Consider the following 55,212-nt stretch of genomic DNA (forward strand, 5'->3'; position numbering starts at 1 on the left):
GACCCCCTATAAGAAGCTATCCGTGTGCAGGATGACCCCCTATAAGAAGCTATCAGGGTGCAGGATGACCCCCTATCAGAAGCTATCCATGTGCAGGATAAAACCCTATAGAAAGCTATCCGTGTGCAGGATAACCCCCTATAAGAAGCTCTCCGGGTGCAGGATGACCCCCTATAAGAAGCTATCCGGGTGCAGGATAATACCCTATAAGAAGCTATCTGTGTGCAGGATAACCCCCTATAAGAAGCTCTCCGCGTGCAGGATGACCCCCTATAAGAAGCTATCTGTGTGCAGGATAACCCGCTATAAGAAGCTATCTGTGTGCAGGATAACCCCCTATAAGAAGCTCTCCGTGTGCAGGATAACCCCCTATAAGAAGCTCTCCGGGTGCAGGATGACCCTCTATAAGAAGCTATCCGTGTGCAGGATGACCCCCTATAAGAAGCTATCCGGGTGCAGGATAACCCCCTATAAGAAGCTATCCGGGTGCAGGATAACCCCCTATAAGAAGCTATCTGTGTGCAGGATAACCCCCTATAAGAAGCTCTCCGGGTGCAGGATGACCCCCTATAAGAAGCTATCCGGGTGCAGGATGACCGCCTATAAGAAGCTATCTGTGTGCAGGATGACCCCCTATATGAAGCTATCCGTGTGCAGGATGACCCCCTATAAGAAGCTATCCGTGTGCAGGATGACCCCCTATAAGAAGCTATCCGTGTGCAGGATAACCCCCTATAAGAAGCTCTCCGGGTGCAGGATGACCCCCTATAAGAAGCTATCCGGGTGCAGGATGACCCCCTATAAGAAGCTCTCCGGATGCAGGGTGACCCCCCCGAGCCCTGATAGGACGGCCGCTGCCAGGGGATGAGTCCAGAGTCAGAGGGACAAGAGGAAGGTAGGAATTTCCAGTATGTAGGACGGGAGCGGGGGGCGCACACCATGAACCCCGGAGGAGGCCGGGACCCCGCAGTGAAGGGGTCGTGAGGAGTTTGGAGTAGAGACGCCACCACCGGAGAGAGCGACGGACTGACTGGCGCAGGATGATGGCGCAATCCAGCGCTTTATGTGGATTTCTGCCCTCACGATTGTCAGGGAAACCCATGGGGTGGTGGCCAAACCAAATGTAAGTGCCACAATTCACAAAGCAATGAAATGTCAGTCTCTGTGAGAGGAGGACAAGGAGGAATAAAAAACAAAATAGGCCGCGGCGTAAAGAGGGTTAAAGCTACAGCTCTGTAAAATCTGGACTCAGAAATAATGTTAGAAAAATGTCTTAAAGGCCAATATAGTCTGGTTTCTGAGGGGTTAAGGCACTTAGAGCCCTCAGACTGACACACTGGATATCACACAGACCTGGCTGGGACCTGTAGCTGTCGTCGCGCAGCCGCAGACAGTTGTTTACACGACACCACGTGACCAGTGGGCGCTCTACAGTGGAAGCCACGCCCACATAGTGGAGGCGTGGTAAGGAACGAAAATCCGCGCCCATTAAGCCCCGCCTTAGAATGCTGTCATAGCGTCCGCACTGCCTAGCGGAAGTGATGTAAGAAGTAGCGAAGAACTTCCTGTGTAGGCAGTCGGTGGAGAGGCTGGCGGAGGTGGAGCGCTCGGGGTGATTAGCGCCGCCTACCACCGGGACCGTGTGGCGCTGCTGGCGGCTGTGGGACGCAGTTTTGTCCCGGATCGGTGAGACATTCAGCGGGCTGTGGTGGGAATGACGGGGATCCATAATGGGGGAGGGGGTGAGGTAGAAGTGATTGGGCACTGCTGGGTAGCACGGAGGGGATGTGGGGCCCAGCTGCAGCCCCTCTGTGTAGTGATACCAGCACTGGTCACCAGGGGGCGGATGGGGCTGCTCTGGCTCCGTGGGGTGCTCAGGCCTCACTTCTATGGGTGAGGGTTATGGTACCACCAAAAATGGTGTCACATGACTGGCGTACGGGTCACATGACGCCTAATGTAAGGTAACTTTACATCGCCAACTTTGGAGATGGCGCTTAAGTGGGATCTGAGTGCAAGTTACGATCCCGAGGCGCCGTCATATGCTGCCGGACCATATGGACTCTGATGTGTGCAAAGATGCGCCACTTAAAGGGATTGTCCAGGACCTGAAGAGAAATGTTTTACAGCTGGCAATGTCCTAGGCTGAAAGAATATTGTCCTAAGTCCCTCGCAGCTCCAGGCACCACCGCTACACTTCTTCCCGCCAGTGTTTGCTTGCTTTACTGCTACGATCATGTGACTGCTGCAGCCGATCACCAGCCTCACAGACATACATGTAGGGACAGTGATTGGCTGCAGCGGTCACATGGTTATTCAGCACATAAATGCTACAGTAATGTGAACACAGACCAGCTAGGACGGTGGTGCTGGAGCTAGGGGGGTTTATTAGGTAAATATTGATTGTTTTTTAGTTTATCACCTTCCCTATTAAGTTATGGACAGCTCCTTTTAAAGGGAAGTCTGACGACCGATCAGCCCGCCACACAGGATCCAACTTAAAGGGCTGCTCTGAATTTCTGGTATTGCAACTGTGCCCTATACAAATACCAGGGCTGTTTTCAGAGCTTCATGGAGACTGAGAGAAGCCCGATGGCGAAACAACTCGATATTCCCAGTGGGGGTCCAGGTCCTAAGACCCCCACTGATTGCTGAGAATACTATGCAGACTTTCTCGGCTCCCTCCTGCCTGCACTTTCTGCAGTGCACAGACCCATGGACTCTCCAATGAATCTGTACCCTCTTCTGCCGGAGCTGTGATCAGTAGGGGTCTTAAGACTTGGTTCCCCCTGGGGCATTTAGGGTCCCCAACGTGTACAAAAATTAAAATTCTGCTTTATGAATAGGTAAAAACCTGTAAGCAGAATTTGCTTTAGCAGTGGATGAAATTATCCGGGTTCGATCTACTCTATAAAATGAAGAGAAGCCGCACCCAAATGCCTCGGAGTTATTTTCCTCCCTATATGTCAGGGTGTCTCCACACCGGGGTTTTTGTGACAAGATTGAGAAAACTGGGATGAGGCTTCCTGAGAAGTAGCCATGTAACCTCCTGAGGAGATGATTAATAATTAGTAACATGAAGAACTGCTCCTCGGTCTGTGTCTGCAGTCTGTATACCATGTTTCCTGCATGACATGTAGCGCTTGGTTTTCGGTGGTTGAGGCATAATAAAAGGTGCGCTGTATGGCAGACACTTTGTATCTTCTTGGTTTCATGATAGTGGGCAGTAAGTGCAGAAGACCAGTGATAGGTCGAATCGTTGCTAGTTTGTATTTGGCGTACTAAGTTGCTTTTCTGATACGTTATCGCCCGGCTTGGATGCTGTTTTATCATTTTCATACTTGAATTGTAACCAGGTGGGGTTCTTTGCTTCTGGTCTTGGCGCCTCTCTGATGAAAGAGGCCATGCTTTTCTATGTCAGTGGGCAGTAAGTTGTCATGGCCCCAGGTTTGGTAGGCGTTCCTGTGTCCTGCAGGATGGGCAAATGTTTCTGCCAGCTGTACTACATTACCCTGTGACCTAAAATGACATTTACTCATTGCTTTGCTTAACAAATGGAAGGTCCTGCTTTCCTTTACACTTATAACTTAGAAGTACAGGTCCTATCACTTTAAAGGAGTACACCCATACACGTTAGATAAGTTGCCTGAACCTGGGAGCAGCGACCATCTGATGTGTCTGGGTCGTCCCATCTCCCTCTCATAGAGGATGTCTTGAATATCAGCACCCAATCCTCTTGTTTTCAGGGAAGATAACCTCTGGCAGCGGCTTTTCTTCTCTTTAAACAGCTCCTGTGGGGGGAGTTGGCGGCTGCACGCGTTGGGGGGTGGGGGGGGGGAGTCGGCGGCTGCACGCGTTGAGAGGGGTGGGGGGGTCGGCGGCTGTACGTGTTTGAGGGGGGGGGGGGGGAGGTCGGTGGCTGTGTGCAGAACAAATGCTTGATCATTCTTATGTAGATCACTAGCATAAGTGTCTGACCGCTGGGACCCCTCGAGAAAAGTCCGGGAGCAGCTTCCTGTGTGGATGGTGAGGAGGGGGGGGGGGGCACACGACACAGTGATGGCCGAGACCTACTGATAAGACATACACGGTATAGTGTACCGGAACCAACTAGCCAGAGAGCAGGCTGCAGTTTTACTCTCCTCTCCTCTGCCCCTGTACACATTAGACTAACGTTGACCAATATCTGTGGGATCGGCCGACGGTGTGATGTGCAGATGATATTTGGAGAGAGATGGATCTGATATCTCTGATTCGGACTGCTTGAGATAACCAGAGTCATCATAGAGTGCCCAAGTGTTCGGCCAAGTCTTCCTGTTCATCTTCCTGTTCATTCATCCCACAGAAATCTTAACGTTTATGGGGGGCTTTACTACTTGTTTTTAGCTGTTTTTGCATGGAGACATTGATGTGGACGATGGTTTTTGCTCTCACCATGTGTCTATGAAGGAAAACGTACAGAGCATTAGGCAGGAGCTGCTGTCGCGGATGTGCAGATGTTACCCCCCCATCCTGCTCTGTAGTATCCTTGTAACCTCTGGATACTCCCTCTATGGTGCGTGAATTGTATAAAAGTGCAATGTTAGACCCTCATCTTCATGATTCACCGCTCTTCGTCCCATCTCTATAAGACCTGTGTGACATGCTTGTGATAACGAGCTGTCACATTTTGTCACATTGACTTTGTGGGCAAAGGTGAAATTAATTTATGGCTCCATGGTGGGAGAGAGGAGCTGCCTCCGTAATGTCACAGTAATGTGGAAAGTTGGAAAAGAACCTTCTTAGATGTCCACTGTATGACAGCTGATCGGTGGCGGTGCCCAGTGTTGGACCCACGTTGTGGATGGCCCATCACTATCTCCAGTCTTAAACCTTATAAGGGCATTTTTGCAGCATTTTGTAGCAGCAAAATCACTGTTGTACAGTACCAGCAAATGGGGGTATAATTTTTTTTATTATTATTATTATTGCTGCGTTTTATTCAAATCTGCAGGCTGACAATTTTTTTTCAGCTTTTTTCATCCATTCAAATGAATAAGAAACCCCCCCACACACACACACAAAAAAACACATATTTTATGCAGCATTTTGCACCATGAGTGAACATAACCTTAAAGGGTTGATCTGTAGACGGATAGGTGATCAGTTATTGTGATCATAGATCCCAATGCCTCCTGTGTGAATGGAGCATGGGCGACCGCTGGTCCTTTCAATGTCTATGGCGGCAGCGGTCGTACATTCTTGACTACAGCTACTAGAAGCCCATTGAGGTGAACGGAGCAGTGGTCTCGCATGTGCACTTCATTCCTTCTGAAAAACTTTAGTACCCCCTGTGGTCGGATCCTCACACACTTATCACGTTTATGCGACCTTCCTTTTAAAGGGGTACTCCCATCTTATAATGTAGTAGCATGTTGGTAGGTTTGGCGGAGGCCCACCAAACCCGCCCCTCCCCCCGCTGATCCTGAGATCAAGGGGCTTGGCACTAGTTTATTGCAGCTATAGCTATTTCTAACTAACTTTGCAGCTTTTTTTTTTGGAGCTGTTGTCCCCCTTTACATCCTCCCTTGGTGAGAATCAAAAAGTGAGAAAATTGCTTCCCTGTCTGATTGACGATGTTGTGACCCGTGCTTGTTCAGTGGCTGCCAGTGCAGATTGTTTTCTGACATTGTTTACACCAGTCCCTCTGACTTTCTATTATCAAGCAGCTGAATTATGAGCGCTGCTCTGGATATTATTATTTATTATTATTATAGTGCCATTAATTCCATGGCGCTTTACTTGTGAAAAGGGGTATACATAGCAAACAACAAGTACAACAGTTTGAACAAAGAACAAGTCACTGACTGGTACAGGAGGAGGGAGGATTTCATTTCCAAGTGCCCCTCAACAATATTTAGCCAGTATTAAAGTGGTAAAAACACCGTCAAGAACTTGGTCGTTCCTGATGTGGATGGCGGTCATCTGATCTTAAAAATATAGACGTGTTTTGTTTTGTTTTTTTTTTTGTTTTGTTTTTATTGCAAATGGTCGCTTAACTACAACCCCCATCATGCCCAGCGTGCAGCAACAGCTGGAGACCATCGGTGAATGTCATTTTCCGTTCTGGAAGTTATAAATTCATTTGATGTGTAGGTCGCTGCCTTTAGTCAGAGCCTTTATGGCGTCATCCTATAATTTGCTGACTTCTCTTGTCCTTTTTTTATGTTTTTCAGACTACTACAACCCCAGATGGGTGCCAGACTCCGGCCCTACGTCCTGCTGTGAGGGGGGTCATGCACAGGATTTTGTAGCTTTAGTTTCGACCCCTGATGGTAAAATGTCTGTAGATATGAACAGTCAAGGATCAGACAGCAATGAAGACTACGACCCTAATTGTGAGGAGGATGAGGATGAAGAGGAAGACGAGGACCCTGGAGACATAGAGGATTACTATGTGGGAGTTGCTAACGACGTGGAGCAGCAGGGGGCAGACTCTTTTGACCCTGAGGAATATCTGTTTACCTGCCTCACCTACAGGGAGTCTGAGAGTGCACTCAATGAGCAGATGGCCAGCCTGGCGTCTCTGGTAAAGGTGAGTGCACGTCGCCTGCCGGGGAATGTCATGATTGTTGGATGGTTGTACATTAATAACACTTTAAATTAAAGTTTTCCAACTTTTGTGCTTTAACTTTGCACAATTTACAGTATATTTGCTTGCTGTAAGTGAATGGAAATGTTCATGGATTCATTTAAAGGTGTTGCCCAAAGAAGTAATCAGGCTCCGACTTGTGTGCAAAAAAAAAAAAGTAAAAAGGAACAACTCTTGTGCCAGTGTGTCCCTCACGACTGAGCGACATGTGACCGCTGCAGCTAATCACTTCATATAGAGTGGCTGTAGCAGTCACACGTCCCTGTGACAGAAAGCTGATGCTGCAGGAAACCGGTATTGTCACAGCAAGTTACACCAATTTTTAAGTTGTTTACTTGCCGAACATCCTCTTAAAGAAACGGTGACGGCAGTGGATGATCAGCCTTGAAGTGCAAGTGAGAAGGCTTTCCATTCACTGAGTAAATAAGTGTCTATAAAGTGGTGAAACTTGGAAAATGAAAGTCTATTACAACCTTGGAGAACTTTTCATCATACAGTCAGTAAGATGTGCACCTCCACGACCATAGCATGCACCCACACACTAAGATATACGCACGATGGCTGCGGGCCACACATGTACCTCCCCGACCGTAGCATGCACCCTCACACTAAGATATACACCCGATGGCTGCGGGCCACACATGCACCTCCCCGACCGTAGCATGCACCCTCACACTAAGATATACACCCGATGGCTGCGGGCCACACATGCACCTCCTCGACCGTAGCATGCACCCACACACTAAGATATACGCACGATGGCTGCAGGCCACACATGCACCTCCCCGACCGTAGCATGCACCCACACGCTAAGATATACACCCGATGGCTGCGGGCCACACGTGCACCTCCCCGACCGTAGCATGCACCCACACGCTAAGATATACACCCGATGGCTGCGGGCCACACGTGCACCTCCCCGACCGTAGCATGTGTAGCACCCTGAGGGCTCACTTGCTACAGAGTTATTGCATCTCAACCAGATGTGCGATATCTCACTTCCAGGTAAGGATGGAATCTGGATCAGGACCCCGACACCTGCATGCATTACACCACATTTCCGGGGGACAGGGCGACCGATATGCTCCAAGTAGAGCACGACAGTCCCTGTCCCTGGCTGGAAGGGGGGACCCTGTAGTGCATAGGAGGGAGAGGGCAGTTCCTGGGTACACTTAAGAGGGAGGTATAAAAGGTGGGCACCATCTTAGTTCAGTGTTCAGTCAGAGGGAAGAAGTGACAGAGCTGGGCCTCTGCAGGGGGCTCTGCTCCGGAGGCGGGCCTAGCCTGTGAGGCCAGCCAGCACTGAAAGAGAAGAGGAGTCAGCTCAGAGTGAGAGGAGAAGACAGGGAGCAGAGGCTCTGCATGGGCTCTGCTCTGCAGGCGGGCCTAGGAGGGAGGCCGGAGCCTGGAGGAAGGAGAAGGAAGGAAGAGGAGCGGAGGAGGCTCCAGGAACAAGGAACGAAGGGATCCCAGGGGTGTGGACCGGCGAGTCGCCACCGCACGCCCGAATCTACCTGCGTAGAAGGGTCAGGCCAAAGGGGGAGACCGGTCCCCGAAACTAGTGGAGGCGGGGAACTACCCTCAGCTAGAAACCGGAGGCTGTGACATTTCACGTGGCGCAGCCCCTCGCTACACCAGCTAGGAAGGCACCACATAGGGTCAGGGAAACGGCACCAACATTTACCCAAGAAGGCCCGAGGCAGCCGGACAGAAACGAGGTCACTGGCGGGGTACGACAGGCCAGAGAAAGGACACAGAAAGGGGGTCCTGTGAAACGCTCCAAAGTTATCTGGGAGTAGGCCGAGCCCATTACCTGGTGAGCACAGTGCAACGCGGGAAGTTACAGCCGGCCGGAGTAACGTGGAGTAATGAACTGTGAGTAAAGACCCTGGGCTGCATTACAGAGACTGAGTCATTATTCCCGCGCACCATCACCCCCAACATCCGCACTCGCTGCCCTGAGGCTATACTCCTCCCGTGGGGAGTTATACTACGCTCTGCTGCACGCACAACACCAGCCTCAGCGGTCTGCCCTGCAGCGGCGGTTCACTCTGACCGCAATCCACGGGTGGCGTAGTCGGACATTCAGTATATAGACTGCCATTTAGTTTGACCACCCTGAGCCACGGGACCGGGTCACCGCCACGGTGACTACAACCGCCAGCATCTACAAAAAGGCCCGATTCCGGGTTCCCCACGCGGCCCAGGGGGGGCGTCCCATGCATACTTTTTTCGGACAAACGGACATTACATTATCCGTAGGGGCTGAAGTTTTAGGACAATCGTTGACGTTCATCTTCTGTGTGTGGGTGGAATTGTAAGCTGTAAGGCAATTGGCTAAAGATATCCCTTTTGAAGAAACCACTTTTAGTTAAGGGGCTGCACCAGTTATGCAAGTTATCCCATGTCGACCCCTGTTCTCATGGTCGGACCCTCAGCTATTAATTAGGGTATAATTTGTGTACTTGGTGTAACCCTATTAAACAAGTCCCCCCTCTTGACCTGTTGTCTCCATAGTTCTTTGTTTGCTGGACTTTTGGGATCCTATAATTGCTGGGTGTGAATACCGCTCAGCACGACTCCGTTTACCCTCCCTTAATATGGCCACCTCCCCCGGATCTCCTATATGAGCTCAGTGGCAGCAGAGACGTTATGTGCCGCATTATGAGGTTACATAACGGCCTATTATCTGTGTGCCCGTCCTCGAGCTCAGGGAAAATCCTCCAGCGCCTGCACCTCGTGCAGCCTCGCATCATTGTGCATCGCTGCCGTCATGTCACGGGGGTCCGCGCCTTCAGCTCTTATATCGCAGCGCACATTTCTCTGCCGAGTAAGTGACCGTGTAGTACGATCCTGCCTGATCACGGACTCGTCAGTCTCCTACCCTACACCTAGAATGAGCCTTGTAAAACATATCCCCACCGTGCGTGCCATCACCGCGACCCCCTGTAGCGATGGCTGCCGTCTCCGGTGCGATCAGCAGCTCGCCTTTCCTGATCTTTATATAACATCTGTATGGAGTTTGTATGTTCTCCCCGTCCACTTTGCTCCCTCCATTACTCAGAAGTCTTCTCTAGGGCTGAAACGCACAGCGTATGCACAAGCATATGGGATATACTGTAATATCCAGCTGCAAGAACACCTGGATTATCAGATATTGCGGATTATTGGGCGCTCATAAAGTATAATGGCGATTCACTTGCTGCAAAAACACCAGAAACCCCAAACCTCCTGACCGATATCTGCAATCACAACCCTTTAATAACGGACGCCATGACTGTATTGGGAGCAAAGATGTAATCTGCAAAGTCTCAACACCGGATTATCGTGTTGTTCGGTGTGTCCTGGACTATCAAGTTTTCTAAATTATAGGATACTGGCGTTAAGAAATTGCATGATGTTATTTAAAACTTTTTATTTTTTTCCGCTCAGGTGTCCCATTCAGTGGCGAAACTCATCTTGGTTCACTTTCATTGGCAAGTCTCAGAAATATTAGAGCGGTGAGTGTCCAGGTTCTCCCACTGTTCATTTGCTGAAGCTTCATCTCCCTCCTTCCCCTTTTTAAAGCAATTTTCCTTTTTCTGTGAATTACTGTACCCAGATAGCTTTAAGTGTTGTTTTTTTTTTTGTTTTTTTTTGTTTGTTTTTTTTTTATAACTTTTTTTATTCATCCTCCGGGTGTCCAGTGCTGACTTTGCTGCTGCTCTGGTCTCTGTTGTTTGTCTGCAGACAATCACTGAGCTCAGTGGCAAAGCTGGTCAGCGCTGCAGACAAACATGCAAAGACCAGGGAAGTTGTGGAGAAACCACATCGGACCTGGGGAGGGTAAGTAAAGCTCTGCATTTTTTTTTTTATTTTAAACATTAAACTGCACTTAGGGACAATAGTTTACTGAAAATAGAAAACCCCTTTAAGGTCTCTTAAGCCTCCTGCTGACATTTCCTGTGCTCTCTGCACATGAAAATCAATGTTCCATTATAGGATCGATTTGCACTAAAGTTTTTTTTTTTTTTTTTTTTCGGACCCCCAACATTGGGATTTAATGACTAATAGTGCAGATAAGCTATACACACCGATCACTCCGCTGTTTCCATCTTACAACTTGCTGCTTTAGAGAAGGTTTGATCGTATTACTAAAGATTAATGCAAGAAAAGACCCAAAAGTGCTGATTATAAGATGCATGACGTAGGCAGGATCCACGTAATGATTTGGGGTTGGGACGGGGGGAGACTGGACAGAGGTCTCTTCTTGACACGGGGCTGTCTGAAAAGCTGAGCCTGCAGTCATCTGAGAGCGGAGTTAGTCTCCTGTTTCATAGTTGGCCTTTGCGGCTGCAGAGCTCGTCATGTTCAGTACGTAGCACTCACTGTCCGGGCCGTAGCATAAAAGCTGAGCCCCCACATCGGGACAGACCCTCTGTACCCTATTGCAGGCCTGTCTAATGTGGACAAGCCATGACAAATATCAAAGTACAAGGGAACCCACTGCTGGACTTGTAAAATTGTATTTTATAATGAGGGGAACTGCTTGGCACGTTCTCCCTTTCCTGTAGTGTTATACAGGGGGCCCTATGGTGAGATGCTCATTGCAGGGGTATTCTGTTTTTGGGGTCTCATAATTGCATGACTGACGACACACATTACCTATCTGATTACTCCCATACACATTAGATGAAGGTCGTCCAAACCTGCCGATCAACTGATGTGTATGAAGGACCCCTGACAGATAGTCGGGGGAGAGGAGGATCTGGCACTTGGGAATCTCAATGCTCAATCTTTTCCTTTTCACGGATAAGCCGTTGGCAGGCATTTTCTCCCGTCTCCCCTCAGATAACACGTGAACTCTAAGGCGAGCGATCATGCATATGGGGACACTCCGCTGGTCAGTGTTTTACATATGTATGCTGTGTTTGACTTGTATTCCTGGAGGACAAAAGGATTGGGCATGTTGAAATGCAGCTGTCCAATCCTTATCTCCCTGGGAGGAGCCCATAAAGCTCATTAGATCGAAGATTTGGCCAACATTAATGTAAAGTGTATGTCCAGCTTTACCTCCATGTGTTCTGAATGGAGAGTCTTTTTTTAGAGCAGATCTTGCTGGCCGTGCGCGCTCGGCCCCCTCTCTCCGTGCGCGCTCGCCCCCTCATCGCATGCCTCCTAATGATCTCATTGTTTTGTTTTTTTCTTTCTAGGCATAAACTGAATTCTGTACAGTTGTTGGTTGACGCCAGGGTACAGCCGCTATCGTCTAAACATGTGAGCACTTTGTATACTTTTCTGCATTTCTTATTGTCCTGATTAATGGACTCCATCCAGATCCTTTAGCTGTTTAAGCACAAGTGGTGGAAGTCTGCAGTAAATGTAACATAAGGTCATGAATATCTGATCGGTGGCGGTACAACATCTGGCACCATCCGTCTGCAGTGTCCAGAGCGGTGCGGTTCTCGCTTCGTACACTGTTTACGTCCGGCCACCGCAGCTGATCGGTTGGGGTGTTGGGTTTTAAACCCCCACTGATTGGATATTGATGGCCTATTCTGGCATAACTCCTCAGTATCTGGATCCTGGACAAGCCCTTTAATAGGATTGTTCCCAATCAGGAGTGGAACACTCCCTGCCTCTTGGCTCAATGCTTGCCAGTGGTGGTGCGCTCTTGATTGGCAGCTTGGAACATCTGAATGGTTGCGCCACTTGCCTGAAAAATGCGCTTTCCGATGCTGCAACATTTCCTCTACAACGTCAGAGGGGCACTGAAGCCGTCTGAATCCAGCGATCCACCCAACTTCAGTGCAGCACTTACAACCTCTTTTTTTTCTTCAGAGCTTGTAAGTGCTACACTCCTCGCCTAGTGGACAGCCAGTGCTGAAAGATTGTGGAGGCGGCCTGTAGCCTTTTGCAATTTTAACCATTGAAGGACTTTCTGACTCTTCCCCTGTAGGGCAGTAGACTGGGTCACCAGCGATATTTCTGTCTCCTACCATAGAGCATTGGCCTAGGTGTCTATGGAGTGTGTGACCGGCAGGCTGAGCTCTCTCTTCCCTCTTCATCCTCAGGTCATGGCACATTCCTCCCATCACTGCGCCGTCTGCATGCAGTTTGTCCGGAAGGAGAACCTGCTGTCTCTCGCCTGTCAGCACCAGTTTTGCCGCAGCTGTTGGGAGCAGCATTGCACAGTTCTAGTGAAAGACGGAGTCGGCGTTGGTAAGATCAGTACATGACGTCTTGTGCTTTCAGCTCCTCGATTAAGACATTGATCCATCATTTCCACCTTCCATTTTTCTTTCACCAGGGATCTCTTGCATGGCCCAGGAATGCTTGCTCCGAACGCCAGAAGACTTTGTTTTTCCTTTACTTCCTAATGAAGAACTGAAGGACAAATACAAGCGATATCTTTTCAGGGACTATGTAGAGGTATGTCTCTTTAGAACTGCCATTATTAGGGATGATGAAAGAGGCTCTATCCCCCATGCTTTACACTGCAGGTGTTCTTAGTCTGTCCATTACAGGAAGGATAAAATGAATATAAACTGATAGTAATATTAGTGAGATGCTATAATTATTCAATATTCGAGTTGGTGAGAATCAATTCACAGGACCCAGTCCAGCGGCCTCTTCGATAATCTGTGGTTTTTGGATGGAAGCCCTGAGGACCATCTCCTACCTCCCGGCATCCACGACACCTCTTTTGATTAGCCGGTCACGCCGCAAAGACAACATCGTGCCAGGCTGGCTAATCAAGAGTCGCGGATGCTTGGGAGGTAGGAGATGGTTCTCGGGGGTCCCGTCCAGCAACACCAACTCTATTAGCTATCCCATCTTTAATTATTCACAAGGCACCTTCTTCTACCTCCTGAAGTGAGTGGAAGCACTGGTAGCTTTTATAAGGGTGTAACCTCCTGGTTGTGGGGTCACTCTCATCTCCTAAAAAGATGAGATATCGGTAGGATCTGCCATCATTTTATGAACAGTGGGGTCTGACATGAGAATATGGGGTAAATTTGGCGCTGCAGCCTCTACGCTGGTTTTCACTGCACAGTGGGCGGCTGGAAAAGACTCTGAAATCGGCACTGGGGTCCCTTTATTCTCAGGTTGAAGTCTGCACCGACGCTCGTCTGCACCGACGCTCGTCTGCACCGACGCTCGTCTGCACCGACGCTCGTCTGCACCGACGCTCGTCTGCACCGACGCTCGTCTGCACCGACGCTCGTCTGCACCGACGCTCGTCTGCACCGACGCTCGTCTGCACCGACGCTCGTCTGCACCGACGCTCGTCTGCACCGACGCTCGTCTGCACCGACGCTCGTCTGCACCGACGCTCGTCTGCACCGACGCTCGTCTGCACCGACGCTCGTCTGCACCGACGCTCGTCTGCACCGACGCTCGTCTGCACCGACGCTCGTCTGCACCGACGCTCGTCTGCACCGACGCTCGTCTGCACCGACGCTCGTCTGCACCGACGCTCGTCTGCACCGACGCTCGTCTGCACCGACGCTCGTCTGCACCGACGCTCGTCTGCACCGACGCTCGTCTGCACCGACGCTCGTCTGCACCGACGCTCGTCTGCGATCCCAGTGGTCATTCCTCCCACAATCATAACATGATAACATAGCCTAACAATATGGGACTATTCCTTTAGAGGGACCTGATTCATACTATCCAAACCACGGGCAGCATGAATCATGATTGCGGCTGGTTTTATTTTTCTCTTAAATGCTCCGGTGTTGCAGAAAAAGTATTTAAAAAAAATAAATAAACTCTACTAGTCCGGAGCGCCCCAGGATGGCTTTTCCCAGTGCCGCTCCAGATGATGGACAGATCTCTCGCTGTGGGACAGACCTGTCAATCACCTCTACATCTTCTAACTATATTTTCTCTAAAATGTCAGAGCGTTTCAAAGAAAAATATATTTGTCAGGCTCCCTTTAAAATCCACTCTCCCATTGATTTGGGTCCTTTCCTATTGCAATATGGAGGTGAGGGATGATTTCTTCTTGTTTCCTCCCCCAGAGCCACTATCAGCTGCAGCTCTGCCCCGGTGCTGACTGCCCCATGGTCATACAGGTTCAGGAGCCGAAGGCTCGGCGAGTGCAGTGCAATAGGTGCAGCGAGGTCTTCTGGTAAGTGCCATCCTAGTGCAATAGACACCCGGTACGGCCGCGTTATACATTGGCTTCAGATTGGTTTTCCCTTTAGATAAATGGAAACCACTATATATGGGGGGGCTTCTGTTGGCGGTACTACCTCATCTAGGAGCATCGCCCTCTAGTGCAAATATTGGAGAGTAATACAGTGCTCTCAATAAATAATTTGTCAATGAACTGAAATATTCAGCACGAAGCCTTCAGACCCAAATGGGTTACTTTGTCAGGAAAAAGTCTGAAAACTTGCATAGTCTGCCAGAGCCATTTATAAAGGCCTCCGGGGTACTCGGCGTCTATAAATCTCCTGCCATTTACTTCTTGCAGTGGGCTGTTGTGTTTTATAACCTTCCCGTCGATATAGATATAACCATTGATCTCTCATATACAGGACAGTGTCCGCTATTATACGCAGTTTTCATCTTCCTCCATACTTTGTCATTTCTCTACATATTAATCAGCTTCCGGTGCCGCCAAATGTACCATGCCCCCACAGACTGCGCCACCATCCGGAAGTGGCTAACGAAATGTGCGGACGACTCGGAAACGGCAAACTACATCAGCGCTCACACTAAAGACGTAAGATGTGCAGAACTTAGAGGGGTCGTCCCAGCGTCTGATAGCTCTGGGGGTCCCACTGCTCAGACCCATTTGAATGGCGCAGCAGTCGATAGTTCTCTGTTGGGATCTCAACAGTGGGACCCCCAGTGATTATCACTTTTCACAAAAACTGTCAATCATCTGGGCTCATTCTGATCTGCAACATACAGAAAGGGGCATATAAATCGCTGACTCCAGCACTGGCACAAAGTGTGATGTTGCTTTAAGAGCCTGGCATTTCCAGCAGCTGTTTGCTGTGTCAGAGCTGGCGGTCAGCGATCCGGCATCACGTCAGCGGTAATCGCCGGCTCCCTGTAGTGTAAAACAATCACGTTCCAGAAAATCTCACCCTCTTTCTAGTTTAACCCTTAATTCATATTGGATTTGTTCTGTAGAGGAAAAAGTGAGAATGACTGACTGAAACTGGCTATGCAAAGCCTCATTCAGAAGACCCTGTGTTACGGGTCCAAGAACGGACTGCAATGCACCAACCGGCTACGGGTCTGCTGACTTGTACGCCTATGAGACATCAGAGTTCATCAGACTGTGAAGTCAGGAGACCCCCAGTCAGTGCGCATTTCACGGTCCGTACTTGGACCATGATACACAGACGACTGAATGAGGCCTTAGCTCGAGCAATCGAGTGTGGAGCACTGCTATAATACATTGTGTGTGTGTGTGTATCTATATCTAGAGATAGATAGATGGGTAGATATAGCTATCCATCTATAGAGAGAGAGAGATAGATATCTACATATAGATAGAGATATTGAGATATCGCAATAGAGATATATCTATCTCTAGATAGAGATAGACATATCTCTATCTATATACAGTACAGACCAAAAGTTTGGACACACCTCATTTAAAGATTTTTCAGTATTTTCATGACTATGAAAATTGTACATTCACACTGAAGGCATCAAAACTATGAATTAACACATGTGGAATTATATACTTAACAAAAAAGTGTGAAACAACTGAAAATATGTCTTATATTCTAGGTTCTTCAAAGTAGCCACCTTTTGCTTTGTGACTGCTTTGCACACTCTTGGCATTCTCTTGATGAGCTTCAAGAGGTAGTCACCGGAAATGGTCTTCCAACAATCTTGAAGGAGTTCTCAGAGATGCTTAGCACTTGTTGGCCCTTTTGCCTTCACTCTGCGGTCCAGCTCACCCCAAACCATCTCGATTGGGTTCAGGTCTGGTGACTGTGGAGGCCAGGTCATCTGGCGTAGCACCCCATCACTCTCCTTCTTGGTCAAATAGCCCTTACACAGCCTGGAGGTGTTTGGGGTCATTGTCCTGTTGAAAAATAAATGACGGTCCAACTAAACGCAAACCGGATGGAATAGCATGCCGCTGCAAGATGCTGTGGTAGCCATGCTGGTTCAGTATGCCTTCAATTTTGAATAAATCCCCAACAGTGTCACCAGCAAAGCACCCCCACACCATCACACCTCCTCCTCCATGCTTCACGGTGGGAACCAGGCATGTAGAATCCATCCGTTCACCTTTTCTGCGTCGCACAAAGACACGATGGTTGGAACCAAAGATATCAAATTTGGACTCATCAGACCAAAGCACAGATTTCCACTGGTCTAATGTCCATTCCTTGTGTTCTTTAGCCCAAACAAGTCTCTTCCGCTTGTTGCCTGTCCTTAGCAGTGGTTTCCTAGCAGCTATTTTACCATGAAGGCCTGCTGCACAAAGTCTCCTCTTAACAGTTGTTGTAGAGATGTGTCTGCTGCTAGAACTCTGTGTGGCATTGACCTGGTCTCTAATCTGAGTTGCTGTTAACCTGCGATTTCTGAGGCTGGTAACTCGGATAAACTTATCCTCAGAAGCAGAGGTGACTCTTGGTCTTCCTTTCCTGGGGCGGTCCTCATGTGAGCCAGTTTCTTTGTAGCGCTTGATGGTTTTTGCAACTGCACTTGGGGACACTTTCAAAGTTTGCCCAATTTTTCGGACTGACTGACCTTCATTTCTTAAAGTAATGATGGCCACTCGTTTTTCTTTTTACTTAGCTGCTTTTTTCTTGCCATAATACAAATTCTAACAGTCTATTCAGTAGGACTATCAGCTGTGTATCCACCTGACTTCTGCACAACACAACTGATGGTCCTAACCCCATTTATAAGGCAAGAAATCCCACTTATTAAACCTGACAGGGCACACCTGTGAAGTGAAAACCATTTCCGGTGACTACCTCTTGAAGCTCATCAAGAGAATGCCAAGAGTGTGCAAAGCAGTCATCAAAGCAAAAGGTGGCTACTATGAAGAACCTAGAATATAAGACATATTTTCAGTTGTTTCACACTTTTTTGTTAAGTATATAATTCCACATGTGTTAATTCATAGTTTTGATGCCTTCAGTGTGAATGTACAATTTTCACAGTCATGAAAATACAGAAAAATCTTTAAATGAGAAGGTATGTCCAAACTTTTGGTCTGTACTGTATATCTATAGATAGGTAGATATTAATAAATATTTATTGCATATACACATTTATATATATATATTTTTTTCTTTTTATAGTGCCCCAAGTGCAATATCTGTATTGAAAAAAATGGAGGTTGTAACCACATGGTGAGTAAAAATGAACAACAAATGCATTTATCACGTTAATCTGACTTTTCAGTATCGTGCTTTTCCTTATTCTTAGCTCATAAGGTGATGACATGTTGCTACGATGTGCCATCATTTTATATTCAGTGGGTATACGGTCTGTTTTCCTCTGCACAGACCGGGCATACAGGAAACTGCAGAATGTCACCATTCCCTATCAATGAATTGTTGTGATGTGTGGCGGGGTATGGCTGTGGGGTACAAGACTGTTGGGGGCATCATCAGTGTAGCCCCTTCATTCTCTGTATCGGTGGGGGTCCTAACGGTCAGACCTCCACTGATCATATCCTTAGATGTTTGTGGCTCATCCCTCATATATGCCAAAAATATTTGGGGATGCTGTGCCCCCTTCTAAGACCTTTACGGCACCAATATCGATTGACCGACTCTCCCATTTACATGTTGCACGTGACTGGAGTGTATGGATGATCCTCATGTAACTCTATGTTTAATCTCTTGCAGCAATGCTCGAAGTGCAAGCACGGTAAGTGTCTCCTGCTCATGTATCACGGGGATATATAACGTTACATTTGTGTATTTGTGGTTAAAGCTGCCATTACTGTAGGCCATTGGTTCCATCCTGATGGTGCAATACTACAACTCCCAGCATGCACTGATGGCCACAGGATGCAAAATGTTTTTGCTCCCACAATAATGTAGTAATTGTGTTGTCAGACTTCTGCTGGATGTGCCTTGGTGACTGGAAAACACACGGAAGCGAATATTACGAGTGCAGCCGATATAAAGAAAACCCCGATATTGTAAACCAGAGTCAGCAGGCTCAGGCCAGAGAGGCCCTCAAGAAATACCTCTTCTACTTTGAGAGGGTAAGTAAGATCCGCCAGAAGATTAAAAAAAAAAAAAAATCATAACGGCGAAGCCCAGGATTATCCTCCTTTTTGTTTTTACTGTCTGGCAGTGGGAAAATCATAATAAGAGTCTGCAGTTGGAAGCTCAGACCTACCAGCAAATTCAGGAGAAGATCCAGGAACGGGTAATGAACAACCTTGGCACCTGGATTGATTGGCAGTACCTGCAAAATGCTGCAAAGTTACTGGCTAAGGTGAGACATCGCGGCACGGTTAACCCCTTCATGACTGTACGATTTTCAGGGGTTTTTTTGCGCTTTTCCTTTTTTCCTCCTTCCATGTGCCATAGCTTTTTTTTTTTTTTTTCCGCCAATATGGCCGTATGAGGCTGGGCTTGTTCTTTTGCGGGACTAGTTGTACTTTTGAATGACACCATTGATTTTTACCATATAATGTACTGGAAAACGGGGAAAAAAAATTCCAAGTGCAGGGAAACTTAAAAAAAAAAGTGCAATTCTACAATTTTTTCTTTTTTTTTTATTTATCATGTTCACTTTATGGTAAAACTGACCGGGAAATATGATTCCTCAGTTTAGTACGAGGACGCAGATACCAAATATGTATACGTTGGGTTTTTTTTTTTTAAGTGGTGAATTTGTAAAATAAAAAAAATTTCACTTATCACCATTTTCTGAGACCCATAGTATTTTTATTTTTCGGGATCTGGAGCTGGGTGAGGACTATTTTTTTTTTGCTCCCTGAGCTGATGTTTTTGATACCATTTTGGGGTAGATACGATGTTTTGATCACCTCTTAATGAATTTTATTGCAGCGTTGCGGCGACCAAAAAAAACATAATTGTGGCGTTTTTTTTTTGTTTTTTTCTCGTTACGTCATTTGCTGATCAGATTGTTTTTATATTTTGATCTGACCTTTCTGAACACAGCGATACCAAAAAGTTTTTTTTTTCTTTCTAATGGTTTTATTTTCAATAGGGCAAAAAGGGGGTGACTTTTTAAACTTTTTTTTTTTTTTTTTTTTTTTATTTGTGACGCGCTTCCGGTCAGCACGTACTAAATTTTGCTGTCAGCATTTAACAAGTTAACAGCCGTGAGCGGAGCACCACTCTATCCGCCGCTGTTAAAGGTACTTGATGGCTGATTTAATTAGCCATCAAGTGCGGACAAAGATGTGGGCTCTGCATCGGATCCCGCATCAAAGGCAGGGACACTACCTTTGATGTAAATATACGTCAGAGGGGTTAATGTATTCGGCGCACAGGTCCGGCATCAGTCACTGATTGTATGTTAACGGAGGTCTGGTCTCCGTTCTCGTTTTCTCCTTTCCAGCAATGGTTCTGACCCTCCCAGGAACCTGTGTAGGAAATATGTCTCATTCTGCTTGTGTGTTGAGTAATTTTCCATACAGGTTCCCGGGCTTGTCATTACAAGCACTGCCGGAGACCTGTACAGATCTGCAGAGGCCATAGTCACTAATAGATGTATGTGCCATAGTAAGTTGCTATGAGCATCGCTGCCAGATCTGGAGTGTTACTCCCATCATTAACGCCAGTTTTGTTTCTCTTCCTTCTACGTTCAGTGCCGATACACTCTGCAATATACATATCCCTATGCTTACTACATGGAGTCCGGCCCACGTAAGAAGCTGGTAAGTTCCCGAGCGCGGAGCGGTCTCTAGTGTTTTGTGCATGTGCCGCCGTGTTCACACCTCGCTGCTTTCCTCCTGCAGTTTGAGTATCAGCAGGCCCAGCTGGAGGCCGAGATCGAGAACCTTTCCTGGAAGGTAGAACGAGCCGACAGCTACGACAGAGGGGTGAGTGCTGCCATCAGGTTCGGACCCTGCGAGCCGTGTCACACCGCAGAACAAGGGGATGTCCACAACTCGGCTGCACTTATTTGTGCTGCCGAGGAAATAAGCAGAATTTGGGTCATTTTTATCTTAGAGTTTGCTCAGAAAAGCTGAAAATTTTCCCATTTAAAGGGGTTGTTCATGTTTATCATGGAAGTCTACAGTCATTTTGTGACTATGAACTTCCTGCGCAGCGAGGATTTTCCAGTGCCGGCGGCGAAACCCGAGCGCAAGTCATGTGAGCGCAAGTCATGTGAGCGCAAGTATGCAATAGAGCGACTGCAGACTTCAGTGATAAACATGGACAACCCCTTTAAAAGTCGTTCGGATCTACCTTAAAAAGTGTAATAAGGATTGAATAGAAGGTGCACAAACTTTCTGTTGAATCTTTACTCTTCTCTGTTCGCATCCTCAAACCCGTGCGGATCCCCACCGATCTACAGGGACTTTAAGGGACTACCAAATGTGATATATTTTTTTACCGAGTTTAGGTAAACTTGAAAGGTACAGTAAATTCCCATCTTAGAAATTTCTGACACATCCACAAGATAAGCCATAAATGTCTCCCCAGCTCCTGCACCTAGCCCCCACTGCTGCTGCAGTGTCTGTTGTCAGTACCGCTGACATCACATTGACACCGCTGCTGTCAGTCAGCTCAGCGGCTTATATAGTCTTTTTATTTTTATTTTTTTTTTCCCCTTTAAAAAAAATATATATATATCTATTTCTCTATCTCACACACGTGGATGTCAAAATAAAAAATTAAAGTCATGGCTCTTGGATGAAGGAGGAAAAAAAAAATATTACTAACTAATTACTAATAATATTTGAGATAGATATATATATATATATATATATATATATATATATATATATATATATATATATATATATATATATATATATATATATATATATATATATATATATATATATATATATATATATATATATATAATTTTTTTTTTTTTTTTTTTCCTCCCTCCCAGAGCCATGACTTTATTTTTTATTTTTCCGGCCACATATCTGTATGATGGCTTGTCTTTTTTGCAGGATGAGCTGTACTCTTGAGTAACACCATTCACTCTACCACATGGTGATCTGTGATACGGGGAAAAAAATTCCAAGTGTGGCGATATTGCAAATTAAAGTGCAATTCCACAATTGTTTTTTATTTACCATATTCACTATATGGCAAAATGATTCTCCAGGTCAATACTAGTTTGCAAATACCAAACATGTATAGTTTAGTTTATTTTTTATTTAAAGGGGTTTTCCCGCAAATCAAAAAAATTCATTTTAATCAATAGATCTTGGAATATTAATAATTTCTACAATTGGATGTGTTTAAATAAAATGTTCCTGTGCTGAGATAATCTTATAAATGTCCCCTGCTGTGTACTGTGTAATGGCTGTGTCTGACCGTGCAGGAACATGGTCTGATCATACCACAGCTACTGGGCAGGGGAGGAAGCAAAAGAGTATACAGACAGGACAGCAGGAGATTGCAAATGATTCTTTCTTTGAAGTAAAACGTTGTTTAAAAACAGGCAGGGAAATGTTTTAAATCACAAAAAAAATTAGCAGTGATCCTTTGCTATCCTGTCTGTATTCTCTTTTGCTTCCTCCCCTGCCCAGGAGCTGTGGTATGATCAGACCATGTTCCTGTACGGTCAGACACAGCCATTACACAGTACACAGCAGGGGCACATTTATAAGATTATCTCAGCACAGGGACATTTTAATTACACGCATCCAATTGTGGAAGTTATTATTATTCCAAGATCTTTTGATTAAAATGAACTTTCGTTCATGGAAAAACTCCTTTTAAGTGGTGGAAAAAAAATTCCAAAATTTGTGCGGGAAAAAAAAGTTTTTACTTGTCGCTGAGCCCTTTTCATTTTTCGTGATCTTGGTCTGGGTGAGGGCTTATTTTTTGTGTCCCGAGCTGACGTTTTTACTGATACCATTTTTGGGGTAGATACGATGTTTTGTTCTCCTCATATTGCAATGTTGCAGCAGCCAAAATAAAAAAACGTAATTCTCGTATTTACATTCTTTTTCCCCCGTTTACACAGTTTACCGATCAAATTTATTTTATTTTTATTTTTTTTATTAGTTTATTAAACAATAATAATAATAAAGTACACATTTTGTATATAACCAATATAACGTATACACACTTATAATAATTATAAGAAAAGAGCAAGTTTGTATAATGAGTTATTTGTATAAACTTCAATTCCACAAGTCCATATTCTTTTGCGAGTCTTATGGAACAATTGAGGAGTAATAAAAAGACTTTATTTTATATTTTCATAGATGGGACATTTCTGAACTCAGCGATACCAAATGTGTATTTTTTTTTTTTCAATAGGGCAAAAAGGGGGTCATTTTGAACTTTTTTTTTTTTTTTTCATATTTTTAAAAACTTTTTTTTTCAACTTTTTAGTTTATTAGTGCCCTTAGGATACTTGAAGCTGCGATCGTCTGTGCTATACATCATGATCTTTGAATGCCGGCCACGAGATGGTGTTCACAGGAGAGTATCTGAATGACAGGGATGGGGGTCATCAGCAGACCCCCGGCTGTCATGACAACCCATTGGTGCCTCGTGATCACGTTATGGGGGAGTCGATGGGAGCGTGGAATGATGTGCGTGTTAAATCCCGATGTCAGTTTGACAGCAGGATTTAACAGGTTAACAGCCGCTTGCGGAGCCCCACTCTACCTGCGGCTGGTAAAGGCACATGACTAATTAAATCAGTCATCACGTGCGGGGAAAGATGTGGGCTCCGTGTCGGAGATCATAATCAGGGACATGAAGGGGTTAAGATTAGAGGAAAACCCTTTTAAGCCCAATGTATATATACTATGCATTCAGCTCCCCCTAGTGGTGGCCTCAGGGAACATTAAAACACTATGGGTAATTTTCAAGGGTGGATTTGGGATTGTAAAACATTGCTTCATTATAGAAACCCAGCGCCACCCCTGTCCGCAGGTCGTGTGTGGTATTGCAGCTCTATCCCATTCACTTCAAAACACCAGACACGACCTTTGGAAGGGGTGGCACTGTTGCTTGCAGAAAGTATCCATGTTTTTCTATACCAATAGAGTGGACTGTGACTGATCTGCCTGTTCCTCCCCCAGGACCTGGAGAATCAGATGCATATAGCCGAGCAGCGTAGAAGAACTTTGTTAAAGGACTTCCATGATACATAAAGGGTGAAGCGTTGTCCCTGGGAGCAGCGAGCGCATGTTGTGGAGGAACCGATTCTGCAAAGAAACCCAGTAGCTCTGAGGAATGTGCCGAAAATCAGAGAATCCACTTTTCTTATCCCGCTCGTTAATTTTGGGACGTGGTCCGTTCGTATTTTTTCCTCCTCTTACGCGTTTTTCTTCAGGTCCCAGGCGCCTTCCTTTACCCTTAGTAGATGCCGTAAGAGGCCGACCGTTCCAGATTTTGCTCTTTTCCATTTTTTTTTTTTTTTTTTCCCTCCTTCCTTTTCCTTGTTGTTTAAGCCTTCCAACGCTCCACCATCTTGCAGAGAATTGTTTGGGCAGTGAAAGGGTTGATCTTCATTTTTCTTTTTTTTTTCTTTTTTTTTTTTTCTTCTTCTTTCCTTTTTGTTCCTTTTTGTTCCAGATGGCAAGTGTTGGAAAAGTAGTTCAATTTTTTGAATGGCTGTTAATAGAATTAGATTATTATGCAAACTGTCATTTTGAACTGTTGTACAATTATACAGAAAAAAAATAGAATTACAAAAAAAAAAAAAAGAAAAAAACACTTTTTAAAAACCTTTAAAGTGCAGAATATTTTTTTTATTTAACATTTTCCTTTCTGTTTTTGCTTACACCGGGGCTGCAATCTAGGGGGGTCCCGAGGATAATGCTCCTTTATACACTGTCCTTTCTTAAGAACACAGGCACGGCAGCACACGTCTTTCTGCTGCAGTGTATCAGTGCAGGTATCTGTTTGCATCCAGACTTTTTGAATGGAAGCAAATACTCAGCTGTGAGAAGTATTGGGGGGGGGGGGGGTATTTCTGCAACAAATTGGCTCCGTTGACCTGGTTGGGGATGGTTCTGCAGCATGTGCAAGGATTACTGTCAGATTGCAGGAACACATCTGCCCTGTCTAAATTCACTCTTGGGGTGCAATCAGACGACTGAGATTGGACCGCAATGCGTGGACTGGCCGGCAGCTCTCCAGATATTTCTATGCAGCGGTCACGCTCGGGTCGGTGGAGCCTCCGGCCAGTCCGTGCACTGCGTTCTGATCTTCCTCCGATTTATACGGCTGTCTGACTGCTCTCTTAAAAGGGTATTCCATTAAAGCAAGTATAGGATAGGTGTTAACTGCTAGATCTTTGGGGGTCCTACCACTGGGTCTCCCACCAATCACAAGAACATGGGTTGAGCGCTGAGACTGTCACCCACCTCTCGGCTTAGAGCAGGATTAGCGATGTACAGGATTGCTGCCTCTGCACGCTAGCTGTTCTCATTCACTGACAGCAAGCACTTAACTTAGAAATTGGTGAACTGATACAAGACCTTTATGGAACGTCACATATACACCGAGATCAATTATTTTATGCTTCTGAACCCACCACCCCTCACTTTTAGGATGTAATGAACTTGGTTGTCTTTGTAACTGTTCCTTACATCTGACTAAGGCCGGATTTCACACGCCCTTGTGTCACTGTTCAAGCCGTGAGGCTGTTCATTTTGGATTGGGAGACCCTCGACCAGACCCCGGATGTGTGAATACAACCTTGGGGTGCTGACTGCCACAAAAAAAAAAGATTGAACCTGAGATTCAGTTGCAGAAATTTCTTATTGGGCAGAGACGTGGCTGTGGAAGGGGAAAATCGGCGATCTTGTGTGACGGTGGCAGCACCTGCACATTGAGCGGCGCCATATTGTCTAAGTGCCAGAATTCATCCATGAATATTATTTTTGTGCCCGGTCCCCCCACAATGACTTGTAGCCATAATCCAGTGTTACAATTGTCTTCTATAATGATGCACAAAAGCAACTTTTCTTGTCGCTCGGCACATGCAGATGATCTGTGGTTAGTCTGGCCGCCGGCACTTCCGCACTAATCCCAGCTCTCTGGTGGGGGTGATTTGGCTTTCTCCAGGCTGCCCACATCGTCTCTCTGCAACCACAATGATGCAGTGATTCCTCCCTGTGCTTCATCTGCGTATTGTTCATGTCCAGGAAGGCACAATGGTGACGCCGTGCCCAGCTCGAGTATGAAGCACATGCACAAGATCTCCCTCGCCTGAGAGATGACGGGGGCAGCCTGGAGCATGTCAGTATCACCGCCTGATTGGATAGTGAGGCCGGACTGTTCTGTGGAAGCGTCACCTGCCCGGACAAGTCGGAGATAACTTTTCCAGATGCAAAGTGATGGCACTGAACCAAAGTATCATAGAAACCCCCCCCCCCCATGTTTCTTATACTGACCCTATTTTTTGCTGGATTAACATGATTCCAGGCTATCAGTTGCTGGATTAATGGACTGTGCATCCTCAGCTGTCCCCCGTCTGTCTATACAAACCCTCCCTGACGCAGGTTAACCCTTTCTGCTATTTATCACAGGCTCTGCCACTTTGCTCTGATTCCTTGGTGCTCCATTTCTTATACCGGCAGCCTCTCTGTGCCAGTCCTATCCTAGATAAATGAAACGTCCGCCCTGCAGAATGCGCTGGGATTAGGAGGGGGGCGTACGACACCTCGCCGAATGTGCGGCTATAAATACCCGGAGGGTCGTGCCACCGCCGAGCTGAAAACTGTGTGGGATCTGACAAAAACCAGCTCCTCTCTGTTATCTCGAGGGGAATGCGATTCTTCATGACGGCGCCGCTGCTGCTTTGTTTTGATAAGTCCAAGATTGCCTGTATGTTTAGATGCAGCTTCTGCTCCGTTCCCGGCCGTCAGTCTTTTCCTTCTGTGTCTGGGAAATATATGATCTTTTTTTCCTTAAAATGTGCCGTTCTGGAGTCTGAGAAAGTCCGAAAGTGGCAGATGATGGAGCCGCTGATGGTCAAACTACAGTCTGACGTTTTTTAAATGGAGAAACTATTAAGTGATCGACGGTCATATTACCAGGAAAGCTGGGTGACTGTGGCTACGGCAGGTCATTGCCCATTACTATTGCTTCCTAATGCTCCTCCACCATCGCTGGAAGTAGAGTCGGCAGCGTGGCCTCTTCTTAACCCCTTGGCACAAGAGCTTACATGTTCGGCATATGGACGACATAGTGCTAAAGTTGACACGGAAAATGTAGTAGAGCTGCGGCCTTCCTCAGCGACGGCCGAGATCAGAGCTACCTCCTATCTCAGGCTTGCACCCCCCCCAGGCCTCATTATCACAGCTGGAATATAGACGTATCCTAATCTATGGGGTAGTTCACTTTTGTGTCTTTTTTTGCATACCCCACAAATTTATTTTTTTCCACAGACGTTTTTTGTGATCTGGATAAAAATCATCCATTCATGGAGGTACGTGACAATCACAGATGCCAGGCGCTGTCTGTTTTTAATAGGTACAAGATTTGCTTTTTTTTTTTTTTTTTTTTTTTTTGCATATGAGAAAATTACTGATCGTAAAAGCCACTGATGAAAATCCGGCCGCTCCCCCCCCCCTTATTGCATTTTATAGCGTCTGCACCGTGCACGAGATCTTAAAGGGCTCTTCCCATCCTACTAGGTGGATATGGTCTGATTGTTTTGATCAGTTTTATAATTTACTTTTAATTAAAATTTGCAGCCGTTCTTGCGCTATCAACCCTTTTATTTTTAAATCCGCTGTTGCCTAGGCAACCGACCGCCGCCGCTGCCTAGCGTGCAAGCAATCCTCAAAGCTTCAAAACGGCTCGACAGACGAAAGGTTGTAAGCGCTGCGCAGGTTCTGTTGTCTAGCAGCAGTGGTCGGTCTCCAAAGCAACGAGCTGTAAACAAAGGGTTACGATCTCAAGGACAGAACATTTTAATAAACAGCAAATTGCAAAATTCCTTATTACAACCCTCCAAAATTAGAAACGTCAACCCCCCGAAATGTTTCTTATAGGGACTTTTTTTTTTTTTTTTTTTTTTTAGTTAAATACAGTTGGGGCTAAAAATCATTTTTGCAATTGGATCCCATTAAAACCGTTGAACTTTTACAAAGCTTTGGTGTCAGCCACCCGCGAGGAGCTCAGAAAAAGATGGCTGAAAGGGTTAAACTCCTGTCAAGACTTTCAGAACCAGCTCGCTGACAGGTTCTAGGTTTACTCCTCCTGCAGCTCACAGTGCAAGGAGGAGGCTGGAGAAAGGAAATGGTGCTAAATTCTTAATGGTATCCAAGATGATATTTAGCCAAAAAATACATGCGTTTAAGGGAAAAAAAAAAGCACAAATCCTACAAGGTGGATGATCCCTTTAAAGGAGTCACGTGACTGCGGTGAGCAGGTGCAGCAGGATCAGAACGTGTCAATCACATGAGGAAGCCGCCGTCTCCTAGCAACCTCCCTCCTGGTCCTCCCGTGACGTCAGCGGCCCCGCCCCCAGGTGTCGCCAGCAGGTAGCACGCGCGGTTGCCCGGGTGACGCGCGGCCCCGGCTCGTGTCGCTCAGGCCGGGGGTCTGGATGGAGGCCGCCGGGATCGGGGGCAGCGCTCCGGAACATGACGAGGAGCCGCCGATCAGGGACCGGCTCGCCGGAATCCAGAAGGGGAACAGCGTGTGCTCCCGCTCGTACTTCGTGGTGGTGATGGTGTTCGTGCACGTCTACATCCTGAATGTCATCGCGCTGCTGCTCTACGTCTACTACAGCAACGGCAGCCAGAGCGGAGAGGACACCGGGGGACCGATCGCCGCCGTCAGCACCCCGGCCCCGGAGCACAGAGCCCCCCTGCGGCATGAGGACGGCGGCGCCCCGTACAGCTACCTGCCCCGGCTGGAGGGCATTAAGGTGGGTGACGGCCCCTGGTCATGTGACTGCCGCTGTCAGCGCGTGGGGAGGTCAGGTGACTTTTACAGCAGAGGTGTAAAGTGAAACGAGAAGTTTCCCATAGCAACCAATCAGAACGTCGCTTTCTTTCCATGTGGCTGCCTAAAAAAATAAAAGCAGCCAGCTGATTGGCTGCTAGTGTTAATAAGTGAATGCGCCCCCCTATAGGTGACAGGGACGGACTCCAGTAATGCTGGAGTGTTTCCCACCAAGGTCCGATGTCTGGGGGCTTTCACTCGTCACTAGAAGGGGCCCCCAGAGAGGAGAATGGTGCAGCGACCCTGCACACAGACATAGGGGGCGCCGTCTCCATGGTTGTACCTAGCGGCCGCTCGCCGTGTTTCCTCCTCGCCTTTATTATTTTTCCGCTCCATATAACTGAGGTGACGTTCCTATTGGGACCATTTTGGGGTCCAGACGACTTTATCTTTTTATTTAGGAGGTGAAACGACCAAAAATCAGCGATTCTGACAGAAGGTTTTATTTTTTTTTAATTCACCGTACGGGATAAATAATCCGATATTTTATGACGCAGTGGTGACACCAGATAGGGGGATTTCTCATGATGCTCCTCCTGTATTTTTTACAGTTTTATTCCTGCCATCTTTTGTACATTTCTCTGCTTTGATGTCGCTGGGTATTGTATAATTATCCATCTCCTATGGAGACGCAGGTGTAGAAACATGGCCGACACGGGCCCTCGGTAGCCCCCACACTGGTTGGTGCAGGCTCAGCTCCTGACAGCGCTCCATACATACAGAGCCGAGCACTTGTCTGCTGCACCAGATCCTGCAGCCCCCCAGCATTGCAGGCGAGACCCCCGACCCACCTGTAAGCAAAAAAGATTAGAGGCATCAATTTGTCTGGACTTGATCTCAAAATTTGGGACAGTTGTCATACAACCCTGCAGCTGCACTTTAGGTTGGAGGACATTTTCTATCTCTACCACCTGCGCCGGGGTCCAGCAAGCCCCTCAAGAGCCCTCCGACGCAATCAATCCTCTGCATTATCAACATCTCTGATTGCTGTCAGTGAATTGAAGCAATCTTGTATCCAGAAGCTGCAAATTAATCCTATTGGCTTAAGTGCACATACAAGGGGATGCGCTGATACATTGTAACGAGTCTTGCACCGGTGTATACAAATGATACAAGTATCTGAAATTCTGTGTTATAGTAAAGTGTTCCAGACGAGGGACATGCTGGGAGTTGTAGTTTTGCAGCAGTTGGAGAACCACCGTCCTACTCCTTGGACCGCTGGCAAACTATGGCGTCCTCTGCAGGGGAAATGTAGTGTAACATAGCAGCTGATAGGATGAATGGACGTCCATGTAATACAAGGTTGGTTTGTTTTTTTTGGAACGGGAACCGCTTATATTGGTCATAAGGCGAGCTCCTGAGCCGGGGCCCCCTCCATGGCATGGATAATAATGAGATAACCCCAGTTGTATAAATGATGGCGCCCCAGATGTATGGCAGCAGTGCTATGTACGGGAGATCCTTCCTGCAGCCCACAATCTCGCGTCTCCCTTCTTGGCGGCCGATCTGATCGCAGCGGACATCGCCGCACTGTCGGAGGACGACACAGTTGCCGTCTATGCCCCAGTATACGCCGTATCCACAGGGCTCTGCTTATTCTTAGCCTGACCTATTTCTGATAATAAATTGTTATTTATTACTTCCTATATCTGCACTTTATTAAAGGGGTCGTCCAGTTTTTTCTGTTTTTCTCGGCTTGCTGTCAGTGGACGGGAACGTTTTTGTTTATATCCAGAGATCGTAAATTCTTAAACTACATCCTGACATAATGGATGAAACCCACGTGTGATCCAACTCACGGATCGTGCTGCAAATTCACTGTGGATTTCACCACCATGAAAATCTGCGGTCAGCTCCTGGGCCCATCAGCAGTCCAGAGGAATCTGCAGACATTACATACCGGTGTGAACCCGGCCTTAGTCACAGCCATTTAAAGGGGTATAACCACGGATCAGAAGAATTAAAGGGCCAAAGCATTAATTTAGCTCTGCAGCCCCTTCATTGTTTTTCCATGCCCCTGGAATTGGTGAGGGTCCCACTCATCGGACCTCCGCAATTATCCAGCTATGCCATCACTTCATCAAATCGGATTAACACTTTCAGCTCACAGAGGATTATCTAGGATACAGCTGGGGGTAATCTGCTGTGAGAAGTATAAGGCTGTGTTCACACTGGAGTTTTTTTGGGAGCCTAGTTGCAAAAATAGAACATTTTGCACAACTTTTTGTACAATTAGAATCAACGGCTTTCCACTGACAGCTATGACTTCCCCATACACATATACCCAGAAACAGCTGATAACAGAGAACAATAGATGATATCCAGCCGTGTCGTAGACTGAGATGAGTCAGGCTTTAAGCGAATAGTTCACTTCTAGGTACAACTATTATTATTTTATTTTTCTTTAATACATGTATTTGGAGCTAAATATCATTTTTGCTTTTCGGTTTCATAAAAGATACTGCACTGTTTGACTTTTACAGGCTCTTTTGTTCCTCTGCACATTCAACTTTGATGTGGTCATAAATCAGCCGAGAGGAGCTCAGAAAATGCAGATAAAAGATAAAAACTGTCCCATCGGACCGTCAGAATGAGCTCGCTGACGGATTCTCAGTTTGCTCATTCTGCAGTCAGAAACAGACAATGAAATACGGAAGACATAGAAGGCAAACAGTGCACAATTTTTTTAATAAAAACCCCAATTTAAAAAAAAAAAGATTTTTAGCCAAAAATACATGTATTTAAGTAACAAAAAAAGTTGGACGAGCCCTTTAAATGCCCCCCATACACGCTAAATTGTCACATGCTGCATAATCCCGGTATTATTCCATCGCTGTGGGACTTTTCTGCTTTGACCGGACCTGGATCTTAGATTTCTGTACAGATTCTAATTCCTGTGAAGGAATGTGTCTTAACCTCCAGTGACCCCAGTAAGTTCCAGCCCCTCCGGTCAGGACCTCGTACATTCAGCTCTCCCTCCCCCATTCATTGTGTCCATCAAACTCCAAGTGGCCCTACTTTTGTCCCATTTTCTTGCTTTGTATCTAGGTTATAAATTAATGATCTGACCATCGAGACCCTCACTGAGCACGAGAGCAGGGATCCTGTGTCGTCCCCGTCCCCCCCCACCCCGTATGAATAAAGCTGTGGTGCGCATGCGTGGCTTTCTTCTACGGTCACACATGCGCATGATCTATCTGCGGACACTGGACCCCATTCTTGTGATCAGATCCCCTCCGATCAGAGTGCTGCTGTTGCGATCTGCTGATGATGAATCTTCCATTTTCCTGTGGCGCCACCACAGGACGAGAGAGGTATTGCACATTGCTCTGGCCACCAAATGCATGGATATGTCCTGGCTAATACATGTGAGACCCGAAGGATCGTACTGATCGCTCCTCTCTTTCAGGTCGGCTACAAGCAGAAAGTGGAGCTGGGCAACAACAAGCTGTACGACATGAAGACGCTGAGCCTGAAGCCCCTGCTGTTTGGTAAGCGTTGAGCCCCCCGTGACGTAGGGGCATGTAATCGTCTTAATGCCGTAGGATGGGGGGGTAGAAATGAGCAGCAAATCAGCAGATGTAATCGTGTCTGCATAGGGGTCACGGGGTCCGGCCGCTCTGTAATCCCCCAGATCCCGCGCTGCCGCCTTCCTGCAGATTTCATCCCAATGAGCGAAGCTCCCTGGTCTCCTGCACATAAGCATCCGGTCTCTGGGCCAGGGGACCCCAATAAGTGACGCACACACCAGACGTTTATTACAGCCACACGTGTATTGGTTTCCATCCCACATATATACAGAGCTATATACAGTCATCAGGCTCGGCACCTTCTCTTTTACTCTAGGGCTACACACCAAAACCAGCGTTATGCTGCCCGGTAGAAGGGCTACTTGCCATCACCCCGGGTGGTTCCTCGCGATTTTTGGTGCATTCATCAAGATTTGTCGCACTCATGACAATCATGATTTAAAGGGGTTGTCCACAGCTTGTTTCTGAAGCAAGAAAAGGCTAAAACCCATGACATACCGGCTTCAACGTCCACGGCTCCCATGCAGCCAACTCTGGGGTCTACCGCAGGACAGGCGGCAATGATATCCTGTTCTTTGGTCACCTGACTGCTGAGGTTTGTGATTGGCTGCAGCGATCAGCTGACTGGAACGATTTCATCATCAGATGACATCCCATTGCAGTCACCTGCAGCCAATCACAAAGCTCTGCAGTCAGGTGACCAGGATGTCATGGCTTTCTGACTTGCCGTTTAGTTGGACAACCCCTTTAATAAGTCGCTGCCTTTAAGGACGTCTTTCACCAATGAATAACAGTTATCTGTTCCCAGGAAAGCTGTGTGACCACCTCTATGGCTTCCATTACCGCACCCACCTTCTCCAGGAGATCAGGTCTGCCCAGCCACCGGGGGGTGTAATGGCGGCCATATCTGATGTCACCCAGCTTTCCCAGGATTAGACAGACTACGATACAGCAAAGGATAACGCAAGGCTGAGATTTACTGGTGATTTGCTGATTATTAGGGGGAACTGTTCATGCGCAGCCGCCGCCCCGGGGGTCCTACGATCTGCACTTGTGATGCTTCCATTTCTTGGCAGCGAAGTGCAGGTTCTTGTTCCTCTTCTGCCAGGCGTAGGCTTTGTGCACCACGATCTTGTCTTCTTGCACGTCCCCGCTGACGACATAAGCGCCCGTCCGGGTCCCACGCATTATGTTCTGCACACACGTGGCATCCAGGTCCAGCCACTGCTGGAGTCTGGGGAGGATGTCCCCCCTGGACAGCGGGCCGTGCTTTATGACGTCCACCCTGGAGTCCATGTCAAAGTCGGAGACGGAGCTGGAGGTCGTGTTCCTCTTTGTGATACGAATTTTTGCAGCTGCAGAAAGAAAGAATAAAAGATGGAGCCGCGCGCAACTCCTGGCGCTCCCTCCACCCGTACGGAGCCGCGCGCAACTCCTGGCGCTCCCTCCACCCGTGCGGAGCCGCGCGCAACTCCTGGCGCTCCCTCCACCCGTGCGGAGCCGCGCGCAACTCCTGGCGCTCCCTCCACCCGTGCGGAGCCGCGCGCAACTCCTGGCGCTCCCTCCACCCGTGCGGAGCCGCGCGCAACTCCTGGCGCTCCCTCCACCCGTGCGGAGCCGCGCGCAACTGTCGGCGCTCCCTCCACCCGTACGGAGCCATCGCGCAACTGTCGGCGCTCCCTCCACCCGTACGGAGCCATCGCGCAACTGTCGGCGCTCCCTCCACCCGTACGGAGCCATCGCGCAACTGTCGGCGCTCCCTCCACCCGTACGGAGCCATCGCGCAACTGTCGGCGCTCCCTCCACCCGTACGGAGCCATCGCGCAACTGTCGGCGCTCCCTCCACCCGTACGGAGCCATCGCGCAACTGTCGGCGCTCCCTCCACCCGTACGGAGCCATCGCGCAACTGTCGGCGCTCCCTCCACCCGTACGGAGCCATCGCGCAACTGTCGGCGCTCCCTCCACCCGTACGGAGCCATCGCGCAACTGTCGGCGCTCCCTCCACCCGTACGGAGCCATCGCGCAACGCTCGGCGCTCCCTCCACCCGTACGGAGCCATCGCGCAACTCTCGGCGCTCCCTCCACCCGTACGGAGCCATCGCGCAACTCTCGGCGCTCCCTCCACCCGTACGGAGCCATCGCGCAACTCTCGGCGCTCCCTCCACCCGTACGGAGCCATCGCGCAACTCTCGGCGCTCCCTCCACCCGTACGGAGCCATCGCGCAACTCTCGGCGCTCCCTCCACCCGTACGGAGCCATCGCGCAACTCTCGGCGCTCCCTCCACCCGTACGGAGCCATCGCGCAACTCTCGGCGCTCCCTCCACCCGTACGGAGCCATCGCGCAACTCTCGGCGCTCCCTCCACCCGTACGGAGCCATCGCGCAACTCTCGGCGCTCCCTCCACCCGTACGGAGCCATCGCGCAACTCTCGGCGCTCCCTCCACCCGTACGGAGCCATCGCGCAACTCTCGGCGCTCCCTCCACCCGTACGGAGCCATCGCGCAACTCTCGGCGCTCCCTCCACCCGTACGGAGCCATCGCGCAACTCTCGGCGCTCCCTCCACCCGTACGGAGCCATCGCGCAACTCTCGGCGCTCCCTCCACCCGTACGGAGCCATCGCGCAACTCTCGGCGCTCCCTCCACCCGTACGGAGCCATCGCGCAACTCTCGGCGCTCCCTCCACCCGTACGGAGCCATCGCGCAACTCTCGGCGCTCCCTCCACCCGTACGGAGCCATCGCGCAACTCTCGGCGCTCCCTCCACCCGTACGGAGCCATCGCGCAACTCTCGGCGCTCCCTCCACCCGTACGGAGCCATCGCGCAACTCTCGGCGCTCCCTCCACCCGTACGGAGCCATCGCGCAACTCTCGGCGCTCCCTCCACCCGTACGGAGCCATCGCGCAACTCTCGGCGCTCCCTCCACCCGTACGGAGCCATCGCGCAACTCTCGGCGCTCCCTCCACCCGTACGGAGCCATCGCGCAACTCTCGGCGCTCCCTCCACCCGTACGGAGCCATCGCGCAACTCTCGGCGCTCCCTCCACCCGTACGGAGCCATCGCGCAACTCTCGGCGCTCCCTCCACCCGTACGGAGCCATCGCGCAACTCTCGGCGCTCCCTCCACCCGTACGGAGCCATCGCGCAACTCTCGGCGCTCCCTCCACCCGTACGGAGCCATCGCGCAACTCTCGGCGCTCCCTCCACCCGTACGGAGCCATCGCGCAACTCTCGGCGCTCCCTCCACCCGTACGGAGCCATCGCGCAACTCTCGGCGCTCCCTCCACCCGTACGGAGCCATCGCGCAACTCTCGGCGCTCCCTCCACCCGTACGGAGCCATCGCGCAACTCTCGGCGCTCCCTCCACCCGTACGGAGCCATCGCGCAACTCTCGGCGCTCCCTCCACCCGTACGGAGCCATCGCGCAACTCTCGGCGCTCCCTCCACCCGTACGGAGCCATCGCGCAACTCTCGGCGCTCCCTCCACCCGTACGGAGCCATCGCGCAACTCTCGGCGCTCCCTCCACCCGTACGGAGCCATCGCGCAACTCTCGGTGCTCCCTCCACCCGTACGGAGCCATCGCGCAACTCCTGGCTCTCCCTCCACCCGTGCGCAGCCGCGCGCAACTCCTGGCGCTCCCTCCACCCGTGTGGAGATGTGGCAAAACTACAACTCCCAGCATGCTTTAACCAACCTGCAGCTCATCGGCTGCTGAAATACTATGACTCCCAGCATGCCCTGATAGCTCGATAATAGAACATTACCCAGCCGATGCCGGGGCATGCTGGGACTTTAGCTTTTCAGCAGTCAGAGAGCCACAGGTTGGAACCCCCCATACTGATTAACTAGTTGCTGGATAACCCAATGAATGGTTTCTTCTAAGGCAGATATACGCTGCAGTAGATGGTATATACTGTATACTGCTAATACCCACCGGCGCTGCTGGATGTGGACGTGACGTGACATCAGCCCGAGCCTTGTGTCTTTATATGGTCCCAGAGCCGGTGTCAGCGGCTGTAATTTACTTTTCCAAGGGGGGCTCCCGTCACGTCTCCCCCCATACACAGGGCTCGCCTCCTGTATATGCAGCGCGGCTTCCGAGACAGAAAGCATGACTTTCCAAGGCATCTACGCCTCGGACGAGCGCCGCTCTGGAGACGACACGGCCATTTATGGGTCTGAACTATTCAGCGACAGATGGTTCACCTGCAGCAATGTATCATCGCGCCACCTGTTCGCCTAAAATTATCCATGGATAGGAAAATCTTGCTGCTTCCTTCCAGAAACGGCGCCATCCCTGTGCACAGATTGCATCTGGTATTGGAGCTCAGCTCTGCTGCAATGAATGGGGCTAAGCTGCAATACCAGTCACAGCCTGTGGACAGGGGTGGCGCTGTTTTTGGAAAAAAAGACAGACCTGGTTTTTCCAACCCTGTACAACGCATTTAAAATCTTTTTTTTTTAAACTTAACTGATTCATTAACTTTAAACGGGCTGCGGTCGGTGGGGATCAGCAATTGGTTGATTACGCTGCAGCGCCACCACAGGATGAATGAAGTATTGCAGGCTGCCCATTGAAATCAATCCATGTGTCAGATCCTCCAGAGTGGGGAGCTCTCTTGCAGATAAGAGGGTCTTGAGTAAGCCCCCTCCACCCTACCCATTAATTAATGATGAGACGGAAGGGCAACAACGCAGGGAAAAGATCAAAGGGAATTTGTGTGACTGCCCCTGGCGGCAGCGTAGATGGACACTGAACTGTTGGCATCCGTCTCCCCCCTGCCGTTACCTGTACCCATTTACAATGGGCACAGATGACGCTGGCACAAGTGCAAGCTTCGCTAAGTGGCGGCAGCACTCGAGGTGCAACATGTCAGCACTTACTGAAATCATTAGCACAGAAGGTATCCAGGATCTCCTTGGCAGAGCTGGCCTCGTCGAGTTCACAGTCCCTGCAGCTGGCACGGGGCACCGCTGTAAGAGGAGAGGAGCATTAGTATCCGGGGTCCTATATAGCCCCAAATATACCGGAGCCCCTCTATATCCGGTGATCGCCCGTCACGTTCATCAGTTATTCTTGACGGAACCTGAGTTAGAACGTCGGTGTCTGAGACGCGTCACCCACGCGTCCAGCAATGCTGGATGACATCCGCAGAAGATCGGGGGCAGTCCTCCAAGATGTTTGGAACAAGCCCCCTGCCGAGATCCTTCTAAGACTGTGTGTAAGGGACAAGTGACCATGAAGACGTTATGATGGTGACGGGCGGTCGCCAGATACTGATGGGATTTACATTTCTCTTTTTGTTCATTCTCTTTGCATTTTTATAATTGATACAAATAAACTATTATCACTTCTATTTTTGGAAGCGTCTTACGCTGCAATATTTTTTCCACACCTGCCTAAAACTTTTTTTGTTTCTCGCTAATATGGAAACCATCATCAAGCAGGCTAGCGCCTGTGCACAGAGCTTATTATAGCTTTATTATAATAGTAATAAGTGTATGACTCTTTTACACCAGAAAATGTGCACCAGCAGAATAGTGAGTGCAGCTCTGGAGTATAATACAGGAGGTAACTCAGGATCAGTAATGTAATGTATGTACACAGTGACTGCACCAGCAGAATAGTGAGTGCAGCTCTGGAGTATAATACAGGAGGTAACTCAGGATCAGTAATGTAATGTATGTACACAGTGACTGCACCAGCAGAATAGTGAGTGCAGCTCTGGAGTATAATACAGGATGTAACTCAAGATCAGTAATGTAATGTATGTACACAGTGACTGCACCAGCAGAATAGTGAGTGCAGCTCTGGAGTATAATACAGGAGGTAACTCAGGATCAGCAATGTAATGTATGTACACAGTGACTGCACCAGCAGAATAGTGAGTGCAGCTCTGGAGTATAATACAGGAGGTAACTCAGGATCAGTAATGTAATGTATGTACACAGTGACTGCACCAGCAGAATAGTGAGTGCAGCTCTGGAGTATAATACAGGATGTAACTCAAGATCAGTAATGTAATGTATGTACACAGTGACTGCACCAGCAGAATAGTGAGTGCAGCTCTGGAGTATAGTACAGGAGGTAACTCAGGGTCAATACAGGATCATTAATGTAATGTATGTACACAGTGACTCCATCAGCAGAATAGTGAGTGCAGCTCTGGAGTATAATACAGGATGTAACTCCGGATCAGTAATGTAATGTATGTACACAGTGACTGCACCAGCAGAATAGTGAGTGCAGCTCTGGAGTATAATACAGGAGGTAACTCAGGATCAGTAATGTAATGTATGTGCACAGTGACTGCAGCAGCAGAATAGTGAGTGCAGCTCTGGAGTATAATACAGGATGTAACTCAGGATCAGTACAGGATAAGTAATGTAATGTATGTACACAGTGACTGCACCAGCAGAATAGTGAGTGCAGCTCTGGAGTATAATACAGGATATATTGTGTTGGACGTCACTTACTACTTCCGCCGGTTCTTGTGTCGTTGCTAATAGTGGAGATACACATCCCATGATCAATAGGAAACTGTTCACACTTCAGTATTTCTGGCCACGGGTACCCATAGCACGCCATGATGGGGGCACAGCTGGTCCTCACCGCCTCGCACAGGCTCCGGCACGGCTTTATAATCCTGTCACTGTAGACATGAGGATGTCATTATTAATTCTAGAAATCACATTTCAGTAACATTTCCCCCTATAATCGGTGTAAGCCCCTAAGTCGTCGTCAGTTGGAGGATGATCAGTTTGCCGCCTTGCAGTCATTCCCGGTGACAACCCTCCTGGTAGCTGCGGTCACCTTGGTTGTCAGCCAGCTTTCCCAGACACAGATGTAGCTAATATACTGCCGGCAGGGTGCCGGCCGCCCCTGGTTAGCTGCCATAATCCCTAATCCGCGGCGCTGGGCTCTGGCGGTAGGTGGCCCTAATTCTGTTGTCAACTTGTATGATTCACTGAAACAAAGAACAGGAGACTCAGCTCTGCCCAGAGAGCCGGAGTGACGCACGTACGGCTCCATCAGCCGTAATTCAAGGAGACACCCCACAATGCCAAAACCACTAATGGGAAAACACGGCTCCTAATTACCGTGCCAATGACGCAAGTAAGAGTGGTAAGTCCACATGTGCAGCCAGGAACATAATCGCATCCCCCAGAGGGTATCGGCAGCGCTCTAATGGCCCCTAATGTCTAAATGTCAGGGACGCTCTCGACCTTCAGGACGCTCTACTCACTGACGTGCTGCAACCTGGGCTCGGCTCTGTGATAACCCTACACGTTCATGTATCACATGCCAGCGATGGCCGACTGTCTATGCTGCACTTTGGAAAGCTCGGGCCACACACTGTATGTCGGACTTATCCAGAGGGTCCGATTCGGCTCGCAGAGGTCAGAATAGTGTCCTTTTAGCCCCCATTGGGCATCACGTTGCCCGATGCGATATCATATCCCAATTCGGAACTGATGATGGGCACAAATGGCACGGTTTGGCATTTGCACCCACTGCTTGGCAAGCTCGTCGTTGGTGCTCCCCCCCCCCCTTTATGCCCTGATCATACATACAGAATGGAAGTGAATAGTTCGAGGGGTACTTTACCCATCCAGACATATCGGTGCCATTAGCGAGCACAAGAAGATTCTGGCATCCGGGTGGCATTCACGGGCAAGGAGCGGCAGCCAACTGGAAGATTGCTGGATCACCTCCGCCATCGTCTCGTGCTCCAGCAGATTGGGAATCCTCATGTCTGTATATCCGATGCCATAACATAGGGGCATGTGCTTGGGGATGGTCATACACCGGGACGAGCTGCTCACGTACATCGCCCCAGAGACACCGGTCCAAAAACAGAGCAGGACGATCAGATGCCACTTTGGGTATTGGCATCCGGGGCATCTGCCCTGCCATGCACTCATCATCTTCATCCCTGCACAGGCGACTGAGTCTCCCCGTAGCCCCAAGCTTGGGGTTTTTATAGGGCCGGGGGACACTTTTTCCTACTAATCCTTTCTCATTAAGATCCAGCACACTTGGACAAGACAATCCCACAGTTTGCGTTTGCCAATGGGGCTGATTGTTTGGTCTTGTTAGGGGGGCAGCTTAAACCAGCAGGTGTCGTAATAGGGGCCGACAAGGAGGCTGAATGTTTGAACTCTCCGGCCTGGCATTATCTCGACCCATTATTGTACTCATGATTGGATCTCTGCTGGAAGCCATTTGTCCACCAATCCCCCCCTTTTCTCCGATTTGTGATCATTAACCATTACGTGTTCCTCCTGGCTGTTCTCAAGACACAAAAAAAACAATCATTTATTGACCCGGGAGCAAAGGGGGGAGGATAAGTCAGGGCTGTTGATTTAGCCCTGGGGGCGCTCAAACAACCCGTGATGGGACGCCGGGCTCATTAAATGTTTTCCTTTTTAAAACAATCCTCCACGTCTCATTAAGTTTTTTTAGGATCTGGAGATCAATCACGATGTCTTTTGCTGGGGTGGAAAACGAAAAAAAAATCACATTTATGGGTTTAAAGGGAAATAAAAAAAAAAATCAAAGTTTTTGAGTTGTTCTTTATCAGTATAGCCGCCCCTACAGACCTCACAGGGGTAGTGAGCAAACTTCCCCGGACATCTCAAAGCACCGAGGAGGCAAATTCATCTTTTGGGTTGGGTCACAGCATGAGAAATATGTGCAACTTTTGATTTGGGTCCCATGCATTTTTTGGGGGACTTTGGCCTGAGGTTTCGGGCCAGAATGAAGAGAGGACTGGTTTGGACTCCTTTGCTCAGAGTATCTACAGTTTCCTAAACTTGGCTCAGTGATTAAGTTCTCTCCTCTTGTCTTGTGTATGAATACCCCAGCCTATAGAAAGTGACTTGTTAGCGCCCCTCCAGGCACCTAGACCCAAGAGGGACATGTCTTGTCTGCCACAAACCCTAACTATACACCCAAAGTCACAAAAAGTTCCATCCATCCTCTGAACTACCGGCCAAGACGGCTGAGGTCCCGGCCAAGACGGCTGAGGTCCCGGCCAAGACGGCTGAGGTCCCGGCCGACACGGCTGAGGTCCCGGCCGACACGGCTGAGGTCCCGGCCAAGACGGCTGAGGTCCCGGCCAAGACGGCTGAGGTCTGGCCAATCCATATTTTGTGAGATATATGTCTCTTAAAAGATCGAACTACATTTTTTTTTTCTTTATCAAAATGGATCCACAATTTCTTCCTGAATTATTTATTAGTGCCAGAACTCAGTTTTCTGAAACCAAGCACCAAATCTCCAGCACTGATTTAAAATGCAAGAATTAAAGGGGTTTTCCAGTTTTGGAAATTCTTCCTACCCCGGTTGCAGTTTATCTTTAAAAAAAACAAAAAAAAAAACAACAACCTGGGCTCTACTCGCCCTCTCCAGCTCCAGCACTGAGTGTCCACCGAGGCTCCCGGTCTATGGTATTGTCAGCAGCACTGACGGAATGACGACAGCACTGCAGCCAATCACAGAGCTCAGTGGCTCTGCCTGAGTTAACAGCATGAGCCGCTCAGAGCTGCTGAGCTTACTGATCGGCTGCAGCGCTGCAGAAAATAACAGACTCCGGGAGCAGTGGGAGAGACTCAGCATTGGACCCTTGGAGGGTGAGTAAAGCACCGCTGAGGAACAGGGGATTTCAGAAAATGGAAAGCCCCCTTTAAATTCTGCTCTTACCACTTAGGGGGACTGAGTTTCACCTGATCACCTTTTCACTTCATAAGAAGTAGATATCCGAACACTGGGGTCCCACTATTGATCTCAAGAATAGAGGTCCCGTGTCCCCCATTTAAGCGGAAAAGTGGTCGCACGCGCTTTGGGGCTCCAACATTGAGCGTGGCACTCGTCACCAGTCACATGCACAACGCTCCACTCAAATGGTGGACACAGGACCCCTGATCTTGTGATCGGCGGGACCCCCAGAGATGAGACTCATCACCTATTTTGTATGTTAACCCCTTAAGTTCTGTGTCTTGTTAATCTGACACCGTGCCCCCCTGTTTCTTATAACATTCCCAATCCCGTTTTTTGCAGAAATCCCCAACTTTTTATCGGAACAGGAGTGCAAGCTCCTCATCCACCTGGCCCAGCTGAAAGGACTGCAGGCCAGCCAGATCCTCCCCGTGGACGGCTACAAGGAGGCCATGGAAAATCTGGAGATAAGCAAGGCCGACATCTTCAATCTGCTGGATCACAATCAAGACGGGCAGCTGCAGATAAAAGAGGTGAGGAAAGGGTTAAACAACTGCAGGGGCATTCGGGCTTAAAGGGGGCTCTGCTATCCACCTGGGCAACTTTGTAATATACCTTGTTTTGGGTTATTCACACCTCTGTTTGCTGTCAGTGAATGAGAAGCAGTCCGGACTGATACTTTTTACCTAAACTGATACATTGTAACAAACTATGTGTGGCGCTGTTATGTCTGGGCTCTCCCATATGACTCTTGTCTATTCTCAGGATGATTGATGGTCTCTGTGGTCAGACCCACACTTGATCCTCAAGTTATCGCCTATCCTTTAAATAGGTGATAACTTTAACTGTCGGGAATATCCCTTTAAGGAGTTATTTCCCGTCCTCATACATAGATATATAGTCTGATAGTACTTTTAAATCTAAGCACTTTTGCCATTTACTGCTTGTTAAAATTTTCAGCTGTTCTTGAGATATTCACACTTTTCTTATTGTTTCGTAGCTCGTTGCCTAGGAGACCGACCACCACTGCTGTCGATAGCTTGCAATCGCTGCGCTGAAGCTGGCCAGAGTTAGGAGTTAACAGCACACTCCAGCGATCCTGGACAGCTTCAAAACAGCAGGAGAAAAGAACTTGTAAGCACTGCATATGTTCTGAAGTCTAACAGCAGTGGTCGGTCTCCAAGGCAACGAGCTATAAACTAAAGAAAAGTGTTAATATCTGAAGAACGGCTGAACATTTTAATAAGCAGTAAAGTGCAAAATTGCTTGTATTTACAAGTAAATTTATATTTTTTAAGCTGGGAATATCCCTTTAAGGCTTTATCTATAGGGAAGGAAAATCTCTTTAAACTGGGTACAGGCTAAAAATGATTTTCTGTAGTATCTCTTTAAGCATTTTGCACCGTCTACAGGCACCACGCTGCACTGTCTATTGCTGACTGCAGAATGAGTTAACTGAGAATCGGCAAGTGAGCTCATTCTGCTTTACTCCTTCTGAGCTCCTCTCAGCTGATTAATGACCACCTGAAAGTTGAGGTCACCTGAGAAGGAAGATAAAAGTTATACACTCTCCTATCACAAGGAGCTCACTGATGAATTCTCAGTTAACTCAATTTTCATGTTTGGTAAACCTCTGCTTGCTGTCAGCAAGTGGTAGAAAGGTGCTAAGGACATCAGACTGATACTTTGTAACAAGCTACCTGGACTGAAGAGAGATCACCTAGACTGGGTGCAGTTGTAACAAACCCTCAGTTGTGAGAAGTATTAGGTTTATATGTTTTTGGGTTGTTTTTTTTTTACTTCAAACAGGGTTGTGAAGGGGTTAATATGAAGGGGGCTCGCTATGCGCTGGCCACGGGGGTCTTGAAGACCTCGTACTGTACACAAACTCTTCTTCTTATTCTTAGGAAGATGCTCGAACGCTCATAAAAGCCATTATGTACGGCCATGTTTATATTCTGCTCTTCCCTTACCCATTGTGAAAGAACAGACCCTCCATCATCGGTGGCACGCACCACATAAACATGCCCGCCTCGCCAACATTTCATTTTTATTGCCAGGGGAACGGGCGTTTGGCTCCGACCCATATAAAGCAAGTGAATGTATAGCGAATGCACGGACCCAGCGAGGTCTGCAAAGCCCACCCGGAGCCAGACGTGTCCTGCAGGTCCGGACCCCCGGATATTTACCGATGCAGCAACGTATTAATCCTGGAATTCTGACCCTATAAAAATCAATAGACAGATACACTGCATGGAGATAAGTATGTGCCCCCCACATCCGCCTCCAGGAGCTTTTCGCAGCTCCCATACTACATCCATAGACATTAATATGGAGTCGCCCCTCTGCAGATATAACGGCTCCGATCTTCTGGGAAGGATTTTTACAAGATGTTGGTGGCGTCTGTGGAAATTTTTGTCACTTCATCCATTAGAGCATTTGTGAGGTCAGACCCTGATGTTCGGGGGTCCGGGCTCACAATCTCCATTATAGGATGGGGCTGGGGTCTGTGCTGCCGCTCATGTTCTCCCCTCCATGTCTGTATGGACCTTGTGCACTGGGCACAGTCATGGGGAACAGAAAAGGGTCTTCCCCAAACTGTTACCACAAAGCTGGAAGCTACAATTGTCCACAATGTCTTGTGCTGAACAATTATGATTTCCTTTCATTGGAACGAAGGGCCCAATGCCGACCCCTGATAGCAGCCCATAGCATTATCCTCCACCATCTGTACAGCGGGAATCACCAAACCCAGACTCCTTCATCGGACGCCGATAGAGAAGTGCGATCCGTCACTGCACAGGACACATCTCCACCAGAGTCCAGTGGTGGCAGCTTTACACCACTCCATCTGATGCTCGGCATCGTGCTTGGTGATGTACGGCTACATGCAGCTGCTCGACCACTAAGCTCCCGGCGGGGGCGCAGTGTTTGCACTGATGAGGAGATCTGGACTCTGCAGTTATAGGGTCAGCAGTGACTTTTCAGCCGTCTGCTCCTCACCACTCGGCCCCCCAGCGTTACGGGGTCTCCACTTCGGATACGGATAGATATGAGGTATATGGACGGTCAGACATGGGTTAATTCCTGCTTCTCATCAGTATAATCGTCCAGTTATAATGACCCGCTGTCTCCGCTGCTCATTAGACCCCAGGGTCGCGCTGTTCACACTAGGAGGCATCAGGCTCTGCGCCGCCCGGCATCGGGGTAGAGGGGATTTATAGATGAGGACGGAGCATTTCCTCTCTCTCCGTGCTGCAGTAATTGACCCTGGACTTTTACATTGTAGCATTAATATTATTTTAATCTCTTCTGCAGGTATTAACCCATTCCCGCCTGGGTAACGGCAGATGGATGACGCCCGAGAATATCCGGGAAATGTACACAGCTGTTAAAGCCGACCCTGATGGAAACGGTGAGCCACTCAGTGTCAGTCTGCTGCCGCACGGCTCGCAGTGTTTATATCACCACACCGTCCCGGCTTCGTCTTAATGGATGCGGTCTCTCGAGTGCTTGGAATAGGATTAGGATAGAATTTCCGCCATGTAGTGGCTGCTAAACTGTAAAATACCGGTTCACTTACTTAATAATGCGTCTCTAGCACTGGGTTAACCATTTATTTCACTTCTGTTCTCAGTGGGTAACTTAAAGGGAACACGTCGTCAGAAAATGATAGTTTTGTGTTACATGCATTTTTAAAATATATATATTTTTTCAATATAAATTTGCAAGATTTCTATTTTTTTTTAATACAGACCGTGATATGGAAAAATCATAAAAAAAAATACATTTATCACAAAAACCTGATTAAAACAATCGGCTCTCTTCGGGTTATCTGATTTAGTATTTTGCAAACTTTTTAGAACTTTTTCCATGTATATTTATTATTTGTGAAAGGTGAAAACCAGACCAAGACGCTATAAATGTAATAACATCCCTCTGTCTATACGGACCCCAGACCAAACCCGTAAATTTATCAGCCACCCCCCCTTCCCTAGCTAAGACCCCTAAAATTAATAAAACCTTAGACCGAACCGCTAAACTCATTCAGACACCAAAAAGTAATTTTGGACCCACTGGAAAATTGTTCCGGACCCCTAAAATTAATTCCGACTCTAGATCAAACCCCCTTAAAATTTTATATCTGAGGCTGAAACACCCCTATACAATTAGCCAGCCCCCCAGAAAACATCCCTAAAATATTTTCAGCCACAGATCAGACCTGGAAAAAAAGTAACAGATCCCCAAAAAATAATTCAATCCCAGACCCCTATAATTAATTCAGACCCTAGACTCAAACCTCTACTAGTACTCCATGGTATTCAGGTTCAGTACCCAATATCTGCAGAGCATTGCACTGTCTGCAGAGCATTGCACTGTCGGCAGATCATCCCTCAAGAACACAAGGCTTAAGACATTGGAAATAATTTCCAGCCCTGGAAGGAAGGTAGCGTGTCCCCCCTGAGACGGAGCAGCTCCAGACATCAGTAATGCCTGCACTGACTCTAATGTAGGAATGCATAGGACTGCCGGCCGCGGACATTACACAGGACTTCTTGTCTTTTATAGGGGTCCTCAGTCTGGAGGAATTCAAGAAGCTGAACCTCAGGGACTTCCACAAGTACCTGGGCAATCGAGAAATCACCATGAACGACCTGGTGAGGAATAGTCAGCACACCTGGCTGTACCAGGGAGAGGGCGCCCACCAGGTGCTGAGGTCCATACGCCAGCGGTGGGTATACAGGGCAGGACCGGAGACAGTCACCCCCGTCCCCCCCTCTCCCTGTACCTATAGGAAGTAAGGGGTCAATGCACGAAATCCACCTTGCATTCTCTTAAAATCCACATCTCGTGCACATGAATCAATTCTGCCGCCCCGTTCACACACAGAAGATAATTTTTGTGCAGATTTTTTTTTGCTGCCACCATAGAAAAAAAAAAGCAGAAGACGTTCTCAGATTCTGCACCGAAAATCCGACTGGGTGATAACGAGGGTGTTCCGTGATCTGCGGCAGAAATCCGAGGATCGTGTCCTAAGGTCCTAGTTCACACATGTCCTAAGGTTTAGTTCACACGGAGTTTTTCAGGCGGAAACCGCTGCAGAAATCGCTCAGCGTCACTTCTCGCTTTCCATTTCTGCAGTTGGCAGCGATTAATGGTCGCCCATGAAGGGTGTAAATCTCCGATCTGATCGCCTCTTTTCTGTGACTCCGTCCTACAGTAATTAATGGGGGCAGGTCCTGCACTGTGCGGTCAGAAGGGGATCGCAGACCTCGGCCCCTGCATAATCCGCTCTATTTACTGAGCCTAATGTGGTGTTAATGGGGGGGGGGGGGGCGGCGGAGGAAATGAGAATCCGGCCTGTCCTGTAATTATCAGCAAACAGCCCGGGAATCCGCAAACACGGCCGCCCCCCTGTTTACTGCCATTCACTTTGTCCTAATTAATACCATGCGTCGACCAGAAGGATTTATTAGGGCCGTGTTCACACTCCGCATTGAGACGCTGAAAACGCCACAAAGCAAAACTCTGTGCATGTAGAGATTTCTTCACTCGCTGGCTATAAAACTCTGAGAAATAAGTGCCGCAAACAAAGTTGCACTAGTTTTAAAGTTTTCATCCATATGCGATAACTGGGGGTCCGAGCGCTCAGACTTAGGGGGGGGGGGGCTGGAGGTGCCGCAGTCCTGTGGAGTGAATGCATCACGTGAACTCCGCTCCATTCAGACAAAGCCCCAATCTTGGGATGGATGGGGGTCCTATCGGTCAATCCCACACCGATTATTCAGTTATGGGGGACGACTTGGTGCACACTTGTTTCAGCGCTGATTTGCAGCCTGGGAGCTTTAAAGTGCTTTTTTTGGGGGGATTTTCAGCACATTTCCAGATTTGAGATTTTATGATCCAACATTGTTGAATTGCGGTGAGCTGCAATACCAGACACGACCTAACCACAATAGTGGCGCTGTGTCTGGGCCAAGAGAAAAAAAAAAACACCCAAACTCTTCACATGACAATATTACAACCTTTTGGTTTATTCCCTTTTTTTTTTTTTTTTTTTTTTTTTTAGAGTCATCAAATTAACCCATCTGCCCCCCGATGTGGTGGAGAACAGCGAGCCCCTGCAGGTAGTTAGGTACAATGCCGGCGGCCATTATCACGCCCACATGGACAGCGGGCCGGTGTTTCCGGAGACTGCGTGCGCCCACACCAAGCTGACGACCAATGAGAGCTCGCCTTTTGAAACCTCCTGTCGGTAAGAGCCCCCCGATTCCCCCCCCCCCCCCCGTCACTACCCCTGACATCTGCCCTGTGCCCCTTCCCAGACATGGCCCTAGACAGATATAGAAATGCTGCCCCCTGCTGGATATATAGACATATGACGTGTTCACACCCATGTGCTGTGCTTTCTTGCCAGGTACGTCACCGTTCTCTTCTACCTAAACAACGTCACCGGCGGCGGAGAGACCACGTTCCCCATCGCTGATAACAGGACCTACGAGGAGCTGGTGAGCGGCCGCACAATAATGGCCTCCATTAATGGGGTCTTCCACTAGCACTGTACTTCGTCCTCGGAGGTCGGATGCCCACCGAAGCCCCCGGCTCCATTCAGGATGGGACTGTACAGGATCTCTGGAGTGCCGGGGGTCCCACCTACCCCAATGATAGGGGGGATAGCTTTCAATTTTAGGAAACAGCCTTTAATTCTCCCGATTACACAATTCATATTGAGGTCACATCGTTCCCATTCATTGTCTTATTTTTCTCGCTTTTCTTAGTCTTTGATCCAGAACGACGTGGATCTGAGAGACACGAGGAAACATTGCGACAAGGGGAACCTGCGGATAAAGCCGCGGCAGGGAACAGCCGTCTTCTGGTACAATTACTTGTCCAATGGCAAAGGTAGGCCGGTGACCAGCAGCAACACCGGGATCTGGGGACTGGCTGCATCGCGGTCTCCTCAATACCCATCTATTTTCCACCAACTTTTTTAGGATAAAGGACCAGGGAGGCAGAAAAGTTGCAATTTTTAGCATCGTTATCCCTTATCCAAAAGTGATCATGTTTCGATGCCAGAGCTGCGTCGCCCGACCCTTCATATAGCCCCCTATAGAGTGTAGTCATAAAGCTCTACTAGCAGCCACCACTAGAGGGAGCCTGGGAGCTAATCGCATACAGCCGTCTCCATCCTCATCATTATTTGTCTATAACGGTCGGTTGGGTTCATATGTAAATAACCCACCTGGAGGTATTTTTTAACATTTTTTCCTGCGCCACGTCTACTTTGGACACTATATTTTTTGTTAATACAGCGCTATAAATACCTTGTATAGTCATAGACTTCCATTTTACAATTCTGTCTGCCTGCAGTGACCACTAGAGGGCGCCTGTGAATTCACTGTATACAGTCAGCTCTAAGGCTCCCTCTAGTGGTGGCTGTAGGTAAAAAGAATTTTATCATTAAACTATGATTTATGCAAGAGATTTGGAGCTCTGTGATTGTAAATAAGACGTAATGATAAAGGTCTGTCTGTAGTCTTAAAGGGGATGTCCAGGACTAAGTTACTGATGACTTATCCCTACCCCGACGCCTGCACTGCTCAGATCAGACCTGGAGCCTTGGCTGATGGCAGTTCACAGTGTAGGAGCTGGGATACCCCAGGTCTGTGGTGAATCTGATCTGAGCAGTGTATCCAGCACCAGATATTGGCTGATCCTCGGGGGTACCAGGTGTCGGACCCCCACCGATCTGATATTGATGACCCTACCCTAAGAATAATCTCATAAGCATCCTGGTCCTGGACAACCCCTTTAAGTTTTGTTTTCCCCCACCCTTAGGCTGGGTCGGGGACGTGGACGAGTTCGCCCTCCATGGCGGCTGCCTCGTGACCGAGGGAACCAAGTGGATTGCAAACAACTGGATCAACGTGGATCCCAACAAGGCGCGACAGCTGTGGTTCCAGCAGGAGATGGCCCGATACGCCCAAGACGAGCAAGAAAGCCAGAAGGAGTGGACGGTGGACAAGTCGTACAAGGACATCCATGTGGACTTATAGGAGGAGAAGAGCCTGGCTAGTGGCCGACGCGGGGACAGAGCGCGGCCATCGCTTCCCCCCCGTCCTCTACACGCCCCGTCCATCTCGCTCCACTTCCCGATTTTTGAGCTGGGGGCTTTTGGTCGGTCGGGGGTCTGCCATTAGGGCCCCAGTATGGAGGCGATGAGGAGGGTCTGCATGGCGGGAATACAGGGAGGATAGCGCAGACGGGCTCGTCACACAGGGCAGACGGATGTGCCGCGCTCAGCTGGAGCCTTTGGCTTCTTACACGCGGCCAGGTTACATTTTTTTGTAAAATTTCCAATTTTGCATGTCTTAAGACCACCGAATATTACCATTCATATCACCGCCGCGATGGCTGCATCATATCTGGTCGACCAGGGTTTAGAAAAAAAAAAAATAGCTGCCTTGTAGAAGCATGTCTCCTGCTGATCCCTATGACAACACTTCCAGTCCTGCACCTTTAAAAGGGGACTTTTTGCAAATCAGGATTTGCATCAGTGCCCGCATCAGTAGGGGGCAGATTTTGGTGTTAATTGTGAGGTCCAAGGGGTCAAAATAGAGACCGGCTTTTACAAGACACCGTGGATCAATAGTATTTATTATGAAGCTAGAAAATACCTTCAAAGAACATATTAAAGGGGCTTGTGTCCTCTTTGACACCACGTCATTTTAGACGCATTATTCTAGCAGATACAGCACTCCAAGTCTCCCCTGCAAACAGTGAGGTGATGTAATTCTGTCTGACACCACTAGAGGGAGCGCACTGTTTTATTACTGGGAGAAGGGAGCTCCCTCTAGTGGTGACTGCTGGGAAACAGAATTTTATCTTTTAACCGTCTATGCAGGGGATTTGGTTCTTTGTATCAGATAAATGGACCCTGCACAGGTACAAAGATATAAGAAAAATACGACAGATCTATTGCGACAGGCTTATCTCCTGTACCCATGAGCTGAGGAAGGAACCATCTCATCAGTGCATGCGTAAAAAATTCTTTATCATCAGACGGGGGTCACTTTTTTTTTTTGCATTTGCACCCAAAGAACAACATATTTATTTATTTATTGATTGAATATAATCAGGGTATTTGCATTAATTAATGATGAATGTGGATGAGCTTCAGTAGTCAGCGGGGCTCCACTTTATTGGAAAAGCGCTGAAACAAAACTGACCCTCTTTTATATTTATTTTCCTATTTATTCATTATTGTACATTTTTTGAGATCTATAGCTTTAAAATGTTTCCATAATGGATCGAAGGTGAGAAGATGACGTATCCCGAGCACGGGGACCCCATGGGAATCATCATCTCTGAATACAATGCAAAGAAGTATCAGATATCCTGCGAGCTGCTGTAATCAGTGTTATAAATTATGTCTAGCTTTTATGGTCACATCATCTTGTTTTTTTTCCCTGTGCTGATTAATATCATTTTAGGATAGATTTTTTCCGATACAGAGCTCCAAATCCCCAGTTTAGTAGAAATAAAGTTATAGGAGTTTTCTGTTTTTAATTAAATATTCTTTACTTTCAGCCACCACTAGGGGGAGCTCACTGCAGGCCGTTTAACGATTGGGTTCAATGTGTAACTTTCTATGCTTTAATCTTGAGTTCCACCTAGTGGTGACTGCAGGTAGTGAAAATATAAATTTTTTTGTTTTTGCAATTCTGTTTTCATCCTTTAATAATAATTATTTTTTATTTATATAGCGCCAACATATTCTGCGGCGCTTTACAATTCAGACAATTTAGAGATATTATCCTTCTTCTAAAACACTTTAATTTATTATACTTGTACAAGGACTTTTTTTTTTTATTTTATTTTGCAGGACAAAGTTGTTATTTTGAGTGACGCCATTTACTTTATCATACAATGTACTGAGAAACTTGAAAAAAAAATTGTAAATAGGTTGAAAAAGTCAAAAAAACAATAACATTTTTGGCTACCTGCTGTCACCAGTAGGGGGAGCTCCGGAGCTCGCTGCATACAGTTTATACATTGAATGTAATATGAAAACAGTAGGCTAATCTCTTCGGCTCCCCCTAGTGGTGACTGCATGTAGCCATAATTTTAATAATTTAAAGTGGTATCCCAGGCACTTTTACACTGATAAGCTATCATCCGGATAGGTCATTAAACTCTTATTGGTGGGGTCTGACTTCTGGTACCCCAATTTATCAGCTGTTGAAAAAGAACGGCAGTGCAGCGCTCTGTACATAGTGTTGTGACTCTGAGCGGTACAGCAACTTTCTCCTATTCCACTTTCATGGGACAGAGCCTGCAGTACCATTGATGGCCACTAGTGTGCATGGCGCTGCACCAGTTTTTGTGCACTGCGGCACTTCTAATCTGCGGATCGGAGGCCGGTGGAAAACTGCTGGGGGTCCGAATCCCACTGATGAGGAGACGTCAATGATTGGTAGATGCAGGGGATTTGGAGCTAGGCAGTTAAAAACTGCTTTAAACTGCGGAGTCGGAGCGGCAGACAAAGGTTTTAAGATTTTCTTCTTTGTTCACAACTAAAGCTAAATTCAGAATTTTAAAGGCAGCTCTGGATGTGAATAGAGCAGAAGCGAAGTGTGAACCTGACCTTATATTCTTTCATCCTGTTATTGGAAATGTTTCCAGTCTATTCTAGAGGTTTATGTCTTTGTCACTTTATCACTGTGACTCCTGAAACGCGTGGGAGGATTGTACCTCACTGTTTACCCCCCAGGAGCAGGAGACTCGGCAGAACCATCTCACATCTTATTTATTTGCACGTTTCACTTTATATCGATGTTTCCTCCAATCATCAGGTTGTTTGTTCTGTTTAAATTATTAAAAAATAAAAATCTATTTATATTGTCTCCGCGTCCTGCGCCACCATTATACTCCACAAAACACTGCACCTAGTACTCCACCTGCTAGTATTATAGTAGTTATATTACTGTCCATAGGGGGCAGTATTATAGTAGTTATATTCTTGTACATAGGAGCAGTATTATAGTAGTTATATTCTTGTACATAGGGGCAGTATTATAGTAGTTATATTCTTGTACATAGGGTGCAGTATTATAGTAGTTATATTCTTGTGCATAGGAGCAGTATTATAGTAGTTATATTCTTGTAATAGGAGCAGTATTATAGTAGTTATATTCTTGTACATAGGGGGCAGTATTATAGTAGTTATATTCTTGTACATAGGGAGCAGTATTATAGTAGTTATATTCTTGTACATAGGGGGCAGTATTATAGTAGTTATATTCTTGTACATAGGGGGCAGCATTATAGTAGTTATATTCCTGTACATAGGGGGCAGTATTATAGTAGTTATATTCCTGTACATAGGGGGCAGTATTATAGTAGTTATATTACTGTCCATAGGGGGCAGTATTATAGTAGTTATATTCCTGTACATAGGGGGCAGTATTATAGTAGTTATATTCTTGTACATAGAGGGCAGTATTATAGTAGTTATATTCTTGTACATAGGAGCAGTATTATAGTAGTTATATTCTTGTACATAGAGGGCAGTATTATAGTAGTTATATTCTTGTACATAGGAGCAGTATTATAGTAGTTATATTCTTCTACATAGGGGGCAGTATTATAGTAGTTATATTCTTGTACATAGGGGGCAGTATTATAGTAGTTATATTCCTGTACATAGGGGGCAGTATTATAGTAGTTATATTCCTGTACATAGGAGCAGTATTATAGTAGTTATATTGTTGTACATAGGGGGCAGTATTATAGTAGTTATATTCTTGTACATAGGGGCAGTATTATTGTAGTTATATTCTTGTACATAGGAGCAGTATTATTGTAGTTATATTCTTGTACATAGGAGCAGTATTATTGTAGTTATATTCTTGTACATAGGAGCAGTATTATAGTAGTTATATTCTTGTACATAGGGAGCAGTATTATAGTAGTTATATTCTTGTACATAGGGTGCAGTATTATAGTAGTTATATTCTTGTACATAGGGGCAGTATTATAGTAGTTATATTCTTGTACATAGGGGGCAGTTTTATAGTAGTTATATTCTTGTACATAGGGGCAGTTTTATAGTAGTTATATTCTTGTACATAGGGGCAGTTTTATAGTAGTTATATTCTTGTACATAGGGGCAGTATTATAATAGTTATATTCCTGTACTTAGGGGCAGTATTATAGTAGTTATATTCCTGTATATAGGGGCAGTACTATAGTAGTTACATTCTTGTACATAGTAGTAGTAGTATAATAGTTATATTCTTGTACATAGGGGGAAGTATTATAGTAGTTATATTCTTCTACATAGGGGGCAGTATTTTACTAGTTATATTCCTGTACATAGCGGGCAGTATTATAGTAGTTATATTCTTGTATATAGGGGGCAGTATTATAGTAGTTATATTCTTCTACATAGGAGCAGTATTATAATAGTTATATTCTTGTACATAGGGGGCAGTATTATAGTAGTTATATTCTTGTATATAGGGGGCAGTATTATAGTAGTTATATTCTTGTACATAGGGGGCAGTATTATAGTTATATTCCTGTACATAGGAGCAGTATTATAGTAGTTATATTGTACATAGGGGGCAGTATTATAGTAGTTATATTCTTGTACATAGGGGGCGGTATTATATTAGTAATATTCTTGTACATAAGGGTAGTATTATAGTAGTTATATTCTTGTACATAGGAGCAGTATTATAGTAGTTATATTCTTGTACATAGGGAGCAGTATTATAGTAGTTATATTCTTGTACATAGGGGCAGTATTATAGTAGTTATATTCTTGTACATAGGGGCAGTATTATAGTAGTTATATTCTTGTACATAGGGGCAGTATTATAGTAGTTATATTCTTGTACATAGGGGGCAGTATTATAGTAGTTATATTCTTGTACATAGGGGCAGTATTATAGTAGTTATATTCTTGTACATAGGGGGCAGTATTATAGAAGTTATATTCTTGTACATAGGGACAGTATTATAGTAGTTATATTCTTGTACATAGGGGCAGTATTATAGTAGTTATATTCTTGTATATAGGGTGTAGTATTATAGTAGTTATATTCTTATACATAGGGGGAGTATTATAGTAGTTATATTCTTGTACATAGGGGGCAGTATTATAGTAGTTATATTCTTGTACATAGGGGCAGTATTATAGTAGTTATAATCTTGTATATAGGGTGTAGTATTATAGTAGTTATA

At 47.3% G+C, this 55,212-nt stretch overlaps 3 protein-coding genes across 4 annotated transcripts; 2 read left to right on the forward strand and 1 right to left on the reverse strand.

The window, feature by feature from the left end:
- Positions 1-1,508: 1,508 nt before the first annotated feature.
- Positions 1,509-24,169, forward strand: ARIH2 (ariadne RBR E3 ubiquitin protein ligase 2). The gene is made up of 15 exons (XM_073642779.1): positions 1,509-1,686; positions 6,216-6,574; positions 10,064-10,131; positions 11,824-11,887; positions 12,685-12,832; positions 12,921-13,042; positions 14,638-14,747; positions 15,230-15,347; positions 17,908-17,958; positions 18,460-18,481; positions 18,673-18,824; positions 18,917-19,060; positions 20,406-20,474; positions 20,556-20,639; positions 23,826-24,169. Exons 2-15 carry the CDS (start codon positions 6,320-6,322, stop codon positions 23,895-23,897), a joined length of 1,479 nt encoding a protein of 492 aa, XP_073498880.1. The 5' UTR covers positions 1,509-1,686; positions 6,216-6,319; the 3' UTR covers positions 23,898-24,169.
- A 4,018-nt stretch (positions 24,170-28,187) lies between these two features.
- Positions 28,188-52,828, forward strand: P4HTM (prolyl 4-hydroxylase, transmembrane). The gene is made up of 9 exons (XM_073644912.1): positions 28,188-28,633; positions 32,120-32,201; positions 42,304-42,494; positions 45,280-45,376; positions 46,531-46,693; positions 48,032-48,217; positions 48,380-48,470; positions 48,741-48,864; positions 49,801-52,828. The coding sequence occupies exons 1-9, from the start codon at positions 28,310-28,312 to the stop codon at positions 50,016-50,018; spliced, it is 1,476 nt and encodes a 491-aa protein (XP_073501013.1). The 5' UTR covers positions 28,188-28,309; the 3' UTR covers positions 50,019-52,828.
- Positions 32,548-40,109, reverse strand: LOC141157520 (secreted frizzled-related protein 5-like). 2 transcript variants are annotated; one of them, XM_073644914.1, is made up of 4 exons: positions 39,850-40,109; positions 38,721-38,887; positions 37,125-37,214; positions 32,548-33,595 (listed from the first exon to the last, which is right to left on the reverse strand). In XM_073644914.1, the coding sequence occupies exons 1-4, from the start codon at positions 40,071-40,073 to the stop codon at positions 33,279-33,281; spliced, it is 798 nt and encodes a 265-aa protein (XP_073501015.1). In that variant the 5' UTR covers positions 40,074-40,109; the 3' UTR covers positions 32,548-33,278. The 2 variants fall into 2 exon arrangements, 1 of the variants encoding a protein (XP_073501015.1); XR_012247810.1 differs by lacking the exons at positions 37,125-37,214; positions 38,721-38,887; positions 39,850-40,109 and adding an exon at positions 36,175-36,414 and having other exon boundaries at positions 33,474-33,595.
- Positions 52,829-55,212: the final 2,384 nt, after the last annotated feature.

This window comes from Phyllobates terribilis, unplaced genomic scaffold (genome assembly GCF_046119375.1).
Source record: "Phyllobates terribilis strain yellow unplaced genomic scaffold, ASM4611937v1 Scaffold_8__6_contigs__length_399053987, whole genome shotgun sequence".
Taxonomy (NCBI): domain Eukaryota; kingdom Metazoa; phylum Chordata; class Amphibia; order Anura; family Dendrobatidae; genus Phyllobates; species Phyllobates terribilis.

Coding starts and splice junctions, on each gene's coding strand:
- ARIH2 (XM_073642779.1), top strand. CDS start 6,320: ATGTCTGTAGATATGAACAGTCAAGGATCAGACAGCAATGAAGACTAC. Junction 18,825..18,916: donor ACCTCTTCTACTTTGAGAGG/GTAAGTAAGATC, acceptor ACTGTCTGGCAG/TGGGAAAATCATAATAAGAG. Junction 20,640..23,825: donor CCGACAGCTACGACAGAGGG/GTGAGTGCTGCC, acceptor TTCCTCCCCCAG/GACCTGGAGAATCAGATGCA.
- P4HTM (XM_073644912.1), top strand. CDS start 28,310: ATGGAGGCCGCCGGGATCGGGGGCAGCGCTCCGGAACATGACGAGGAG. Junction 28,634..32,119: donor CCCGGCTGGAGGGCATTAAG/GTGGGTGACGGC, acceptor CCTCTCTTTCAG/GTCGGCTACAAGCAGAAAGT. Junction 48,865..49,800: donor TTACTTGTCCAATGGCAAAG/GTAGGCCGGTGA, acceptor CCCCACCCTTAG/GCTGGGTCGGGGACGTGGAC.
- LOC141157520 (XM_073644914.1), bottom strand. CDS start 40,073: ATGTACGTGAGCAGCTCGTCCCGGTGTATGACCATCCCCAAGCACATG. Junction 38,888..39,849: donor GCACCGATATGTCTGGATGG/GTAAAGTACCCC, acceptor CTACAGTGACAG/GATTATAAAGCCGTGCCGGA. Junction 37,215..38,720: donor CGACACAAGAACCGGCGGAA/GTAGTAAGTGAC, acceptor CTCCTCTTACAG/CGGTGCCCCGTGCCAGCTGC.